At 33.4% G+C, this 72,089-nt stretch overlaps 3 protein-coding genes and 1 long non-coding RNA gene across 4 annotated transcripts; all 4 read left to right on the top strand.

Moving 5' to 3' along the window:
- The first annotated feature begins 26,674 nt into the window (after positions 1–26,674).
- Positions 26,675–34,405, top strand: LOC114262416 (large ribosomal subunit protein eL42). The gene is made up of 4 exons (XM_028202773.2): positions 26,675–26,994; positions 33,372–33,551; positions 33,773–33,847; positions 34,105–34,405. Exons 1-4 carry the CDS (start codon positions 26,992–26,994, stop codon positions 34,162–34,164), a joined length of 318 nt encoding a protein of 105 aa, XP_028058574.1. The 5' UTR covers positions 26,675–26,991; the 3' UTR covers positions 34,165–34,405.
- Positions 30,755–31,856, top strand: LOC145804058 (uncharacterized). Its single transcript, XR_014345626.1, has 3 exons — positions 30,755–30,886; positions 31,136–31,177; positions 31,764–31,856. It is a non-coding gene; the product is annotated as an uncharacterized LOC145804058 (long non-coding RNA).
- Positions 34,406–37,219: 2,814 nt separating the features above from the next.
- LOC114262415 (vacuolar protein sorting-associated protein 26A) lies at positions 37,220–48,662 on the top strand. The gene is made up of 11 exons (XM_028202770.2): positions 37,220–37,601; positions 37,756–37,830; positions 39,675–39,749; positions 39,853–39,925; positions 40,867–40,911; positions 41,155–41,266; positions 42,103–42,169; positions 42,996–43,040; positions 47,276–47,331; positions 47,447–47,622; positions 47,992–48,662. The coding sequence occupies exons 1-11, from the start codon at positions 37,599–37,601 to the stop codon at positions 48,168–48,170; spliced, it is 906 nt and encodes a 301-aa protein (XP_028058571.1). The 5' UTR covers positions 37,220–37,598; the 3' UTR covers positions 48,171–48,662.
- Positions 48,663–61,425: 12,763 nt separating this feature from the next.
- Positions 61,426–71,198, top strand: LOC114262431 (calmodulin-like). The gene is made up of 3 exons (XM_082897505.1): positions 61,426–61,532; positions 63,976–64,215; positions 70,740–71,198. The coding sequence occupies exons 1-3, from the start codon at positions 61,426–61,428 to the stop codon at positions 70,891–70,893; spliced, it is 501 nt and encodes a 166-aa protein (XP_082753631.1). The 3' UTR covers positions 70,894–71,198.
- Positions 71,199–72,089: the final 891 nt, after the last annotated feature.

The following is a 72,089-nucleotide window of genomic DNA, read 5'->3' as shown; positions in this document are numbered from 1 at the left end:
GGGAAAAACCCTAGTTGAATTATTGAATTGATTTGTATAAGTAATTCATGGAATTGGGAAAGGATGGTTAAATTCATGGAATTGGGAAACTCATTGATTAATTGGCATAATTGGATAATTTGTATCATTTGTCTATTGAATTGTTGACATGGTTATTTTCAGTTTAGAAATAACTGTTTTGGGCTATCGGTGGAGGATAGTCGTGATTGTTGTAGATATTGCATGTGAATTAGGAATAACTGAAACTAATCACATTGGTTAAGTCATTAATTTTGACTGTGGCATTGATACAGAAAATACGTGTATTGATTGAGCATTGCATTTGCATACATTGTTTGTGTGTGGGAGGAGATAGGGGATGTACTCCACGGTTTAGGGGAAGATAGGGGATGGACCTCTAAACCGGATTTTTGTTTGGGAGGAGATAGGGGATGGACTCCATTAGCATCACTTTTATGTGTGCTTATTTATAGAAGTGTTTTATTGATACAGCACTAAAATGTGTATCAATCTGGAAGTATGAAGTGTTTTGATTTGAGCTTGAGTCTCATTTGTTTGTTGATAATGGAAGAATGTGAATATGATATATGTAATTCACTGTTGTAAGTTTGGCCAGGTTCTGAGCCATGTTGATAAAATTGGAAGGTAAAATGAGTTTTAGACAATGGTGTTATAAGACTGTAAAATGAAGTAATGGACTATCTTGGTTAACCATCTGTTGAATGCCATTGCTTTATTCATTGCTTATATGTGGTTTAGTATATTTCTACTGGGCTGTGGCTCACCCTTTATGGGAACATCATTTTCAGGTTCAGGGGATAAGCTACCTCCAAGGACTTAGCTTGGAAGGACTTGGATTCCGAAGACTACTTTTAGTTGACTGTCTTAAATTATAAGTACATGTAAACATTCAAGCCTAGGGCTTTTATTGTATTGAGTTAGAACTCACATTTTTGGTATCCAAGTGTTGGCTTGGAAAGATGTAAGCCTGTAGGGCATTTTATTCGATGATACATGTTATGCTTTATTTTGTAATACTCTGATGAATGAATTAATAGATTATCTTCTTTAAATAATGAATGTATATGATATATATAATGGGTTAATTTTGAGGGCGTGACACCTCAATCCTGTCTTTTGCCTGTTATATCCACTATTTCCTAGGCCTCACTTCGGCGAGCCATTTCTCTTCTCTTGCTTCGACGCCTTTATCCCTGGTGTGTCTTCTTCAGCTCTTGCATACTTCTCGATCCTGGCCATGAGTTCTTCCATGCTTTTGGGCAGCGTCTTTGCCAATGACTTTCGAAGTAGGCAGTAATCGTTCAGGCCGTTCTTAAAGAAACGACCGTCAATTCTTGATTGCACCCTAGTATTCGGTTAAACACTTCATAATACCTTTTGGCATAAGCCTTGAGGCTTTCATCCTCGCCAATTCTCAGAGCCATCAGGGAGTCTACCCTCACTGGCTGTAGTTTGTTTGTCACAAACCTGGCCACGAACATCTCGGCCAGGCCTTCCCAACTCTTCACAGTTCCTTTCAATAACTTGTGAAACCAGTCTGATGCGATTTCTCCAAAGGACGAGGAAAATACCTTACACAGCAGCGGCTCATTTCCGATATACAATACCATTGAGTTTAAGTACAAGCCGACGTAGAAGTCAGGATCAGACTTGTCGTCGTATATCTGGAATCTCGGCACGTGGAATCTTTTCAGGGCCTCAAACTTGTCTAACTCTACTGAGAACGGTGTTCTCGGTTTAAACGGAGATGTTACCTCGACATCTTGTCCTTTTCTCTATAGGTAGTCTCTCAAATCCTCCTTAGTCCGTCCAGGAGCTCGGCTGTCGACGGACTTCAGCTTTTTGGGTGCGCTGCTCCCGGTGTCATTGTGAGTCCTCTTGGACCTCCTTTCATTCGTCGTGTCAAAGCAAAGCTCCTTCCCTTGAACATGTCGATGTTCCTTGGCATAGGCTTCTTTGGCACGATGTGTCTTCTGAGACTCTTCTCTTCCAACCTCCCGTGAAGGCCGATAAGAATCCTCCCTCGCCCTGTCATGCTGGGGGACTGCAGGGATTGCTTTCTGCCCCCTTTTTTGGGCATCGTTCTTGGCTGCTGGAATCGGCGTGTCCTCCAATGGGAACGGTGGTTGCATGACGTTGTTTTGCATCATGAAATTGACAACCAATTGCAAGTCCGCCAATTTGTTTGTCATCCCCTTCATCTCGTCGTCTCTCCTCAAGCATCTATCTTTCCATACTTGGAGGTCGCTTTCGTTGTAATACTCGCCTCGGTCTGCCTTCTTTGGCATGTCTCCTTCTTTGCCAGTATCTTTTTCTCTGGGATTCTGCTCCCAAGGTTCTTCATTGCAGTTCTCTTCCTTTACGTTAGGGTCAATGTGTTTGCCACTTCTAGTAGAGATGTCATCCTCAATCTTCTCTTTACGTTCGTCGTTAGCCATCTATTCTCCTTTGATTCCCATAGACGGTGCCAAATTATAGGTGTTGATTTCTGACCATACTGCCTAGCAGGTACTCAGCTAGAGAGCGCTAGCAGAATAGATTAAGCCCGAACAATCTGCCACAGAAAGATAAGCGTCCGGCGATGGTTCGTCCACCCGGGGGCACTCCGATGATCAAGTCAATACTCAATTATCTTTCAAAGATAGCAAACAGTGCTTAACTCACTAGCCAGAATACAAAAAGCATACCTTAGACCCATGAGAGTGCCTTTCTTTTATAGCTTGCACTAACCTGGTCCCTATAGAAGCCTAGCTTCTCTTGGACTCTGGCTCAATGCTCATCCTAGACTCTCCAATAGATAAAGATAAACTTCCTAGGAGCTTTATCCTTATCCCAGCTGAGGTCCTCCCTCATTCTAGGACTCTTGTCCCTTATCCGTTCATCCCGGACTCTAGTATCTCCGCAGAATACCTCGGCCTAGCTGAGATCACCTCGACTGGTACTTCGGTGCCACCTTGGCCACGTGTTGTCATTCACAAAAATATGCCCCCACAGTGTTGCCGAGGTGGGAAAGGTCAGCGGCCGACTCTAGGGTTTTGAGAGATGCAATCAATCGACCCAATGGCTTAAGGATCCCAAATGGTAAAACAAAAGTACTTAATTTTTCTTAAATTCATGAATAATAATTTAATCTAATGCATAACATTCCACGCACAGGTTACAATTACCTAGTGGATGTAGGGTATACGAATGGGAAAGGATTCTTAGCACCTTACTGTAACAACCCTCATACTGTTTACTGATTAATGACTGATTGATTACCGATAATCACCGATTACTGTTAAACGAAACGGATACTGACTGATAATTGAACTGGTTAAAAGTACTGAACTGACTGACTGAAACTGGAAACCGAATTGATTGAGTATATGTTAGTTAAATTGCATTATATCTGTTTGACTGTATGATTATCTGTTCATGTTCATATGTTTAAACTGCTAATTGAAGGCCTTATCGGCGGCCGAATCTGAAACCGATTAGTGTTCTGTGACCCTCGTAATTAATGTGATTTTATGGTATAATTATCTGAAAATTGATTAGGTATGATTAAATTAGATTAATATTGATCAATTGCATAGTTTGATTTATTTACCAAATTGCCACCTGAGTGGCCCACTACTTGAGCCTTTTTGATCTCCTAATACACTCAACAAAACATTTTCTTCTCCTCTTCTTGCCTCAACTGACCCAAGCTAGAGAGTGAGAGAGAGTTGAGTTGTTCTTGAGAGATTTGCTTGATCTTGCTTGGAATTGAAGTGTTGATTGCTACTTTGAGCTCCTAGACCTTGAACACAAGACTAAGGTAGGACATCATCATCTTCTTGTTGTTGTCTTAGAATCCATTCTTGCATGATTCATGTTAATTTGTAGAGCTAAGTCATGATTTGGTTCATTAATGGTGGATTGAAGCTCATCTCTTGCATGCATGTTAGTATTGTTGCATTTTGAGGTTGATTACATGGACATTAGTACATGCATGCTCATATTGTTGTTATAGACCATGTTTCCAACTGGTTTGAAAAGAAATGAGCTCATTTGATCAAGCTTTGGAGCTTTAATTTGGTTTAAAACTCATACATGACATGTTTGAATGTTATTCTTGAAAATGGGTTTGAATGTGGTTTTAATTGACTCACCTTTGGGGCTTGAAACAGTAACAGTAAACAGTAGGTACTAAGGATGCCACAGTACAGTTCTAAAATCGAATTATCACAGCACGCTGCTTGTTACACAACTTCATTCGACGAGAGATAGAAGTTGACCCTCTAGAGGATGATTCAGACTTAGAGGATGCCTTAGAAAATCAACCACCAATGGGAGATGATTTTATTGAGACTGTTGAGACATCTAATGAGTGGACTGAGTGGCGGGATACATTTGCAATGCAATTGTACAATAATTGGTTGGCTAATAGAGGGCCTAGATAAAGATAGCTTTGTGTTTCTACTTTGTCTACCTCTGCGAAAAAAGTGGTTATCATTTTGTATAAAAAGAACTTCGAGGCATTGTTAGATATGCTAATCTAGCTAGATGTTTAGTTGAACACTTGAAAAAATTATGTTTTCAGATTTCTGAAACATAAAACAGTTTTAAGTACCTTTGTCATGTTATTATCACAATTGCTAGCTTGTCCTGATCTACTAGAATTAGACATGACAGAGTCCAAGGGAACTTCTTGCATCTTATTTTTATTTAATACTTTCTTCCCATGTGACAGACAAAGCAAATTTACTATACTCTCATCTCAAAAATCTAGAAAATTATTTAGTAATAGTGCTGGATTATCATCATGGGGTTGATCTTGTCTATTATCTAGCTGACCAAAGTGAGTCAGGTCAGCTCTTTGATCCTACATTTGTGTAGGTGTTGGGTTTACTTTGAAGTCAAAAAAATTTCATAGTTGGTGCATTCATGGTATTAATTATATTTAATAAAGTAGTCATAAAATTAAAAAATCTCAATTACAAATTAAAATAAATTTATGTAATATGTATTAATATTCTATTTATTTAATTTTTTAAAAGTTCTAGTAAAAAAATTAAATAAAATTTATAATTCAGATTTAATATTCCTATTATTTAGCAAATAATTCAAAAGGGCAAAATAATCTTTTGAGCATTTATCCTTCTCTATAATATCCCAAACAAACATGGGATTCAATAGAATAGTCCAATCTAGACCTCTAATCCCATAACTAAACAAACATATGATACAAATCCAATCCAACCAAATAGTCCAGGGACAATGTATCCCAAGACTAACAGTCCAATAGATTACAATCTCCCCTTATTCAGTTCGTCCAAACAAACACACCCTTAGAGCTTTCTTAGCTCTTCTCACTAAAAATCTCTATTTTGCTTGTATAATATACTAGCATATCACCCATACTATGCATATGATTGACTTTTAAAAAGCTATTTATGATTTTGTCAAACATATTTTGAAATTGTTAGCATAAAATAGAAACACACAAATATCTTTAGAGAAATGCTATGTATCCAAACATTCTACCAAATATTCTATCAAATCTCTCACATGAGATGGGACTCACACAAATCCATATGTGTGTTGATCCCACGCCCATGTGAGTAGGGATGTCAATTTGAAACCGACCAGACGAGAACTCGATCCCCTGACCTCGATTAAAGCGATTTTTCCCCGAAAATACCCTCGATGGGCCGGGGGTTGTATTCAAAAATAAATCCCCAATGATTTTCGGGCCGAAGACGGGGATACGTTTTCCAGCCTCGGCCCGTCCCCGCCCCCAGCCCCGTTTCCCCTGAAGTAAAATTACTATTATACCCCCTCTTATCCTTGATTCACAAATATAATATATACACTCCTCTGTCTTTCTCTCTCTCTCTCTCTCTATCTCCATTTTAACCCTTCCTTTGTCTCTCTCTCTACTCTCTCTCTCACTCTCGCACATCTCCTCTTCTTAAGTGGCGCAACCGCCACTGTCCACGACGCCGGAGTCGCCGTCCAGCTCGCACCACCGCTTCACTCTCGCGCCTCTCCTCCACCTCTGTCTACGTCGCACCGCCGCTTCACGTCGTACTGCCGCTCTACCTCCTTCGTCGTCCATCGCCGACACCTCTGTCCACCTCACATCGCCTCTCCACTTCCTCCGTCGCAGTCACCAAACCATCGCCTTCGTCGTCCTCTCTCTCTCTGTGACACACTCAGATACACAGATCTGAGATCTGTTGTTGATGATTTTGCTGATCTAAAATCTATTGATATTAATGATTTTGTTGATGATGTTGTTGATGATGATCTGTGTATGTTGATGTTGCTTCTGTTTTTTTTTTTTTTTTTTTTTTGGCGGGGGAATTATCGAGGTCGAGGAAACCCGATCCCTGTAAGGGGACAGGGATGAGAACAGTAATAAGATCCCCGTCGAGGATCGGGGCCAAGGACGGGGAGTGTGATCCCCGGCCCCGCCCCACCCTGTTGCCATTCCTACATGTGAGAGGTTTAGTAAAATATTTGATAGAATATTTGAAGTTTCCAGCATAACTCATATCTTTATTGATACCCACCTATTACTTAACTAAACAAATTTTAAAAAAACGTAGAGATTGTCACAATTCATACAAATTTTTTTTCTCATAATGTGATCGAAATGCAGTGTCCAAAAACTTAATCACAAATTAAGTCAATTAATAGTTAAAAAATACAATCATTTTTTTGTTTTAAAAACACAATTAATTAAAGAGCCAATTACAATTTTTTGCAAAACAACATCTAACCTAATCATCAAAAAGTATAGAAATTGCCACAATCCAAACAAAGCAACGAAGTCAATTGGTAATTTAAAATACAATTCAGTGTGTTTGATTTGAGTTTTTTGAATTAAATTTTTTGAAAATTGAGTATTTTGGTTTTCGTATTTTTTTGTTTTCCATGAATATTTTTTAAATTTAAATTTTTTTTTACTTTTTTAGATGTACCTTACTTAGATGTATCTAAAAAGTAAAAAATTTGTGAAAAAAAATTTAAAAAAATTAATAAATACATAAAAATACAAAAAAAAAATGTATTGAATTTTCGTTTTTTTTTTTTTTGTATTTAGTAAATTTTTAAAAGATTTTTTTCACAATTTTTTTACTTTTTAGGTATATTTGTGTTAGGTATGTCTAGAAAGTAAAAAAAAAATGCTTAAAATATTAAAAAAAAAATCAGTAAAAACAAGAAAGTAAATTTTTCTGAAAAGTGTTTTTCAAAAAACATGGTGAGTTAAAAATCCAATCTCAAATTAAGTTAATTGATAGTTAAAAAGCACAACAAATTTTTTTTAAAAAAAAATACAGTGAGTTAAAAAATTCAATTACAAAATATAATCTAATCTTCATCATCAATAGTGGGTACTTTATGCGAACCTAATGAATACAATCCAATCACAATCACAAAACACAATCCAATCATCATTAATAATGGGTATTTTATTTGAACGTAATAAATATAATATAATTTTCTTTTCAAAAAACATAAATTAAAAATACAATCACCGTGTGATTGTATTGTATTCAAAAAAACATAAATACAATCTTCTTCTTTTTTGAAAAACCATAAATTAAATAGAGTGTAGAAAAAACATAATCATTAAAAAAATAAAATAAAATCACTGTGTGATCAAAATGGAGTGTAAAAAAACACAATAAAAAATTAAGCTAATTAAAAATAAAATAAAAAAAGCAATCAAGTCTATTGATAATTAAAAAACCCAATCAAAAATTAAGCTAATTAATAGTTAAAAAGTACAACCATTTTTTTTATAAAAAAAAACAGTGAGTTAAAAAATCTAATTACAAAATAGAATCTAATCATCATCATCAATGATGCATTGTTTATGTGACTGTAATGAATACAATCTAATTTTTTTTTTCAAAAAACATAGATTAAAAATACAATCACCATATTGAAAAATAAATTTAGTCCAATCACAATCACAAAATACAATCCAATTATCATCAATCAAACAAAGTGTAAAAATACATTCACCGTATTGAAAAACAATGAAATCAATTGGTAATTAAAAAAATAAAATTATTTTTAAAAAAAAAAACATACAAATTAAGTTAATTGATAGTTAAAAAGCATAACATTTTTTTAAAAAAAAATACAGTGACTACTTTATGTGAATTTAATAAATGCAATCTAATTTTGTTTTAAGAAAACACAGACTAAAAATACGATCACTGTGTGACTATCATCAAAAAACATGATTACAATCTTTTTCTTTTTCTTTTCAAAAAACACATATTAAATGAAGTGTAAAAAAATATCAAAAAATACTAATACAATTTTTTTTTTCCAAAAAACACATATTAAATGGAGTGTAAAAAAACATAATCATAAAGCATAGTGAGTTAAAAACCCAGCATAGTGAGTTAAAAACCTAATCACAATTTAAGCACAACCTTCTCTTCTTTTTTTTTTTGAAAAATGCAGTGAGTTAAAAAAATACAATTACAAAAAATAATCTAATTATTATAATCAATAGTGCGTATTTTATGTGAACCTAATGAATACAATCTACTTTTTTTTTTCCCAAAAAACATGTATTAAAAATAAAATATTGAAAAATAAACAAAGTTTTATTAAAAAACAAATTTTTTTTTTTAAACATACAAATTAAGTTAATTGATAGTTAAAAAGGCCAATCTTTTATTTTAAAAGAAAAATACAATGACTACTTTATGTTAATCTAATAAATACAATCTAATTTTTTTAAAAAAAAATAGGCTTAAAAATACAATCACCGTGTGACCATCATCAAAAATGAATACAATCTTTTCTTCTTCTTCTTTTTTTCAAAAAACACATATTAAATGGAGTGTAAAAAAAAAATCAAAAACATGAATACAATCTTTTTTTTTTTGTCAAAAAAAAACATATTAAATGGAGTGTAAAAAAACATAATCATTTAAAAAAATAAAATCATCGTGTGATCAAAATGGAGTGTAAAAAAAACACAATCACATTTTTCCTCATAAAAAAAAAAAAGCAATGAAGTCACGTGATAATTAAAAAATACAATCTTTTTTTTTGTTGTTGCAAAAAAAACAATATTAAATGGAGTGTAAAAAAACATAATCATTTAAAAAAATAAAATCATCGTGTGATTATAATGGAGTGAGTTAAAAAACCCAATTACAAATTAAGCTCAACCATAGTGAGTTAAAAACACAATTATTTTTTTTATCAAAAGCATAGTGAGTTAAAAAACCCAATCACAAATTAAGCTCAACCAAATTTTTTTTTTTTTGAAAAATATAGTGTTAAAAAACCCAATTACAAAAAAAATCTAATTATTATCATCAATAATGCGTACTTTATGTGAACATAATGAGTACTATCTATTTTTTTTTCCCCAAAAAATATAGATTAAAAATAAAATATTGAAAAATAAACAAAGTTTTAATCACAGTCACAAAATACAATCCAATCATCATCAATAATTAATATTTTATGTGAACTAATGAATACAATCATTCTTAATCAATTTAAAAATATAATCACTATATGTGAACCTAATGAATACAATATCATCATGTGATCAAAATGAAGTGTAAAAAAACATAATCACATTTTTCTTCGTAAAAAAAAATAAAAAAATAAAGAAGAAGCAATGAAGTCACTTGATAATTAAAAAAAATACAATTTTTTTTTTTATTATTATCAAAGTGAGTTAAAAACACAATCACAAAAATACAGTGAATTAAAAAACCCAATTACAAAAAAAATCTAATTATTATCATCAATAGTGCGTACTTTATGTAAACCTAATGAATACAATTTAATTTTTTTTCCAAAAAAACATAGATTAAAAATAAAATATTGAAAAATAAACAAAGTTTTAATCACAATCACAAAATACAATCCAATCATCATTAATAATTTAATATTTTATGTGAACCTAATGAACACAATCATTCTTAATCAATTTAAAAATATAATCACTATATGTAAACTTAATGAATACAATCATTCTTAATCTAATGAATACAATCAATCTTAAACAATTTAAAAATGTAATCACTATATTAAAAAATAAATGATTTACTCACTGATTTTGAAATGTTTTACTTCCTAAATTGTGTCCCAAAGCTGCTGCCACTGTACAGAGTTTGAAATGTTTGCTGTCGTTGAACTCTCTCTGTCGCCCTGATTTTTGCTGTGATCGGAAGGCTGCTGTGGTAGTGTGCTGTGGTAGTAATCTATCTATTATATAGGGTTTAGGGTAATACGAAAATCGTTTAGGGTAAAACGGGATTTTTTTTTTTTAATCAAAAAATTTTAAAAATATAATCACTATATGTGAATCTAATGAATACAATCATTCTTAATTAATTTAAAAATATAATCATTATATTAAAAAATAAATGATTTAGTTACAGACTTTGAAATGTTTTCTTTCAAAATTGTGTCCCAAAGTTGCTGCTGCTGTACAAACTTTGAAATGTTTGTTGCCGTTGAACTCTCTGTGTCTGTCGCCCTAATTTTTGCTGTGATAGGAAGGCTGCTGTAGTAGTAATCTATCTATTATATAGGATTTAGGGTAATACGGAAAAGGTTTAGGGTAATACGGTTTTTTTCTTTAAATCAAAAAATTAAAAGATTAGGATTGGAATAATGGAGGTTCCATAAGGTTTGTGGGTTAAAAAGACCCTTTTTCCTTATATAATAGATAGATAGTTTTCAAAATATTAATAATTCCATAATTTATAGTTTTCAAAAGGAAAGATTAAAAAAATATATTTTATATCTTTCCAACCTAATCATCTCGCACTTATTTTTAAATTGAAACGTGTTTCTAAGTTTCTTACTATATTACTATATTATTCATACCATAGATAATTATTCTCAAATCTTTAAAATTCATGATAAAAATTAGGAACGTTCCAAATATTTTGATTTAATTACATACATTTAATTTCTTTTGTATATTTTTTTTATTTGTTTTGTACACATATGTACTAATATTTATGCCTAAATCATAATTTTTTTAATACATGTGATGGGTGTGAAAAGAAATTAAGTGTGTATGATTATAAGCAGCCCTCCTATTAGCCTCATTCATGGATTTTGTTTCCAAAAAACAAAAAAAAAAATCATATCTCATTAATTTAATTATTTAGTTAATGGATTTTCACACTACCAAAAGACAATTTTTTTAGTATTTTTTATAATGGTAACTTCATTTCATAAATAATTAATTATTTTTAAAATATTAAAACATTTTACATGAAAAATTTTATTAAATAAAAATTAAATAAAAATTATGATTTATTTTGAGAGTTCATTTCTTTGATCAAGTTCTATCCTAAAATTAAAATTTATAAATTAGCTTAATCTAATCTTAAATAATTCTTTCAAAGATAAATACAATTTAATATTAGACATATTTTAAGAATAAATATATAATTCATAATTGAAGTTTTAGAATATTAATAAACTAGTGGTAACCCGTGCTATGCGCGGCATGTAAAAAAAAAATTAATAATTTATTTTTATACAAAATAATATAAATAGTTAAATTTTTGTGTGGAAATTATGAAAACAAAGAAGATTGAAATTTACAATTTAGGTCTCACAATTTTATCATTATTTATTTATTATATTTTAATTTGTCACAAATTTAATCATGCTATTTTCAACCCCCTTGATATAACTGCAAACTTAAGAGAGCTCAACCCAAGCAACTTGAATCAAGTTTAAAATTTTTTAAAGATTGAACAACATAATTTTTAACAATTCCGCTACAGACCCCCAGTGAGGTGTCGCGCCCCCACTGGCCGAAACCCAAAAAAAAAAAAAATTGAAAACAGTTTTTTTTTGGCCCAATCACGGACTGCCACCTCACTGGGGGTCGACCCCCAGTGGGGGTCCGAAGCATTTTTCAATTTTTAATTAGTGAGGACCTATGCAGAAATTCAAATTAAATTTGAGTGGACTTGGACAGAAACACCAAATAACTTGAGCAACCAAAACAAAATTATATATATAAATATATAAATTATTTGCTAATTTATTTTTTAAAATAATAAATAAAATTAATTAAAAATTTAATATTAATGAACAAAAGAAAAGCAATATGCTTAAGATTTCTAATAAAAAAAATTTCTTGAAAAGATTTTTAAAATGCACCTTTTAGAAAGGGATCATTGAATAAAGGGTTGTTTGGAAAATGCCATATTAGCTCACTTTTTTATCTTTTTGAGCCACATTACATCTCTATTTTTCTACACATCTTTTTATAAAAAATAAAAAAGTATACCTAATTATTTTGTTAGGATCACGTCACATCTCTACTTTTTTGTACATATTCTGATAAAAAGTAAAAAATTATATTTATTTTGCACTTCTCAGAGGCCTTGTTTGGCAAATGGCTTTTTTAGCCAAAAATTTAAAAAGTCACTAAAAAAACTAAAAAACCAACAACCTATACCAAAAAGTCAAAGATTCCATTTTTTCTCTACTTTTTGCACATTTTTTTTGTAAAAAATCAAAAATTCATCCCAAACACATTAGTTTTTTTTATATCATATTTTAGCCAAAAAGTCAAAAAAATACTAAAAAATCATGTTCCCAAACGAGACCTAAGTTGATATTAAAAAAATTTACTTTTTGTAATGGCATAAATAATTTAAATATGATTTTTTAGAAATTATTTTTAATTAAAGTATTAAATAGAATAAAAACAAATTTCTTACAAAATAACAGTATTTGAATAATAAAAAAGAAAAAAGAAAATTTAATATGGTATTTACATTTAATCTGAAAATAATTCTGGATGAACAATAAATTATCGCCTATAACCCTCTTTTTTTTAAAATAAAAAAAGTTTAACGAACTATCACTTTTAATAATAAAAATAATAATTGACGTTTCTTTCTAATTTATTTTAGTAAAAGTAACTTTTTAACAATTTTAGCTAAAGATATCTTTATTCTTTATTTTAATTTTTTTAATTGACAATTGAGATTTTAAAAAAAAAAATCTAACAAAATCCACCATATTTGGTAAGCACTAAAAAAGTTGTGTTTTGTTCTTTTGTTGAAAAAAAAATTATATTAAAAAATATTATTGTTCAAGTCCTTATATTTTAGAAGGATATAATTTTTTTTTATAAAATTTAAAACAAAAAAAAATGAAAACAAAAATTAATATCGATTAATAATTTGAATACATGTATTTAAATAAATTATATTTAGACCAACAATATTTTGACACATCATTATGACACATGTGAATACGATATCATTCTAATTGTAGTAATATAATTTGAAGATGAATTTAAATTTGAAATTTTATTTTATAATTTAATAAATGATGCAAAATTTAAGGAATGAATATTAATCTCATTCCAATTATAGTAACATAATTTAAGTAAGAATCCAAATTTAAAATTTTATTTTAAGAATATAAAATTAATTTGTAGACCAATCATATTGTAACACATATTAACAAAAAAATTTAAAAAAAAAATGAAAAAAAAAATTACAACTTTCAACCTGAATGAAATGACAATATTTTGCAACTATAATAGTATATAAATATATAGATAAATCATGAAATAGATCATTATTTAAAACTTATATATTATGAGGTCATTATAATTTCAAATTTAAATTAATGGAATATTTTCCATATTTAGTGCCCCTCAAATTTGAATTTTGAAATGGATTACTATACTTTTTATTTTTTAGTTTATATATTTGATATACTTTCTACTTGAAAGTCATAAATTAAGAGACATTAAATATATATATATATATATATTTTGCTTGAATGAGAACTATAGATGATTTTTTAAATTATTTAAAATCAAAAAATTAGAAATTTTAATTGGAGATATTGAAACTCTCACAAGACTTATGGTTAGAATATCCCCTTTTATTTATATAATATATAGATAGATATATTGATTTAATAAGAATTTATATTTGTTTTAGATAATTTTTAATATACAAATTATTTTTTTTAGATTTTTTATAAAAATAATTTAACAATCTCATCACTAACATAGTGTATGGGAGAAGTTCAAAAGGATGTAGCAGTAAATATGAGAGAAGTAAAAAAATGCTTGTGGATTGGGAGAAATCAACAAATATTAAGTTTTTTGTTTTTTTTTTTTTAAATCATAAAATTAGAAGGTTAATATTGGAATATTAGAACTCCCACTATACTTGTGAGTTAGAAATTCCCTTTTTCCTTATATAATACATAGATAGATAGATATGCCAAATATATATTCATGTTTATTTATTTTGGTTATAAAAAATTTTGCCATTTTAAAAAATAAATAAGTGGCCAATGTGATGGTTATTTAAAAATTGAATTTATAGCGATTATGGTTTTGACCTGACTCTTGATGTATCCCAGACTCGGATTTAATGGTTTCATATTGTTGTTTACATCTTACTTCCCTTGTATTTCCTCAAATTTGATTATGGGATTATTGTGGTTGTGTTTGGGACAGGTTGGTTGCTTAGTTTCCAGATTTTTGTTGCCCAGAATTTTGCTCATTCGCTCAAGCTGTACTCTTTACATTTGAGCGGGATTTGTAAACTTTCAGTACTTTTGCAGGTCTACAAAACTACTATGAGAGTGTACTCTACGCGCGAGCGGTCCTTTCTGCGCTCGAACGGCCATTATTGCGCTCGAGCGATTGGTTTGCTGTCTGCAAAACTACTAGATGTGTGCATTCTGCGCTTGAGTGTCAACTCTTGCGCTTGAGCAGACTGTGCGTATATCAGTTCACAGCAGCATCTTTTTACATCACTTTTTCACATCTTTTTCACTTTAAACCCTAGATCGGGACCCTATCTCTCTTAAACTCACTTTCTCTCTATATTTTTACCTAAATCCATTGGTCTAGTGTCTTGGGAAAAAAAGTAGAGCATCTCAAGAGCTCTATTTTGATCTGAATAGATATTGATTTCGGTATCTTTGAAGTTCCTCCACTTCTCCCTTGGTTTTCTAAGCTTGAGGTAAGGACTTTCTATACTCTCTTATGATTTTTAACTTAATTATTTGCTGTTGTGTGAAGAAATGTTGGGATTTGGAGGATTTTAGACAAATCTAGGGTTTTGGTTTAAAATCAAAAGAGAAGTTTTCAAATAAGAGTATTAAGAATGGTTATGGGTATAGATATGAGGATGTATTGTGTTGAGTTTGTTGATTTTGACACATGGGTTGGTTTTGGGAGAGAATGGAGTTTTGCCCTAAAATGTTTAAAATAATTATTTTGTATAAATAATGAAATTGGCATTGGAAATCTAAAACTAGACGAATGTTGATATCAATGGTGGAGTTGAATGTGTATTATCTCTCACCTATGGAAATTCATATAATTTATCTGTCGTGAAGATTGTATATCTATTTAGAAATATCTGTTTTGGGCTATCAGTGGAGAATATGTATGATTGTTGTAGAAATTACATGAGGATTGGGTAAATTGAAATTAATCTCTTATTGGTTGTCATTGAACATGACTGTGTTTTAATACATTATATATGTATGATGTTTGGGAGGAGAAAGAGGATGTACTACATGTTTGGGAGGAGAAAAATGATGGATTCTAGTGAATTAAGTTGGTCAGTATGTTCATGGTGAAAGTTCAAAAAATCGCTTGTATACATCGGTATCGATCCCGCGGACGAAATTTCCGTAAAATGGCAAATGAATGTGTTTGTATGATAACTATATTTGAAACCCGATGAGTTGTATTCTTAGTATTGAGTGATTGAACAAAGTGAATATGAACAATGAAATGAGATGAAAAACTTGGTATACTATGATCTTGTAAATTATGAATGATTTTATCGCAGACATTAAATTTATATATTTGTTAAGATTCATATATTGTGTTAGATTGTTTTTACTTGGATTTGGATCACCCTATTTAGGAAAAACTATTTTTAGGTATTGGAGATATGCCTTCGCCAAAGACTTAGCGTGGGAGGATTGTGGAGATGAAGGCTCACTTTTGTTTATTTTGTATTTACCTTTTGTACAAGCCTAGAGCTTTATTTGTACTGAGCTTATAACTCATTTTGTTGTAACTAAGCACGGTCTTGGGAATATGTAAGCCATTAGGGCATAAGAATATCTGTTTAGTTTTCATTCTTTATTTATGTGTTGTAACACATGCTCTAGATTCAGGATGAACGATTTATGAATGTATATTGCATGCGTCACCTTTTGTATAATAATTCTGATTAATGAAAGCTTCTTATTGTATATATACCACTTTGTATTGGTGCTTGGAGTTGGATTATTGTAATTATTTTGAGGGGGTTACAAGATTGATATATAGCATAAAAATCAATCAAATCCACTTTTTACACTACTTTTAATATTTGATCCAGTAGCTCATGCACATCATAACTTAACAAATTATTAAACATAAGTTTAAATTGATTATTATTAACTGGTTTTAGTAATTGATCGATTAATTTTTAAATCGAGCCTAAGGTAGGACTAGAACAAGCTCCATATTTTAGGTCGATCCAATATTATATAATATTTTTATACATAAATACACTTAATTATTTGTGTAAGAATTGTTAATATAAATATATAAATTTGTTACAAAAAAAAAATGCCAAAAATATAAATACATTTTTTATTGTGGTTGTAAAAAATAATCATAATATATTTACCAATAAAAAAATATATGAATGAAGATAATTCTCCAAGAATTTAATTGCTGACATAAAAATTGATCTTAATTTAACTTCTAAACTACTTTTAATGTTTAGTACTACCCCTCAAATTATTTCATACTATACAAAACCTGAGAAATCATAATATTATTTAAACATAAAATTAAATTGATTAGTACCAACTATTTTTATTAATTGACGGATCAAAATTTTAAATCAAGTCCAAAGTATGGTTAGAACAATGCCCATATTTAAAGTTGACATTGAATAATTTTTTCACACGTAAATATGTTTAACTATTCATGTAATCATTTTAAGTACAAATATAAAATTTTAACAAAGTTTGAATTTTTTTAATAACTATGCATAAACTTGTACATATTTAAACAATTATTTTTTACTATTTAATTTTAATTTTAATTTTAAAATTAATTATTAATTATTTATTTGAAACCGTGCATAGCATGGGTATTACACTAGTTCCAAAATTATAATAAATTATTTATATTGTATTATTCAAGAATTTGTAATAATTCTTTTTAAATTTAAAACATTGATAAATCATTAAAATCATTTCACAATCATTCAATGAACATTCTCTGTATAATCATGGAATGAAAAAGATCTCAGTCCGGAGTTAGGTAGTCGGATTTTGCTTGCAAAAAGACAATTTATTTACAAATAAAAAATATATGTAAAATAATATATTCATGATATTTTTAAAATTACAGGACTAATGGAACAGTTCTAAAGAATCAAAAGAAATCGCATATTTTGATAAAAAAAAAATTACATATAAAATTATATTTATATATAAAAACTCCGTCAAAAAATTGAAAAAATTACAAATTAGTGATACTTTCCCAAAACAATTACAGATTTATAAAAAAAATTATGACTTTACGTCTTTAATCATTAAAATTTGTAAAATTTATTTTGAATTTATAATTATTTTTCAAGAATACAACCGATTTGTTATTTCTCCTAAAAAATAAGGGCATCCATATTGACAAATTCTATTAAATTACACTTTATCCCTTTAATTATTGTTCCGTATCTCTTTATCCTCCCCAACTAAAAATTGTAACAAATCCCCCCCCCCCCATCTACTTCTTCTTCTTCTTTTTTTTTTTTTTAATTTGGACATTTAGAACTAAAATACCCTTTTATTAATTGGATAAATTGTACTTTACCCCCTTGAAACTATCACCTGTATCACTTTCAATTTGGAAATTCTTATTTGTTTACTTTATCACTAAATTAATATTTAGCTTGTTAGAAGAAAAGAAAATTGAAATCAAACAATGAAAATATTTATGAAAAAATCTTTAAAAATGTTCGCTAAAGATAAGGAATATTAAAATATATCAGTTTTTGGTTTTATTTTTTTTGTCTTTACTGATTTTTTTTTTAAATTCTTCACAAAGATTTAAATTTTAAGTACATCTAAAAATTTAAATTTTTTTACTAAAATATGGAGAGAAAAAATTACTAAAAATAAGAAATACTCAAAATTATTTATAAAAAACTTAAAAATTAAACATTATTTTGTAGGACAATCTTCACTGTATTTAAAAAGATTTAATTCTGTTGTGTACAAAACAACAACCAGAATATAAAGAAATAAAGAAAAGGAGAGAATATGTTTGATTACAAAAATCAAACTCGAAATAAAAATAAATAAATAAAAATAAAACAAACAGATTTTATTTTGTTACAAAAACAAAATTAAAATCTGAATAAATGAACAAATAAAAACAACACTGAAAGTAATTAAATAACTTACTTGATTTAATTTCTTCGAATTATTTTTCTGATCAAGTCCAGTGTTTAACACTGTGTCCTTAAGACAGATTCGTCCTCTCCACGGTGCTTTCAGAATTCGGACGTCTATCTCCCAGGATGAAATGATCTTCCACAAACAATAGCAGCACTACTAATTATTTGCCTTACGAACACACTAAGTGTTTACACTCTTTCTTTTGAAAATAAAATGCAGCAAGATGAAGAATAGAAAACAGAAGTGAAATACGAAATTTCTGAATGCAAAATATCAAATGAGGGTGGTCCTATTTATAGATGTGAAGGTGGCTCTTCATTTTGAATTAAACAGGTATGTAACTCTTGGTTTTGAATTGAACAGGTATCATACCTGTTGGGTTTTGAATTCAAACAGATTTGAATTAATTCAAACAGATAGTAAAACGGGAAGGGCCCTGTTTGGGTGTGCATTAATTCCAAAACAGTTTATTTCTGTTTGAAACCGGGAAGGGCCCTGTTTGGATGAACAAAAAATCCAAACTAATTTAATTTGAATTCTGGATTTTATTTTAATAAAAAATAAAATTAAATTCAAATGTTTTTTGCCCAAAAAGATTAGAAGCCCAACCCAACCACACACCACGCACCCGCGCCCAAGCCCAAGCCCAGGCCCAGCCCAGCCCAGCCCGCCCGACCGACCGGACGGACGGCGGCGGCGCGCGCGTGTGTGGTGATTTTTGGGTCCAATGGGTCTAGCCCATTTTGCCCATAACCTCTCCCTCTAAAACACTTGGGTACCCCTTGGGGCACACCCCAAGTATCTCACCCTAAGCCTTATAAACCCTTTCAAAACCTCCCACCAAAACAATGTGGGACAAGCCAATTTACAACCTTAAGGGATTTCCACCAAAACTCCATTTCCATGGAGCACACTTTGGCTTCAATTTCCCATTCACTCGGTAATGGTTTTGAGCAACCAAATATACCACGTGAATCACAACGCGGCATAGAACGCGTTACCACTTTGACCCGAGTAAATTGACACTCGGGGCCCACCTAAAAAATAGACCAAACTTGAGGAAAAAATAACCATTTCCAACAATCCCCCACATGAATGGAATTTGATGACAACGGAAATGCAACAATATGCAGACTTAACGAAAGAGTATAAGTCGAAAATATCTTGCATCAGGATAGGTAGTTTTCGGCTTTGAACCTTCCCTAGTGATAACCTATCGGACTTACTGGCTAACCAATGGACGCGATGCCTTGAATTGTTCAGCCGTTTGTGTAAGCCAAGACAATAGATTTCACACAAAATATCTTCTAACACATCGTGGTTCTCACTGTTGTGTTCATTTTGGCCTTGAACGCGCCTGGTTTTCATAAGTGTTTCTAGAGAATTTAGCCTTTGCATTCTCAGAGAACCGGCCCCAGTTCAACACTCATATAGGTGATTCTTATTGTGAGTATCTCCTTATACTCGTCTTGATTTTATGTCTTAATCAAGATATAAGTAATCATTAAAAGCAAAGCTTATCCTTATACCCCTGCAGACAACATATGTTGCAGATATCACTCTCACCATAGGAATGGGTAGGAATTTTAATCCCTTGGTGATTTCTGGCGAGCCATACATAACTTAGTTGTCCCTTTGAACTTAGTTCTTGGGATCTCCAGTCATATAAGTAGGGTTACCATTATGACGACTCTTATGTAATAGGCTTTAATCCCATCCCCTTCGATGAACTATACACTAGCTCTTTTGTCAAACCTTTTGTTAACGGATCCGCAATATTCTCTTTAGATTTTATATAATCTATTGAGATTATTCCGTTTGACAACAATTGCCTTACGGTATTATGTCGACGACGTATATGTCGTGACTTACCGTTATACATGTGATTCTGTGCCCTGCCTATTGCAAATTGACTATCACAATGAATGCAAATAGCTGGCACAGGTTTGGGCCACATTGGAATGTCTTCTAAGAAGTGACGAAGCCATTCTGCTTCTTCACCTGCTTTGTCTAAAGCAATGAACTCAGATTCCATTGTGGATCGTGCGATGCACGTTTGTTTCGTGGACTTCCAAGAAACAGCAGCGCCTCCTAGAGTAAAGACATATCCACTAGTGGATTTTGAATCTTTAGTATCCGATATCCAATTGGCATCACAATAACCTTCGAGTACTGCTGGATATCGAGTAAAGTTCAAACCATGATCACGAGTAAATCTTAGATATCTAAGAACCCGAATGATCGCTTTCCAATGGTCTTCTCCAGGATTACTAGTGTACCTACTCAATTTACTTATAGCATAAGCTATATCAGGACGAGTACAATTCATTAGGTACATTAGGCTTCCAATGATTTGGGAGTATTTTAACTGAGACACTGCATCACCTTTATTTTTCGATAAATAAAGACTGATGTCTACAGGTGTTCTAGCTAAATTCAAATCATCCTTGATAAATTTATCAAGAATTTTCTCAATATAATGAGATTGAGATAATGCATATCCGTCAGATGTTTTAGTAATTTTCATTCCTAATATAACATCTACGACCCCCATATCTTTCATATCAAATCTTTTACTAAGCATCTGCTTAGTTGATTTGATCATGTTTTGACTGCTTCCAATGATAAGCATGTCATCCACATAAAGACAAACTATGACATATCCTTGGTCAGTGTTTTTAACATAGACGCATTTGTCACATTCGTTTATCTTAAACCCATTAGTAAGCATTGCATGATCAAATTTTTAATGCCATTGCTTAGGTGCTTGTTTTAATCCATAAAGGGATTTTACAAGTCGACAAACTTTCTTTTCTTGCCCTGATACTACAAACCCTTCGGGTTGTTCCATATAGATCTCTTCATTTAGATCACCGTTTAAGAAAGCTGTCTTAACATCCATCTGATGTATTTCTAAATTAAACAACGCTGCTATAGAAATAAGCATGCGAATGGATGTTATTCTTGTCACAGGGGAATATGTGTCAAAATAGTCCAGACCTTCTTTTTGTCTGTAACCTTTAACAACAAGTCTTGCTTTATACTTATCAATTGAACCATCTGCCTTCATTTTTCTCTTGAATATCCATTTATATCCAAGAGGTTTAGATCCTGGTGGAAGATCCACCAATTCCCAAGTATGATTTTGCATAATGGATTCAATTTCATTATTAACAGCCTCTTTCCACAAAGGTGCTTCAGGACCTGTCATTGCTGCCTTAAAGCTTTGAGGTTCATTTTCTAACAAGTATGTCAGAAAATCTGGACCAAAGGATTTTGATGTTCTTGCTCTTTTACTTCGTCTTGGTTCATCATTAGTTAAATCCTGTTGGTCGAGACTATTACTAGTCTCTTGTGTTTGATTATCATTAGTCTCTCGACTTTGTGTACAATCATAAGTTCTTTTCTGTGAACTTAATTCCTGTCCTTTCTTGTAAGGAAAGACATGTTCAAAAAACACAGCATTCCTTGACTCTATAATAGTGTTCACATTTATATCAGGTATATCTGATTTATAAGTCAGAAACCGATATGCACTACTATTCTGAGCATAACCAATAAACACACAATCTACTGTTTTTGGTCCAATTTTAGTCTTTTTAGGAACAGGTACTTCAACTTTTGCCAAACACCCCCACACTTTTAAGTATTTGTAGGAAGGTGGTCGACCTTTCTACAATTCATAAGGAATGCTTTTGGTTTTCTTGTGGGGTATTCTATTAAGAACATAATTAGCAGACAATATTGCTTCCCCCCACAAGTTCTGTGGTAAGCCTGAACTTAGTAACATGGCATTCATCATTTCTTTTAGGGTTCTATTCTTCCTTTCAGCAATTCCATTTTGCTGTGGAGAATAAGGGGCTGTAGTTTGGTGAATAATGCCATGTTGTGCACAAAATTCATTTAATGGTGCATCATATTCACCACCCCTATCACTTCTAACCATTTTAATGGTTTTACCAAGTTGATTTTCAACTTCTGTTTTGTAGAGTTTAAACATTTCTAAGGCTTCATCTTTACTTCTAAGTAAATAAACATAACAATATCTTGTGCAATCATCGATAAATGTTATGAAATACTTTTTGCCACCTCTAGTTTGAATAAACTTTAAATCACATACATCAGTGTGAATTAATTCTAGAGGTTCGGTTTTTCTTTCAACCGTTTTAAATGGAGCCTCAGTTAGTTTCGCTTCTACACAAATTTCACATTTATGATTAGGATTAATTTCAAACTTTGGTATATAATCTAAACCAATTAATCTACGCAAAGCATCAAAATTCACATGTCCTAATCTACCATGCCATAAATTTGACTCAAGAATATAAACAAAAGATGTGTTATTCTTATTCATAGCAACTTTCGGTACAACTGTCATTACATTTAACTTAAAGAGACCATCACTCATGTATCCCTTACCAACATACATACCACTCTTTGTTAATACAAACTTATCAGACTCAAATACAAGCCTAAAACCATTTTTACTTAACAAAGACCCAGAAACTAAATTCTTCCGGATGTCAGGTACATGTAGTACGTTGTTGAGGGTCAGTTCTTTCCCTGATGTCATCTTCAAGATTACTTTCCCTTGTCCAGCCACAGCAGAAGTAGAAGAATTTCCCATGAAAAGTTGTTCACCATTTGCAGCCTCATTGTAGGTAGTGAACATCTTCTTGTCCGCACATATGTGACGAGTTGCTCCAGTGTCAACCCACCACTCTTTGGGATTTCCAACCAAGTTAGCCTCAGACACCACAGCAGAAAGGTTGATGTCATTCACTCCGTCAGAGATGTAATCCAATTCTGTTACATTGGCCTGATTGGTGGTCTTCTTACTTGTACTTCCATGATTCTTTTTAGGGCGGCGGCAGTCAGAAGCTCGATGTCCAGTTTTGCCACAGTTATAGCATTTTCCTTTGAACTTCTTGCTACTATCGCCTTGTTTAGGACCATCTCCAGTAAACTTTCTCTTTTTGTTATGTGGTTTATGAACTTGTTCAACCACATTTGCCTTGGACTCAATGGGATTTTTCCCATTCCTCTTTTCAGCCTTTCGGTTATCTTCTTCAATTCTTAACCTTACAATCAATTCATCCATAGTCATCTCTTTGCGTTTATGTTTTAAATAATTTTTGAAATCTTTCCAAGCCGGTGGTAACTTTTCCACTAAAGCTGCGACTTGGAATGACTCGCTAAGAGACATACCTTCTGAATGAATATCATGCAAAATTATTTGAAAACTTTGAACTTGAGATATTACCGTTTGGGAGTCTACCATAACAAAGTCCAGAAATTTACCGACAACAAATTTCTTCGTGCCGGCATCTTCTGTCTTGTATTTCTTCTCCAAAGAATCCCACAATTCTTTTGCTGTTTTCAGAGGACTGTATACATTATACAACATATTGTCAAGGCCATTTAGGATGTAGTTTCTGCACAGGAAATCTGAATGTTTCCAAGCATCTACAGCGGCAACAACTTGCCGATCACTTTCACCCTCTTTAAGTGCTGGAGCCTCTTCATGGAGAAACCGTGCCAAATTAAGAGTTGTAAGATAGAACAGCATCTTCTGCTGCCATCTCTTAAACTCGGTACCATTAAATTTTTCCGGTTTTTCTCCATGATTGATTGGTACATTAACATGGTTCTGGATAGGGACCGATGTAGGTGTAACAATAGGAGTACCACTGCCAAATGCAGTTTCAGTTGTAGTAGCCATAATCTCTGATTACAAAAATCAGAAAATATTAAAACACAAATTAATTTTCTAGTTACTAAAACCAGAAAATAATTATAACAACAAAATAATTTTATTTTCCTTGTTACTAAAACTTGAAAAATAAAATATCACAAGAATTTTCTGTAATACCAAATAATATTCTGAATTGTTAATGACACCAGTATCGTACTACTAGTAGTTGTCAAAGAAAAGAGACAGTATATTACTACTATCTGTCAAATAGCATAAATCACTATTTGTTTTTCCAACCAGAATATTAATTTGAAAACACAGAAAATTAAATACAATGAAGATACCCAAAAAGGAGTCTGTCTTAAGATTGTAGGACAATCTTCACTGTATTTAAAAAGATTTAATTCTGTTGTGTACAAAACAACAACCAGAATATAAAGAAATAAAGAAAAAGGAGAGAATATGTTTGATTACAAAAATCAAACTCGAAATAAAAATAAATAAATAAAAATAAAACAAATAGATTTTATTTTGTTACAAAAACAAAATTAAAATCTGAATAAATGAACAAATAAAAACAACACTGAAAGTAATTAAATAACTTACTTGATTTAATTTCTTCGAATTATTTTTCTGATCAAGTCCAGTGTTTAACACTGTGTCCTTAAGACAGATTCGTCCTCTCCACGGTGCTTTCAGAATTCGGACGTCTATCTCCCAGGATGAAATGATCTTCCACAAACAATAGCAGCACTACTAATTGTTTGCCTTACGAACATACTAAGTGTTTACACTCTTTCTTTTGAAAATAAAATGCAGCAAGATGAAGAATAGAAAACAGAAGTGAAATACGAAATTTCTGAATGCAAAATATCAAATGAGGGTGGTCCTATTTATAGATGTGAAGGTGGCTCTTCATTTTGAATTAAACAGGTATGTAACTCTTGGTTTTGAATTGAACAGGTATCATACCTGTTGGGTTTTGAATTCAAACAGATTTGAATTAATTCAAACAGATAGTAAAACGGGAAGGGCCCTGTTTGGGTGTGCATTAATTCAAAAACAGTTTATTTCTGTTTGAAACCGGGAAGGGCCCTGTTTGGATGAACAAAAAATCCAAACTAATTTAATTTGAATTCTGGATTTTATTTTAATAAAAAATAAAATTAAATTCAAATGTTTTTGGCCCAAAAAGATTAGAAGCCCAACCCAACCACACACCACGCACCCGCGCCCAAGCCCAGGCCCAGCCCAGCCCGGCCCGCCCGTGTGTGGTGATTTTTGGGTCCAATGGGTCTAGCCCATTTTGCCCATAACCTCTCCCTCTAAAACACTTGGGTACCCCTTGGGGCACATCCCAAGTATCTCACCCTAAGCCTTATAAACCCTTTCAAAACCTCCCACCAATACAATGTGGGACAAGCCAATTTACAACCTTAAGGGATTTCCACCAAAACTCCATTTCCATGGAGCACACTTTGGCTTCAATTTCCCATTCACTCGGTAATGGTTTTGAGCAACCAAATATACCACGTGAATCACAACGCGGCATAGAACGCGTTACCACTTTGACCCGAGTAAATTGACACTCGGGGCCCACCTAAAAAATAGACCAAACTTGAGGAAAAAATAACCATTTCCAACATATTTTAGTTGAGGGAGTCAAGTGATAGTTCAATTGGATAGTGTAATTTACTCCTATAGTTAAAAAGTCATTAAAGTCTAAATTGAAAAGAATTAATAGATGAGGATAGTTAAGTGTTACAATTTGTAGTTCAAAGGGTTAAAGTGATACAAGAGAATAGTATCAATGGAGGTAGTTAGATTATCTAGAACTCACGCACCTCACTAGGAAGTTAGTGGTTCGAATATTTCCATTTATGTGTGTCTTATTTGTTGTATATTAATTGGGGTTTTATCTCCTTATTTGAAAGTTTCTTTGTATTAATCATGTGTATTGTATTTTATCTTTATTACTATGATTATAATTCATGGGATTTCATTGTACAAGCTTGTGTAAATGAAAAAAAAAAAAATTAAGAATGTATTCAGATATTAAATTTTTAAAAATATATATAAAAGAAAAAAAATGTTAATTTTTTTTTTTTAAAATTCCCTTTACTATTTTCTTTTTTTTTTAAACTCCACAAAAGAGAGCTTCGTTGGTGTCATCATAGCAACCCGTAGGCTTTGATTTTTTAAACTTATTACTGAGGCACCAATGGAGCTCATCTACCACTCTAACAAGGCCAAGTTTCGATCAGAATATAGGCCCTTTTTGGAAAATGAGTTATAATCCACTTCCCGAATTATAACCCACTTCCTCTCTCACAAAAAAACAACTTAAAAACAACTTTTAATCAAAAAATTAATTATAACCTCTTTCTAAAATAGCTAAGATTTCTGAAGACAACCACTGAAAAACACCGCAACATTTCGCGGCCCCCAAGTCGAACTTGACTCACTGTCGTATAAGGCCACAAATTTGAATCCAGTTTTGTTAAATACTTCACAAGGTACAGGAAAAAAAGAATCACATTTTGACTGATCCAAAACAACAAAATTCCTTGGTTCGAGGGGCAAAATAAAATTTTTATAAAAAAAAATAAATACAGAAATTGTAACATGTTAATGGTTTGGGGCTTGTTCCAACCAAAAAAAAAAAAAAACGTTTGGGGCAGAGAGAAATAACTTCATACTTTGAGGGTACAAAGTTAAATTTCTCCAACAGTTTATGTTAGACGCATATTTCTAGAGTTCGGAACAGTTGGCTGAACTCTCAGAAACCCTAGCTTTGCGTCCAACTCTGCAACGCAGCCATGGTAATCTCTCTCTCTCCCTCTCTCCCTCTCTCTCTCACTTCTTTCTCGTTTGGTTGCCTAGAAAATTTTAGGAAAAGAAAGAAATTTGAACTTTGAAACTTTGCTGTGTTAATTACTTGAGGTCTGAGAAAACTAAGTGGCTGGGGTTTGTAGATTCTTCTGAATCATTTATTATTAGTTGATGCTAATTTCTAATATCAAATGCTGATTGGGAACTAATGGGTTTGCTCTGAAATTGAGGTTTATTGTCATATTTCTTATATTATGCGATATTTTGCAAATGCAAAGGATTTCTTAACAACCAAAAATTACAGTGTTTAATTATTCCATTGTTCTCCTAGTTTATAAATAAATAATCTTGGTTTATTTTAATTTTTTTGGCTTCTATTCCTCTGACAAACAATATTATTTATTTTTTTTCCTGATTGTCAATTCATTCATTTAAACTGTGAGATTGAGCTCTGGTAGAACCTTACATTGCTAGCACTAGTTGCTTTATTGAAGTCATGAGGTGCAAACAATGTATTCCATATGCAGGGAGAGGTTGATGGTTTACAAAAAAAAAAATTAAAAATAAAATAAAATTGGAGTTTATGGTGAATTTGTAACTTGATGTTTGAGTTTGGAGTGTCTCTGAACTCCAATTTGGAGTGTCATTATCAATGTGATCTGAATCAACTTGATATTTAAAAATAAAATAAAATTGGAGTTCACTTTGAGTTTGGAGTGTCTCTGAACTTTGTCCTGTTGACTAACCATCAGAATGGACGTGATCTGCACCCTTACTTTTCTAGATGGATCACATTTTATATTTTTTTTATTATTTTAATTTATTGTTTTCATTTTGGCTCAAGTCCAGCACACCTTGTAATTTTTTCAGGATTCTAGCCTGTACCCATACTTTCTTAGATTGATCACAGTTTTAAATTTTCTTTATAATTATCATTTTGGCTCAAATCCAGCACATCTTGCATTTTTTGCATGATTTCTGTGTCCACATTCAAAGAGGTTTACAGAGCCTTTTACAGAGCCTTAAATGAAATGAAATAATGATTATGTCGGTTGATTCTATGCTTGTTGCATGTTATGTTGATTTGTTGGTTGGTTTCAACTTGGCTGTTTTATTCAACACAGTTGTATGACTTTTTCTTTTTCTTTTTCATTGTAATAGTAATTTCTTTTATCATTCTCTGCAAAGCTGGGAGTAGGTATTCATTTGATTAAAAAAGTACTAATATGAATTCTAGAATCTACCTATGTTACACGGATTCTTTAAAATAAATTAAATACCAGTGTTAGACACCCGACACTCAGACAAAGGTATAGGATATGTGTTGTCAAATACTTTTCAATGGATACTTTTTATATCTATATAATAAGGGAAGATTGTTTTTGAAAATGTATAAAATGTATGTGAGATACATTTGATTTCAAAGGCTGAGATGAATTCTAATAAATATCAATGGTTCAAAAGAAGGTTTGGTTCAAAAGAAGCTTTGATTCCCGCCCAAACGCTAATCTCTCTCTCCCACTTCTGCCAAACACATCTACCCCTCTCTACACGTTCTCTCTCTCTCTCACTTCTGCCAAACACGTCTACAGACCTGAAAAGGAAGATCGACACCCACCATTGAAGAGGAAGATCGAGCTCAGCTCCTCGACACCTACCATCCTTGGCTTCCTTTGAACTCGCACTCGCACCCCTCCCTCTTCGCTTGGCTCCCTTCAAACCTATCCTTTAGGTAATTTCAGTGTTTTTTAATGTTGTGTTGCGTCTCCCCTTCTCTCTCTGTGTTTGTTTTTGGCTGTTGGATCGCCGCCATTGAAGATCACCAACCCTTCGCACACGCACCCCTCCCACTTCGCTTGGCTCCCTTCAAACCCATTGTTCTTCAATTCAACAGAGGTAAGTTCTTCAGTTCTCATAATTTTGAGTGTCATTCTCATAATTTTGGATACAATTTTGTATTTACACACACATATATGTATTTACTTCATTGTTCAAAGGATTTAAGCACCGTTATGAAGACAGAGTCTCCTCAGGTCGGTCTCTCTTCCTCTTTTTTGGTATTTTCAGTTCTTTGTGGGTCATTTAATTTGGGGTTTATTTTCATTTCTTCTTTTTTTAGAATGCTTTATTAATTTGGGCTGCCATTCTTTCTCTCAATCTAGGTTTATTTCATGTTCTTGAACTGGTTTGTCTATATGGTTGTGGTGAAGATCATCATTAAGTGTATGAACACCACTGCTTTGTCATGTGAACCAACTGTTTGACAAAATGATTATGAGAGAAAAAAAACTGATACCCACATTTCTGCAGTTTTTTAAATTAGTTGTTGCTTTTGAAAATCATCAAGGTAGGTCTGTTGCTTGAGGTCCGTGTACTTTTTGAGCGAACCCGAGAAAAGATCATTCATCTTGGCCTAATATTGACAAAAATAGTCTCCTTTTGCAAATGGGTTTCCAATTCTTATAATGAAATGCTTTAGAAGAAATGGAAAAGATGATCAAGACAACGATTCTACACATGAACTAAACTAAGTTGCTGATATTTGCTAATTTTCTGATTATCAAGATTTTAGGTTTTAGAGTTTCATCCTCCTCTTCATCTATTTGGTTGATGAGGAGGAAGACAGATGCTGACAAATGCAAAAACAGTCACCCTGTATTTGGTGGGTATGGCCTTGATGGAGGGCCGTGGAGAGAAAAAGGCCACCCAAACCAACCTAAAATTGAACCCAAGAGGTTTTCTAAAATAGGTGTTATATCAAAGGATATGCTTATAAGTTCCTACTTTGGCATCTAACCTTAAAATAGATATGACAATTGTTATGTTGAATTGGTCATCCTTTTCTTTACCTCCAATTCTATTAATACAATGTTACTTTTTTTATTATTTAGTTATTTATTTATTGAGGAATGTGACAGTTATTCTTGGTCTTTTTATGTAGTTTTTGTGAAGCTTAATTCCAAGAAATTGGTTAGTTCTATCAATGCAATGGCACATCCATTGAAGCCATTCTATTAGATATCTGAAAGGATTTAAGCACCGTTTGGTTCAATAAAATGAAAATGAAATAGAATGGAATGGTTAACCTCTATGAAATGAGTATTAATTTATAATAGCAAATGATGATTTATTTATCTTACAATTTTCTCTTTTTTTCTTTTCTTTTTTATATCATGTTTATAATGAATTAAACACCACCCAAACGGAAAAGAGCTAAAATAGTCAAAAAAATTATTACAATTTGTCAAATTATTCCCACTATTTTCATAAAAAATCAAAACATCACTTAAAAAAATCAATTATCAAACACTCAAAAGCTCTGGTGAAGTCAAAATAGGAGAGCACTAATTAATTTTTCTTTTTGTTTTTGTTTTTGTGTTTTTGTGTTTATATATATATATAAAGAACTGAATGGAATTTGGCAACTCACCATTTGAACTGACCCTCATGGGTTGGCATACTAATATTTTCAGCAAAAATGAAAGGATTTCAACTTACGCTATATAAATCATTGCAAGTAAAACAACTATAAAAATTACCTGCAAGCAACTTATGCTATATAAATTCCTGCTTTATATTTCAAATTGAAATTCTTCTGTGTGCAGAATGATTATCACTGTTTGTCCCAACTATCTGAAATTTATCATATATCAACTGCTATTTTGGTTGAATGGTCTGTTATCGCTGTTGAATATTATTTTCTCTGTTATATTTTTATGCTGCACATTAGAGGTTGACTTTACACTCCACAGGTTTTACGAGCTTTGAGAAGGCTGAAAGGAACTTCAAATAACAAAAAAGAAAAGATGCCCGCAGAAACAAAACAACTCTTTGACCAGCTGACTGAAGATGCCATGAAGCTGATGGAGAACGGTGATTACAGTTAAGTGACTTAGTTGTTTGTCATGTGCTAAAATAGCACATGCTATTTTAGCACATTATCTTATTTGGGTCAAATTGCATGACGTGATTTGATTTGAATATAGGCATTCATGAAATGAGGTGTTGGCTGCCAAGTTCCTTATTTAGTGTGACGAGGAAGTTTTGCTTTCTTTCAGCTTTGTTCAAATATTTCCATTCTAAGCCTTTGGATATATGAATTTGATCCTTGGTTCAACTTTTGTTTTGCAGATGTATATGATGAAAAGCAGGAGGTGTTTCAGCGTGAGGCAGGTTAGTATATTGGGCTCTTCCCCAACTTTTTTTTTGCTTTTCTCTTATCCCCCCACCCCAATTCACTTCTTTCCTCCCTCAGGTAAATTCCCCTCTGTGTGTGTGTATATATCTATGCATGCATTTTCTTTTGTATCCGTGTTGTTAGAATGAAGATAAACGTTGCCCGTTCTGAAAAATCTAGGTGGTTATTTATGGGACTCAACATTTTTGAATTCTCCATTGCATGTGAGGCATGTGTGCATTTAGAATTGAATCCAACTAAAGTCAGTCAATTGAATCCAACTAAAGCTTTTTTTGAGACTGTAAGTCAGTAGTAGAATATGTGATTCAAGAATGCACGTGAGTTCTAGCTAGCTCGCACAATTTTATTAGATCACACGGGCACAGTGGAACTACTTCAGTGTGTTTTTGGTTGCCTTCCCTTTTGATGGAATTTATTACTATGGGCATGCTAATATGCTAAACATGTGTGCATTGGCCTGGGAAATATCCAGTGCCCCTAGATTCCCTAGATCTTATCTCTTTTACATTTCACCCCGGAGGTGATGCTGTGAGCTGATACTACTGAATCTCTTCCCAACAGAGTGCAAAAACAAATCTCAATGTGGAGCAGGTCTTCTTTTCTATTGCTCGAGACATAAAACAAATACCTGCAGAGAGTGACTCCAAAGCAGAGGTACATGTATACGTTAGTGAATTTTCTTGAGGGTTTATAGACAGTGGTGGATCTAACATGTGTCCCTTCAATGACTCGAAAATTATGTTAATCGTACGATTTTTGAAATGTCTTTCAATATGCCCCTCCTAAATATGATGTACATGCCCCTATTTTTTTTTGGTAGCCCATCTGTTTTTTTTCTTTTTTTCAATAAAATCCCGTACCTTACTTTCAATGTTTATTTTGCTATAAAATCTATAATCACCTTACCTTACTTTCAATGTTTATTTTGCTATAAAATCTATAATCACCTTAGATTGACTGAAATGATGAGTTTTGTTTTTAGTTTTTTGAGTCAATGCTGTGAAAAGTATTTTTGTTTGAATATATCTTGACTAAATTAAACCGAATCAGTCAGAATCGACCCCTTGCCTTAGTTTTACCTCACCCCCCTCTGCAAAAAATTCTCCTCCACTGTTTATAGATGTATATGATTTTTTAATTTTCTTTCAATGATCCTTACCTCACCCCCCTCATGTTTTTTGCTTTAATTTTCTATAAATCACCCTCCTCAAATGGACCCAATGAAAAAGCTTCCTTGATCACCCATTGATAAGAAAAGAATGGATTTATACCAATGGATTTATATTGGATTTATCTATCTAATAATCATTTCTTTTCTACCAATGGATTTATATTTGAATATATGTGTGAGTCTATAAAGTTTGATCAAATTGAGTTTTCTCAATTGTGTAGTTGTATAAATTATAATTATAATTTGATCCTAACATTATTTATACCGTGCCTTCAGGCACGGGCATACGCTAGTAATTGTATATAATACTATTATTATATATACATATTGTTGTGTAATTACTATAAATGCCTTTTTGACGCTGTAAGTTACATATAACACCATTTTATCTCATATGCTTGATTAAAAATATAAAAGTATATTTTTTTGTCGAGTCCGTGTACCCTTAAGTTTATGGTTTGATGAATCCGACCTCTAGATGCATACTCGCACCCGACACCTGTACCCAAGTCCATGTAACATAGGAATCTACGCAAGTTTCACTTGACTCAATTTTGCAAGGGTAAAAATTTATGCCATATATATTGCACCAAAAATGTTTAAGAATATTTTGAGGAGATAGTGTATCCTGCTTAAACATCAGTTACCTTTCAGCTATGCAACAGGGGTTCAGTTAATCAAGGTTTCTATTTAAAAGTATCAGACAGTGTTTATCACAGCTATCCCAGAAAGTGGGATTTGTTTGTATGACTATCTTGGCACATTTGATCAGATGTTAGTAGACTTGCCTTCAATAGCCTTGCATAACTAGATTTTAGCCAGTACCCTTCTAGTCATTAATTATGGAACATATCATTACACGAGTGTCCATTGGGATCACCTCACATGCTGCATTCCATAAAGGAAAACCTCATGAAAATCATGCTCACAACTCATTTTACACCTCCGAAATTTTGTACCCTTGTTCTATTTGAATGAAATATAATATTCTGTTGCAGGTTAATGTTCCAAAGACCAAGAAGACCTACTGCAAGTCCAAGGAGTGCCGGAAGCACACCTTGCATAAGGTTACTCAATATAAGAAGGGGAAAGATAGTTTGGCAGCACAAGGGAAGCGGCGCTATGATCGGAAACAGTCCGGTTATGGTGGACAAACAAAACCAGTTTTCCACAAAAAGGTAAATCTGTAAAATTCATTTCCAACGTTTGTTTTTTCGACCCAATGGTATAATTTTTATTTTCTAGGGATCCACGTATATGCATTCAGGGATGCTTCTTTGGCTATAAAGATGGGATCATGGGAAGCATTACTGTTTCATTCATCATGGAAAGCGTAAATATATGTTGTTGTTAGATTTCCCAGGATGATAATTTTATGTACTTGAGTGCTTCCTTATAGGCAAAAACCACGAAAAAGATTGTGCTGAGGCTGCAATGCCAGGGTTGTAAACACGTCTCACAGCACCCAATCAAGGTTAGCTTCTTTTAACCTCCATCGACTCTTTCAAATAGGCTTCCTTTGGTGTGTTGGTTTCTTGTTTTATACGAGGAAAGTGATCAACAATCAGAATTTTTATACAAAAAAACTCGTCTAGAGTGATGTAGCAGTCATGATGATAGTTGTTTTAGCTTGAAATGATCGAACAAAAGCGTGATGAATTCTGTATGAAAATTTTGTTTGTATGACATTAGCTTTTATATGAATACTTGTTTTATTGCCATTGTCTGCAGAGGTGCAAACATTTTGAGATTGGTGGAGATAAGAAGGGCAAGGGAACTTCTCTATTCTAAGTGGGCACTTAATGGAAAAGTGCACATCTGCTCTGTTTACTTGAGCTTTCAATTAAACTTCTTTAGGTTGGATTGCAAGTATCTGTTTTAGTTAATAGTTTTGACATGATGTTACATGTTTCTTCCATGTACTCATGTTTCTTCCATGTACTCATTTATTTTATGAGATTTCAAACACCTTTTATTTTGAATGCTATAAGTTTGTAGGTTAAGCATATATAGCCTTTCAAATTTTTAATATGCTCTATGTCAAATTGGTTCTGGTGTATCTTATTGTAAATTAAAAGTTGATAATCATAAAGCTAAAGCCAAAAACACCCTTCCTTCAACTTTCAAATAATCTGTTTATATAAGGTATTTTTACTTGATAAGTTGTAAGCAGAAGCTATACCAAACAATCTCTCACATGCTCTCACAACAAAATAAGCCATAAGCTGCAAATAACATAATTTTTGCTATTGGATTGGCTTTCTTGCTTTACAAGATTTTTTGTGATTAGATTGGATGAGTTGATCCACTATTCCATGTCTATTCTCAATGGTTTTCAATGGGATACTAAATTAAGCATTTTTTATTTTAGAATTAATTGTTAAGGTTAAAAAAACAAAACAAAACTACCGTATTTTGAGAGATAACCAAATTTATACATCACCTACCAACCAAACCAAAAACACACCAATTTTAGCATTTTGCAAGTCTTGAGATAAAATAGATTGAAAATGAATGCCTGATTGGGGACATTGGCGGGGGCCGAACAAGATGACGTGGCCCGTGATTGAGCCTAAATCTAACTATGCAATTTTTAATGTAAAAAGGGAATTAAATGGGCAATTAAGGCCAAGTTTGGCATACACAAAATAATCCATCTTTTTATCTTTTTATCTTTTTTTCATCACATCACCTCTCTACTTTTCTGCACATCTTTTCGTAAAAAGACAAAAAGTGCACTTATTTAGGTCATCCCAAACAACCCCTAAATACCTAGTTAAATCTAATTATGTAATTTCAAAGTGAAAATAGGGAATTAAAAAATAAATAAATGAACAATCAAAATTTATTATGCAATTTTATTGTCAAAAGAAAAAAGAAAATACATATCAGTGGTGTTTTTAAAAAAATTATCACAAATTAATAATAAACTCAATTTGTACTTAAACTCAATTTGTAATATTTTTTCGAACACACTGATGTGTATTTTCCCATAAAGAAAAGAAAGGATGAAATATTGAATGACAAAAAGCTTTGCCAAAATATTAATTTTTGGATTTGCTATGGTGTCAAAAAAATATTTTTTTTTCATATTTTATTTTGCACTACAAACTCTAATATCTATTTTTGTCCATTATAATTATCAACAATGATAGAGACTCCCACAATTCCTAAAGTGATCCACACCACTTATGATATGAGCCCCACACACACATGAGTGGGCCCCCACACATCATGAGTGGTGTGAATCACTTTGGAGGTTGTAGGGTCCTCCAATAAAGGAGTCTCACTCAGCCTCCGTTTGGGAAGTGGGTTGGCTTTTTGGCTTTTTGGCTTTTTTGGCTATTTTAGCCTGGGCTTAAAAGCTTGGTTTGGAAAGGGCTTTTTGGCTTTTTGACTTTTTTGAGTTTTTTTGTGAGAGAAGAATGTAATGATTATGGGTTGGATGTGATGTTTTGTTTGTTATGGCTAAAATAGCCTATTTTGTCTTTTGTGGCTAAAATAGCCAAAAAAGCCCAAGAACCAACTTGCCAAACAGAGGCTCATTTTCTTATAATTATTTTTCAAAAAGCATCTAGTATAGTTTTTTTTTTTTTTTGGTGTGGCAAATTTGATATTCAAATCCTCTACCAAATTTGGCACATCATTGGATGAATTCTTATTATTAGTTATTGTTATTTTTATGAAGGTACTAACTAAAAATAATTTTTTTTGGGAACAGTAACTAAAAATGATTTTGACTCAAATATTTGACATCATTAAGATTGCTCTAAACACACTATTGAATTTCTAGACAATAACTTGTTGAATAAAATATATCGAAATATGGCATAGATCTCAAAATGGAAGAAAACATCTACATAGAAAATATATGAATCTCTACATACGAAGAAAAATAATCTTCACGTAAAGAAAAGAAAACTATAATGAAATGAGGAAATCTCTATACATAAAAACATTATTGCAACGCACGAAAAAATAAATAAAAATCAAAACAATCGCCACTAAACAAATATGACAAATCACCTTTACAATTCGTTAGTCTTCCTAGCCGTAATACATTAATCCAGGTCTTTACAAAGTAAAAGAAACAAGTTAAGTATTGTGTGTCATTTTGGGAACATGGTAAAAAGTCACGTTTTTAGACAAATGTTCAAAAATATGGCTGTCAAAAACGCAAGAAAAATCATTTGGCAAGTGCCAAAAACGCAGGCATAAAATTACAAATTAGGGCCTATGGAAAAAAAAAAAAAAAAAATCTCTTATGTTGGGTAAGGGTATTTTGGCCATTTTAATTTGATTTGACACTATAAATAAATATTAAACTAAAAAGTAAAAAGCCAACTTTTTACCAACTTCCCAAATCACTTTCAAAAAAGTCAAAAAGCTTGGTAAAAAGCTAAAAGTCAGCTTTTTACCAACTTCCCAAAACAACCCTGTATGGTACAGCCTATATAAATGCACTTCTTTAGATTTTGTTTGAAAAGTGGGTTGGTTTTTGGGTTATTTTAATTTGGGATTAAAATGTTTGTTTAGATTAATATTTTTTTGATTTTTTGTAAGAGAAAAAGTGAAATGATTATGATTTAGATGCGATATTTTATCTTATTAACTTTGTAGCCTATTTTTGACTTTTGCCAAACGAGGACTTCGACAAGTGCAGTTATTTAGGTCACATTATCTGTCTATTTTTCTACACATTTTCTCATAAAAAGTTAAAAAATATATTTACTTAATCGTCCCAAATACTTCCTAAACTTTAGTTTAAGAGTAACTTGTCTAAAGTATAATTTGACTTAAAAAATATATAAATTAATAAATTAGACTTGAAATTTAAGCCTATTTTCAGAAGTAATAGCTTATCGATTTTTTAATTTTTTCACATTACCTCTTTATTTTTATTTTTTTTACATATTTTAAAAGAAATTAAAAAATTAATTTAAACCTATTTCTCAAAATAGGTTATTATTTTTTGAAATATCAAAAGTGAACAAGCAATTTGACCAACGCACGAAAAGTGGAGTTTACAGAGAGAGAGAGAGAGAGAGAGAGATCGGCCATAACCAGATACAACACCTGACCCGACATACTCTCTCTCAGAAATCGCCACACGATCTACACCGTTTGACTCCCGGAACCACTCTCTCACTTCAATTTCCAGCACACATCTCTGTTTCAAATTCATGCTTATTAGGGTTTGACACAGACTCCACCTTCATCAGATCATGGTAAATTTCTTCAATTTAAACTACTTGTGTTGATGTTTTTGTTTATTGTGCATAATGTATTTGAATCTATGCTTGTTTAGTTTCTATGTGAACTCTTGTGTTTTGGGTATTGGATGATTTTTTATTTTTTTTTGGTTGCTAATTTATGATCCAGAATTTCCTAATTGGAGCTTTCAAGCCACCTTGTAACATCTCAATTTCATTTGCTGACGCAAGAACTCGCAAACAGGTACGTAATTATATAAAGAATAGCTTTTTGAAGCTTTGTCGCACAATTTGATTTCCAAAAATGCTCATAGAATTGCTAACTGAATGAATAAACACACCACATATAGTAAATTACTGTTAATCAAATTTCAAAACCTACCCATGTTTTTCATTCAACAAAATGCCCAAAAATTTAGTTATAAAAGTGTACTGTATACCCGGTGCTACTATATGTATGTAAGTTTACTGGCTAACATTCTATTAAGTGGTGGAAAATCGATGGGGGTTGTGTAGGCCACTACAAAGGTATTCTATATGTTCAAGGCCCAAATCTGGGGCACTCTGACTGTGCTGTGCGGGAGGGCGTACACGTACCCATCTGGAAGCTTAGCAAATTTTAGGACTTTGATTAGGTTTTTAATACAAATGATATAGATTTTTTCTTGTTATACATGGGTTGCATTGCACCTCCTTGGTTCCTTTTTAATAATCCTTACTTATCCCAAAAGAAATCATCTTGTCTTCATAATTTTCATTGTTGTCGTGGACGTGGGAGTTGGGACCAAATTTGATGCAATATAATTGGTCAAACTATTCTGCTTTAAGAATCTGTCAAAATATTTGAAACTTTTGTATGGTTTCCCGTACAATCTATGTGAACTGCTGATGCTATACTAGAAATGCCCCATTTCGATGTTCAAGATGTGTGAAGAATGTAGGAGTATTTGAGAACTATGGGCTAATAGTTCAAAGTTCAAAAAAAATTTTGTTTCAAGTTGTCAAACACACATCCATATATATTTTCAAAAATGATGTAGGATGAGTATGGAGAGGCATACTCCCACGATGAGCTCCAATATTAACAACAAAAAAAAGGCGTAAGGCAGCACTAAATAGGGTCTTTGAATATAATAAACTTATTTATCTCTACCTAAAGTTTGCTAAATGTACAGAGCTTAAGGATTTGTAAATGTGTAACGAAGGCTATGAAACTTAGCAAATATCAAAGGATTATCAATATTTGATAGGGAAGCGACTCCCTTTTAGGAGTATCCTTTCTTATAGCCAATATGTATCCTTAACTTTAGGGATTGCTAGGATAAACCTCATAATAGAAAAATAAAAGGAATTGTCTATTTCTCTTATCTTCATCTGTAATGTTCCCATAATCAAAACCAATATCATTAACCTCATCTTTGGATTTCTTCGGCTTTTTTTTGTGTTCCAGCATCATTTGCAAGGCTATTTTAGGCTTTGCAAGATTTTGAATCTTTTGCTTTAATAGCAAACTAATCAAGATAAGTTCAAGGACAGTCTACAAAAAGCTTTGTAGATTGTACAAAAACTGGTATAGGATGGGTGGGTTTGTAGAGGTTTTTGTAGATATGTTTAAATGGTTTGTGGCTAAGGATTAGTCAAAAGTGAGCATAGGGTTTTTGAATATGTAACAAAATGCTTAGGCAAGAAAAGGTGAAGTTGTGGGGATGCAAAGAGTACCCATGAATATGCTACATATGGCTTGCTAGGTTTTTTCCTTTTTTTTTTTTTTTTTGTGCGCGCGTGCACCATGGTTAAATAATTGAAAGAGGAAAGGGTTAGAGCATGTGAAGTTGTATTCGTAAGGGTGCAAAGTGGATGACAAGAAGGCTAACGGTTGTATTCATTCCTTCAATACTTGTATTTATATAAGTTATGCTCAAAGTGTATGATAAATATCTCATACTAAAATGAAGTATAGACACATACCACAAAACAATGGATGTTCTCATTATTCTCCTCTTTATTTTTCTTTTCTTTTTTTGTTCTTAAATTTTCACTCTATTTGTCTTCATTTTTATTTTTATTTTTATTTTTATTTTTATATAGGTTCCATTGAAAAAGGAAAATGGTCAAACAATTATGGTTCCTCTCTTCCAAAGCCAAGAAAACATTGTTGGGGAGGTAACTTGTGCATGTCCTTTTCAAGCTTGCATGTGGTAGTATTTGGATGTTTCTATATCGCAATTGCAAGCTGGAGATGATTTCTTGTTTGTTCTATGTACAGGTTCTAATAGAGCCACAACAAGGAAAGAAGGTTGAACATACCGGCGTGAAAATTGAGCTCCTTGGCCAGATAGGTCTGTTTAATTTGCTTGAGGATGTAACTGACTACGTGTATTTTGTTTGGATCATATTTTCCTTTTTGTTTGTTTTTCCAATCTTATGAACAAGGGAGTAATATCCAAGATAAATCATAAAAAAATAATATCCAAGATCAAGAAAGGGAGGTGTCAATGTATTGAAATATATGGAGTTGTTTCTTTTCTTTTGTTGTGTGTGTGTATGGAATTTTTTTATTTAATTTTTGGTAAATTCATGGTTATAAGGGCATGATTAACAATGTCCTTGTCTTATAAAAGCAACTGGGCTTTCTGAAAAAAAAAAAAAGGAAAAAAAAAAGAAGGAAGACACATGTATGCATGTGTATTTATGTCTATAATTTCCTATAACCTAGTTGTCTTTGAACTTAATATTTATGATTTGATACTGTGTTTGTAAATTTGATGGAGTTCCAAGTAGTTGCTCTGCATCCTTCGTTTCTTTCTCCCCCTTCCTCTCCACTCTAAATGATTTATAACATCCTTATTTATTTAGTATAAAGAAATGAAATTGTGTAGGAAAATTTTAAACTTTTGAGACTCCAACATACCAAGCATTACAACTTTAATCCAAATGGCTTGCATAAATTAAACAAATAAATCTTCTTTATGAACTTATTTCTATTACCCTTAATTATAATAAAAATGAATTCCATTTGATACTTAAGAACCAGGTCAGTAATAGAATTTATTGTACTGTTACTCTATTAAAATCAAAGGCTGTGGTCATAAATCTCTTGGTGCCAAATGTGTGATGCAGTTTTTTTAATGGTTTCTTAGCTTGAGTTTCATAAGGTAGTAAATGTCTTCTCGCTATTATAGGAAAACAATTAGTTTAGTTAGTTGATCTGCGTTTCAGTTCGGACTTTGGAAGAAAATTTCTATGGTTGAAACCAACTTTTGGTCTTTCCTTTTTGCAGAGTTGTATTTTGACAGAGGAAACTTCTACGATTTTACATCTCTTGGTAAGTGTATTTTAGCATAAATATTTCTTATTGATAATCTGGTATTGAGTTATGTGGTGGAGAAAATTTGCATTTATTCTTTGTCCAGTCCTGTGCTTGTCTACAAGTTTTTATGGTATCTACCTTTGGTCAGCTTAATTTTCGGTGACAATATTTTTTAGTCCAATGTGTCCTTTGACCAGTGGCTTGTAGATTATTGTTAATTGATAGCTCCTAAATCTTTCATGATTTTTTTTTTTGCAGTACGTGAACTTGATGTTCCTGGTGATTTATATGAAAGGAAAACATATCCTTTCGAATTTTCTACTGTTGAGATGCCATATGAATCATACAATGGAGTCAACGTAAGGCTTAGGTGGAGTATCCATTTCAACCTTTTGATATCAGTTAAATCATCATTTGTTTCCAATGATCTGAAGAATAATTCCGTTCAAACTTTCATTGTTTTGAGTTTGTTTTTCAATTTGAGGTTGCTTACATTGGCCAGTTGCCTTGCTTCAATTACTGTTTTCCTATGTTTCACAAAACCCTTAATTATTGTTTTCCTGAGTTTGTTTCTCAATTTGAGGTTGCTTACATTGGTCGGTTTCTTATTTCACATTCGAAATTTTCTTGATTTGAGCTAGCGTCAGTTTTACTGCTCTCCTTCTCCATTTTTATGAATCTGTTATTAGTTGTGAGCTGGATCCAGCTCATTTTATGCTCCCTGGGAATATTTACCTTGGATATGCCTCTTCCCACCAATACAAAATGACAAAAAGTTGGCCTCCTGTAGAAGAAATGTACTGTTACTAGATTTATGTGGTAATTCATGACACGCCAGTACTGTGCTTATCACCTGGTGACTCAGAAACTGAGCATATTGAATGGCTCTTGGTTGGTTGACTATTGGTTGAAAGACTTCTGTGGTAGGCCAGCTTGAGTAGATGAAATGACATTTTTAATTGTTTAGAGTCCTCCAGTTATGTTAGTTGACTAGTTAGTTTTAATCAATAATTGAGAAACAAGTTTGAAGCCATTAATCTTGTCCTACCGTGTGTACACATACTCCTTTTTGGCTCTTATATATGCTGCTACTGACTAACAGAAAATTTTCTGGTAGCTTGAATGAAATTTGAAAGTATAATGAACTTCTGAAAGAGAGTGAGATGACTTTGATAACTCGAGTATTCCTTTCTTCAACACTTGCAGGTACATTTTGAAAGTGACCATCAGTCGTAACATTGTCAGCAACGTTGTTGTGTACCAGGATTTTGTGGTAATTTTTTTCTATATCATTAAGCGAATAATAAAATTTGTTTTTTGATGGTTGAAATCATTGTTTTGTTCATATAACATGTAATTCTTCCATTTTGTCCTACTCGCTACACTATTTTACTTTCAATATAGAACACACTACTTTAATTTAAGGCTGTGAAATCTCATTTAACAGTTTACATTAAGCTTCCTCTGATTTATAAAGAAGAGCCAGCAGTAGTTGTTTTAGTTAACAATTATTTTTCAATTTATTTTTTGTGTGTTGGGTGAGGGGGATTGTTGGGGCTAAATCTTTATATTTTTTATGTGCATTTTTATATTGAACATTAAGAAAATTCAAGTTTGATGTAGTGAAATTTGTTCATGCTATTGTGGTGAACTGCCTGTCACTAGCACTTGCATTAATTCTCCTCTAACAATAAGAAAATAAAAAATATTTGTGCCTCTTTTGATATCTTAACATCAATATCATAATTATCATCCAAGAACTTGAAAGCATCTTTAAAGGAAAAGTGATATATCACAATATAAGTAGCAAGGGATCATAAACCTATATTTAATGATATGAAGTGTGCTATAGTGGTGAGTGCTTTTTTTTTTTTTTTAAGTTTGTCTTTTGTGGTAGAATTTTCAGTATGTTTTTCTTCTGAATGGCAGTACTTTTGTGTTCAATAAAATCAATGTTGTATTGTATTAGTTTTGATCTTGTAGAGAACTTGACAGATGCCACTCAAAGTAGATATTGTATTATTATTATCCATTATATTTTCAGATATATGGGTGTTCATTATTTATAGTATTTTAAGGATGCTATGTTTCTGCATCAGGTTCGGAACTACACACCACTTCCATCAATCAATAACAGCATAAAGGTCAGTACACTATGCTTAGTTAGTTATTGTTGTGTCATGGTGATGGATTTCATTTTTTTTAAGTAAGAAAGTTTTTACTTAAATGAAGGATCTTCAAATCTTTCTTGGGAAATTTAGCCAAAACTCCTCCATTGGACCCTTGTTTGGTGAAAAGAATGTCCCAATTTATTTTGCTTCATAAACCCCCTTAGGAGGAGGTGTATAATTGAGTAAAGACAAAGTAAAATATCATTTTTTTTTTCTTGAACAATATTACCAGAGTAACATGTTATTGTGAAACAGAATAATATATTACTGTGAAACAGAGTAACATGTTACTATTTACATCAATTTTAACGGTAATAATTTTATTTTTTTTAAAAGAATTTCATAGTTAACATGGTTCTTATTTGATAGATCTTGATGAGAGAATTCTAAAAACACTAATTTTATAAAAAAACCGACATCTAGATCAAAAGTTATATTATTTTAAAGTTTAACATTTTGGTAATAGTGGTATGTGTTGGACTTTTCAAGGAAAACTTTTTGTGTTTGTCCTTAATGGATTAAAGTTTTATTATGAAGGGGCTTTGACCAAATCCCCCATCTTTCTTCTTTTTTTTTTTGTCGCACGGTATACATCGGTAGCGGCTAGTTGTTAGTAAGGGAAGGGGGCAACACAAAGGGCATCAAACTCTTCTCCATAGGATTTGAATCTGCAACCTCACACCACAGAGTGGTGCTACACAACCACTAGACCAAAGGCCCTGGTTGAGAGTTCTTTAGTTTGCTACTTCTCATTTTGTTTCCTTCTATGATGAGTTCCTTCAGTTTCATTTAGATGAGTTTGTGGTCAACAATTTAACATAGTATCAAAGTTAATGATTGGCAATCCTGAGGCATGGTGGTGGACTTAGGCTTGGCCAACGATCTCGGGGATAATGGTTTAAAACCAAGGTTGGTGACAAGATAGACATAAGAAGAGTGAAAAAGATTGGTGTTGCAATTTAACCAGTGAATGTAGATTTTGGAGATTTGGCACAATTTGGTGAGATAATTGCCAAGGGTCTTGTGGAAAGTGTGGTGGCGGTCACTAGGAAAAGAAATAGGATTATGTTAGTTAAACTAGTTATTGGAGGGAATATAGTGAACATTATTAGCGCTTACGCCCCTCAAGTAGGGTTAGATGATCAGACTAAGAGGGATTTTTTGGAGCAAATGGATGAGATCTTACAGGAGATACTCGTAGGAGAGAACCTGGTTATAGGTGGAGATTTTAATGGCTATGTGGGCATAGATAAAGTAGGTTATGAAAGGGTGAATGGTGGATACGGTTTTGGTGACAGAAATGAGGCTGGAGAGAGAATCTTAGATTTGCGTTGGCTTCTGACCTAGCGGTGGCCAATACTATGTATAAGAAGAGGGAGGAGCATTTGATAACTTTTAAGAGTGGATTAGTTAAGAGCCGAATAGATTATTTCTTAGTGAGAAAAGTGGACTGCCTAAAATGCAATGATTGTAAGGTGATTCCTGGAGAGAGTCTGGTCTCTCAACATAGGATTTTGGTACTAGATTTATGTTTTAGAGGGCAATACCAAATTAGGAAGGATGGTGGGCGTCGTAGGACGAGATGGTGGGACTTAAAAGGGGATAAATTAGAAATATTTAAGAATCGAATGGATAAGGAAGGTACTTGGGACTTAGAAGGTGATGCTAACACTATGTGGAATTCGATGACCAGTTGTATGAGGAAAATCTCAAGGGAAGTGCTTGGAGAGTTGAAAGGAACGAGACCCAGCTCTAGGGAAACTTGGTGGTGGAGGGAAGAGGTCCAGGCGGTAGTTAAGGCAAAAAAAGAGTGCTTTAAAAAGTGGCAGAAGAATACAACTGAGGAAAACCTTAAGAGCTATAGATTGGCTAATAAAGAGGTCAAGAAAGTAGTGAGAGAGACTAAGTTGAAAGCTTATAACGACCTATACACTAGACTAGATAGTAAGGAGGGAGAGAAGAGGGTATACAAACTTGCTAAGATACGGGAGAGGAAAACAAGAGATTTTAATCGAGTAAAGTGCATCAAGAGTGAGGATTCTAAGGTATTGGTAAAGGATGATGAGATTAAGGAAAGATGGAAGAATTATTTTGAGAAACTGTTAAATGAGGAATATGGAAGTACGACAATAGGGGAAGAAATAATCAGTAATACGATAAACCAAGACTATAGGTTCTATCGCAGGATTAAGAACTTTGAAGTAGAGATTGCACTTAAGAAGATGAAATCAAATAAGGCTTTAGGACCTGATGATATCCCTATTAAAGCTTGGAAGTGTTTGGGTAAAAAGGGAGTTGCTTGGTTGATTAGGTTGTTTAGCAAAATTTTGTTGACTAGGAACATGCCAGATGAGTGGAGGAAGAGTATTTTAGTGCCAATCTATAAGAATAAAGGTGATGTCCAGAATTGTAACAACTATAGAGGAATTAAGCTAATGTGTCATATAATGAAAGTGTGGGAGAGGGTGATGGAACGCCGATTGCGAGACATAACAGAGGTGTCAGAGAATCAATTTGGGTTTATGCCTGGTAGGTTAACAATGGAAGCGATCTATCTTTTGAGGAGAGTAATAGAAAAGTATAAAGAAAAAAAAAGAGACATTCATATGGTGTTTATCGACCTTGAAAAAGCATATGACAGAGTGCCCTGAGATATAATATGGTGGGTGTTAGAGAAGAAAGGGGTGACAAAAGGCTACATTGACGTGATTAGGACCATGTATGAAAGGGTGGTGACCACTATTAGATCGCCAGCTGGAGAAACAAATGAATTTCCTATCACTGTAGGGTTACACCAAGGATCTACCTTAAGTCCTTATCTTTTTGCTTTAGTTATGGACGAGTTAACGATAAATATTCAGGATGACGTGCCATGGTGTATACTTTTTGCAGACGATATTGTGTTAGTAGATGAGACTAGAGAAGGAGTTAACACAAAGTTGGAGATTTGGAGAAAAGCTCTTGAATCTAAAGGATTTCGGATAAGCAGAACTAAAACAGAGTACATGAAGTGTAAATTTAGTAACAGTAACAATGAAAGCAGAGGAGAAGTGAAGATTGAGAATCAAGAACTGCCTAAGAGTGAACATTTTCGTTATTTAGGGTCGATTATCATAACAGCGGGAGAGATTGATGCAGATGTGGCCCATAGGATTAAGGCGAGATGGTGTAAGTGGAGAAGTGCGTTTGGGGTATTGTGCGATAAACGAATACCCACTAGACTAAAAGGTAAGTTTTATAGAACGGCTATTAGACCAGCTATGTTGTATGAGACAGAGTGTTGGGCAACCAAGAAACAACATGTAGATAAGATGAGTGTGGCTGAGATGAGGATGCTAAGGTGGATGTCTGGTAAGACTAGACAGGATAGGATTAGGAATGAGTGTATTCGGAAATGGGTAGGAGTAGTACCGATAGAAGATAAGTTAAGAGAGAATCGTTTGAGATGGTTTGGTCATATTCAACGGAGACCAACAGAGGCAGTTGTGAAGAGATGCGATGCTGTAACGGTAGATGGAAGTGTTAGGGGACGGGGTAGACCTAGATTAACGTTGACTAGCGTTATAAATAGAGATATGAATCTACTTAATTTGACTAATAAAATGGCCTTTGATAGGGCTGCGTGGAGAAGAAGGATTCATGTAGCCGACCCCATTTGATGGGACTTAAGGCTTGGCTTGGCTTGGTTTGGTTTTGACACAATTTGGTGAGAATTGATAGATATACATATGGTTAGAAATCTATACAAGCTCGTGGGGAATGTTGTGACAGGTGGAGAGCAACCGTCAAACACGAGATGGGTAGTATGGGTCGTGAGTGAACAAAGAGAGCAAAAGTTGTAGAGGAGCACACACAAGTGCAAGAGCACAGGCATATAGGAGAGCATGCAGGGTACACTCATGTCACGTGTTTAGATGAGTTGGTTAACAATTTAGCATGACACTTGTTTTGTGCCCATGCCCATGCTTCTTAGTGCATGGGACAATTGATGGTGGAAGTGTTTCAGAATGTAATGATGTTTCCCAATGGACTTGAAAAGAAGCATAAGTATTTTAGATACCATAGTAATTCCTACTTAATTTGGCTCTATTTTCCTTACCCCCGTTGTTTTAGGTGATGGTCAACTTCTTTATATATTCTAGAAGAAAATGCAATTATTATCCATTTCTTTTTTGTACCAAGTTTGTATGTATTAATGTTTTCTGTAGATGGAAGTTGGAATTGAGGATTGCTTACACATTGAATTTGAATACAATAAAAGCAAGTAAGTCCAAGAAGCTAATGTTCGCATTTTTAACTTCTTATTCATGCAAACAACTTTATGCACATCAAGAGTAGGAGAAGATCCTCATATTTGCTAATCAGAGTCAAATGTGTAGGTATCATTTGAAGGATGTTATTATCGGCAAAATATACTTTCTTCTTGTGAGGATCAAGATTAAAAATATGGAGCTTGAGATCAGGCGTCGGGAGTCCACGGGGGCCGGGCCTAATACATATGTTGAGACAGAGACCCTTGCAAAATACGAGTTGATGGATGGTGCTCCTGTTAGAGGTACATTTAGTTGTATGGAACATATACGTATGTATCGAATTTTTTAACACAATTATTATTAGAAAATGTAACATGGAGGTATGGGTGATTCTTCAACATATTGGTGTCTCATGGCCATGCTTTTAAACGTCCGAGTTCATCTGATACATCTATTATTATTATTATTGTTATTATTATTATTATTATTATTATTATTATTTTTGGTCAGATACAACTATTATTTGCTTTGTTATTATTGTGCCTTTGATGTCAATAACAATGAATATCTTTAATGTCTAGTCCTACTCATTTCTTTTACTATTTCCTTCAGTTAGCACAAATGACTACAATGTTAACTTAGTTATATTTTGCCCATTTGTTCCCTTGCAGGAGAGTCAATTCCTGTTAGACTGTTTTTTAGTCCATATGAACTAACACCAACTTATCGCAACATCAACAATAAATTTAGTGTAAAGTACTATCTAAATCTTGTCCTTGTGGACGAAGAGGATCGGCGGTACTTCAAACAGCAAGAGATCACTGTGTATCGCCTTCTTGAGACATCTTGATGTTCATAATGATGCCATGCTTGCCTTTGGAAGAAACAAATCTTGATTTACATTTGCTCAATGGACACAATCTGCTTTAATCAGCATGGGAATTTGAAATTTGCCAGGTAAATTTAGAACAGAATGCGTTGAAGCATCTTTTAGTAACTGTTAACCTTTGCTCAATTTTTTGAAGGATTTAGCTATGTTGTATGTGTGTTCTTCGATGATGCCTCTTTTGGGTTAGCTTCTCTAGTTTCAAAATCCCTTGTGATGAAAGGTCCTTTTTTGTGGACTATTTATGTTTGATTTTTTAGGGCAGTGTGGTGAAACCTGCTTTTTTAAGTCGAATGTGTGTTGGTTTTGTTGATGCTACAGACCCTGTAAATTGGCGTTGAAATTTTGATTGTACTGTCAATGTATTTGTCGTTTCTAGTTTATCGGTAGTCTAAGTCCAACTTCATCCTGTTACTTGTTTGATCTATAAATTTGAAGTGGGAATTGAAAATTCGTGTGATTTGAATACTTATTTAAGTTATTATGTGTTTTTAATGAGACTGAATAAATTGGGACATGAGGACAGAGGATTCATGGTCCAAGTAAAGAGACTCAAGTTTGAGTTTTGTTAAAATTTACCATCACCTACCACCAACTTACCATCACCTACCACACACTCACCTACTACACTCACCTACCACCACCATCCACTACACCTACATCTATATAACGAACCATTTGTAATAGACAGAAAATCATCAATATATCAATCAATAATACATAAATTCTTACATGGTATCAGAGCAAGGTTAAAGATCTTGGTGTTCTTCGCTTTCCGGTGGGCGGCAACCTTGCCTTGACCGCCCGCCGGATCTCAACCAATTCAACTGCCTCGCTTCCCTCATCCTCTCTCTCCCTCTGTCTCTCTTTACTTTGTAGTATAGAAGGCCATCCATGGCTGCAGCTCGCATAGTCTCCTCTTTGCTCAGTCGTTCTCTCTCTCTTTCTGCCCTTTCTGCTGGTTTCTTTCTCTCCACAGGAAGAAATTCTAGCTTGGCGAGAAGCGCCCTCGGATTTAGCACTGCTGCAGTGGCAGAACCGATCACTCCACCTGTTCAAATCGAACATACCCAACTTCTAATCAATGGCCAATTTGTGGATTCAGCGTCCAAAAAAACATTTCCAACCTATGACCCTCGGACAGGAGAGGTTATTGCTCAGGTTGCCGAAGGTCATGCAGAAGATATAAACCGTGCTGTATCTGCTGCTCGTAAGGCATTTGATGAGGGACCATGGCCAAAAATGACCGCTTATGAACGGTCACGGATACTGCTACGTTTTGCTGATTTGGTTGAGAAACACAGCGAGAATGGAGAACTTGATATCTCTGGTCAACAAACTACAGAGAGCTTGCACTGCTCTAGGCGATCATGGCAAAGAGAGCGCTTTGCCCACTCTCTGGGACTTTCTTCCTTCCATCGCCGTCGTCGGTGGCCAGAGCTCCGGGAAGTCTTCAGTGCTAGAGAGCATTGTTGGGAAGGACTTTTTTGCCTCGTGGATCACCCCCCTCTTTTTCCTTTCTTTTTCTTTTTAATATTTACATCCACTATCTTTTTGTCTTTCAAATGAAGCCACTACCTTACCCCACACCAATTTTTTTATTCATTTTATTCTTCTTATCATCCTCGTTACCCCACTTTCTCTCTTTCATTTTTTCACTTTCCAACCCACCGAGGCACATCCTTTCGCCATTCATATATTCTTATTATTATTATTATCATTAATTAAAAAAAAAAAAAACCCAAACCCTTTGCAGGTTTTCCCCCAAACCGTGGGCCACGAAACTTTTTTTCATTATTATTTCTTTACCAAAAAAAAAAAAATAACAAAAATAAAATAAAATAAAATAAAATAAAATAAAAATCACACCAATGTTTTTCATATCACCCATCCACAAATATTTTTATCTATTTTCTTTATCCATTGTTTTATTTTTATTTTATTTTTATTATTAAACAAAACAACAACACAAAATCACACCAACAACATTCCACAACCTTGTCATTTTATTCATATCAGGGGATCAACTCCGCTCCTAATTTTACACCAAAAAAAAAAAAAAAAAAAAAAAAAAAACAACCACAAAACAACCACATCCACAGGCAGGATTTTCTTCTCTACTTTGCCGCCGGTCTTTTCTTCTTGCCTCCGTCCTGGGCGGCCCTTGACGGTGCTGCCTCCGTGTTTTCCACACCACCGAGCACGTTCACTCCCCCATAGTCCTCCACTGCAGCATATGGCGGACCTCCAAATCGGAACATCATGGTGGCCTTCCGCTTCAGCTCCTTGTTTTCTGTCTTTAGCACACTTATCTCTGCTCGCGCATCCTTATACATGCGTTGGAGCAGAGCCAGTTGGGCGCTTAAATGCTGCACCTCATTTGTCCTACTCTGAAGCCGGTGCGACAAGTTTGTGACCGCAGTCATGGTTTCCACACGACTTTAAAGTATACTGATTGGCCTCAATATCAGTTTGCACCGCCATTTTTTGCTCCACCGACCGCATCGGAAAGTTCAACGGAGCAAACACAGAGGTGTTTGGTTGAGGTTCACTGGCCACCGCACCAGTTATCTCTCTTGTTGACTCATTGAGGTCGGGAAAGAGAGTGAGCAGACCACGGGACGAAGAGGCCATGTTCTGGGTAGCTGGACGGGAAGAAGAAGCCATGTTGCTGAGTGTTTCAGAGACGGGTTGGTTACAGAGTATTACAGAGTTTCTCTCTCAGCAACCGCAGAGTTTTTTTCAGAGGTTTCAGACTGGTTTGATTTCCACATGTTCTCTCAGCCTCCGCATTGATTTATATAGAACATGACGAAGAGGCCGACACGCGCACTGTCGATCACGTGCATCGCCGCGTGTCTGGCGCGCCTTTTGATGGCTCGTCTTTTGATGAATTGGGCACGCCTTTTGATGGCACGCCTTTTTATGAATTGGGCACGCCTTTTGATAGATTGGGCACACCTTTTGAGGGTGCGACTTTTTAGGGGTCCGACAAGACTCTGTAAACTGTCCCGACATTGATTCCGGTTAGCTCCTTTATGGGTCCGACAAGACTCTGTAAACTGTCCCGACATTGATTCCGGTTAGTTTCTACAAGGGTCCGACAAGACTCTGTAAACTGTCCCGACATTGATTCCGGTTAGTTTCTACAAGGGTCCAGCAAGACTCCGTAAACTGTCACAACAACTGTCACAACATTGTCTGCTACAACGGTCCGACATGACCCCATAAACTGTCTTCTCCAACGGTCCGACATGACCCCATAAACTGTCTTCTCCAACGGTCCGACATGACCCCATAAACTGTCTTCTACACCGTTATGACACCACCATACAGTGTCCTCTACAACGTTATGACACCCCCATACAGTGTCCTCTACAACGTTATGACACCACCATCCAGTGTCTTCACCAATGGTCTGATACGACCATACAGTGTCTCCTATCCTCTTTTATTTTTATATATTTTCTTGTTTTCTTACTCTCTCCAAACTCAAGTTGGTTAGTTTCTATCCTCCTTGAGTTTGCGGGGGGCTGTTAAAATTTACCATCACCTACCACTAACTTACCATCACCTACCACACACTCACCTACTACACTCACCTACCACCACCATCCACTACACCTACATCTATATAAGGAACCATTTGTAATAGACAGAAAATCATCAATATATCAATCAATAATACATAAATTCTTATAAGTTTCTTTACTTTATCATCCAAAAAAGGTTTCTTTAGAACTATATATACTGCAGTGAGTAGCTTCAAATTCAATTCGAACATACATCAACATATACACTGCAATTTATGATTCTATATTTGTTTGATAGTTTTCAATAAATGTTTCTCCTTTTACATCTAGGGTTCAAATCTCGGTTGATATGATGTGTGCATGCCTTGCTTGTACAAAATATTCATTTTATAATAATCATAAAGAAGGATTAATAATAATAATTATTATTATTTTTATTATTATTAATCATTGAAGGCAGATTAATAATAATAACTATCTCCATTAATAATAATTATTATAATAATAACTTAAAAATAACTATCTTCATTGAGTTTTAGTGTGATGGATTAATAATAATAACAATAATAATAATATTATTATTATTATTTATAAATATAAAATGTAATATATACGCATCGTTTTTGAAATTGTAAGTTGATAATCATAATCAAAAGTTAAAAGAACTCATTTTTCAGCTTGTACGGTACATAATCAGTTTTTTTAAGGTTATTTATACCTCATTAGCTATAAGTAGTAGTTAGTGCAGTTTATATGAGCTACTTATAGCGGGTTTTTTTGTTATTATTTGAAAGTCAAATGAGGGGTATTTTTGGTTTTTGCTTTCTGATGATTAGTTTTTAACTTACAATAAGTTGCACCAAACAGGTCTATGTTGTGATGAAAATATATGTTGCATTTGATAGAGTTTTAGAATTATGATTTGAAAATAGAGTCGTATTTTAAGTTTGTGAATTTTAGAATTAAGATTTGAGTGTACAAAATTTGTTTGGTTATGAGTTTTAAAAAGTGTTTGAATTGAGTGATGCGACATAATATTGAAAAGTGAGTGTTTTGAATAATAGGTGTGGAATTAATTTTCTAAAATTGTAACCAAACAACACACACAAACTAAAGATTAAAATTAAACTTCAAAAACTCTACCAAACAGAAGTGATTGGTGTTTCCGAAGGACCTTAGTTTCCCAGAAGCTCCAACTGCAGAATTTACCAAAAGTCACTTGATGGGGTCTCTAACCCTAAAACGTGTATATAGCAAACTAATAGCAAATGCCCAAGACAAAGACTTTAAAGAGGACCTGAGCTGAGTTTGTCCATTTCAAGTCCCATTTCTTGGAACCCGTAGTGTAATTGTGAAGTGTTGTTATTGATAGCCAAAATCTACCTTTCATCTCTTTTTAGCTTTTCTTACTCTTTCCAAGTAATTTCCTTAAATTTATTGCTGAGAAAAAACGCATTATTATGGGTGAAGGAGGTTCCATAACAGCTAAAGATTCTCCGTTTCTAAATATTTTGTCTCTCAATATTAAAATATTCACAATTATTAGATTATGTAAAAATTTTAAGATGCAGAAATCTCGAGACATTAAATAGTTTTAGATGTTTTGAATCATATAAGAATCTCAAATTGCAAAAATCGTGAGACTGAGACATGTCTTAATGTTATGCAATGCGTGTACAAGTAATCATGTGTGTGGGTAATCCGTAAAGAAAGATCTCTATAGTATAAAATGTCTTTTTTTGGGGGGTGGGTAAGTGAATATAAATGCCTTTATATACAATATAAAGAAACATTAGGGTCTAGATGGGGAATAGGCCTTGTTTTGTTTTAGTTTCAAATTTTATTTGTTTTTTTGTTTCTTTGGTTTTTAATTTTGTGCTTATGACAGTAATAAAATATATATATATATATATTTGAAAAGTTTGGAAACCCTCATTGATTCTATATAATTTTAGGAAAATGCCTCCGACCCCCAGTGGGGGTGCTGGGGGGTCGTGCGTGTAGGGCCCTGATTGGGAGGAAAAAAAAAACTATTTTTTTTTTTCCAGCCAACGAGGCCGCGTCACGTCACTGGGGGTCGGACCTCCACTGGGGGTCTGTAGCATTGTTCATAATTTTAATTCTTGTGAGAAAATAGTTCTTAAAAATTCACGAAAGAATTTAGAAGTATGAGAAAGCCTTCCTGAAAAAAGTTTTCGGAAATATTTTATCAAACATTGTATATCAATTTACTTTTTTATTATTTTTTGAGAACCCAAAAATAAATAAATAAATATTGGAGGCTGATCACTGTCCATTTCACCAGGTAGGGTTGGAATTGGTTGGCATCCACAACTTCAAGGATTGGCTTAATTAATTTTTGGTTTTGACTTAATGTGCATTCATTAGTTCAAGGTTTGGTTTTTTAGCTCAAGAAGGCTTTAGCACCATAAATCTTGCTAAAAAATAAATAAATAAAAAATCTCCATGGCAAAGGATCCTCTATGTTCAAATGTCTTTGTCCTAGTGTTTCCAAATATGTATAATTATTATATCATATAAAAATTTTGAAAGTGTAAAATTATCCAATAGTTATAAATATTTTGGAACATGAGATAAAAGACATTTGAGATGAAGGGTCTTGCCCAAAATTGTAGTCCACTTTCTGGAGCTGGGGTGCTGGCACAGCAGCCTGCTGTGCCCCTTTATGGGAAGGTCGTTCCGAGTGTCTTTCGATAATTTTAATCGTTCATATTATAAAGTTTGTCAAGAATATTATTCATGTAAAAATATAAGTTAATCGGATATTTGTAATTCCATGATTAGGTCGTAATTATTTTTAAAAATTTATAAAGTTATGTTAATCCTTAATTTTTATAAAAATAAATGTACTTTTATTTTAGAACTGCAGATATTTAATCAATTTGATTTTTTACATAATTAATTTACTTAATAAATCTTATAATATGAACAATTCAGATCATCGAGAAAAGCCCAGAACGACTTCCCACAAAAAGACACAGTAGGCTGCGGTGACTTGAAACACAGAGCACCCCCAGGTCCCCAATTTCTTTGCATCCTTGATAAAAATAAATGTGACAGAGCACCCCCTGGTTGGACTATATATATATTGATAAATTACATTGATTTTTTTTTCAAGTTTGGAATAGTATAATAATTTTTATAAGTTTAACATAATTATATTATATTTTTTAAAAAATTTAATTCACATTATACTTGACTCTCTTTTAATTAAAAAATCAATCATTAAATCATATTAATAGAAAATGATATTATTTTCTTTTTTATACTAAAATATATATTTTATCTATTTATCTTTGATATAGTTATATCATTTGTATTATTTTTTATCATCTTAATTTTATTAAAAGAAAGATTGATATAATTATTTAAAAATTATAATGCATATTATAAGTTCTTCAAAATGATGAAGTTTAAAATGTTGAGGCAATCCCACATCGCCTGGGAGAGATATTTGCAACCAACTTATAAGCGTATTAATCATCTTCACATTGTAAGAGGCCTTTTAAAGCTGTAAGGCCGACAGACGTCGTTTCGCCACCTCGTAAAAGCGGACAATGTTTTACCGGGCGCAAGAAGCCAGTCACGTCATAAAACAAAATAAAATAAAAAGGATAAATTACAATAGGATCAAAAAGTTAATCTAATCTAAATATAAATGAGACGGTCTAGGAGACGCCTATATCAGAGTGTTATTGCTTCAATTCTCTTATCAATTGTTTTTAAATAATTAATAAAAAAATTGTGCAACACGTAAAAGGGGAAGAAAGGAAGAGAGGAGAAGAAAGAGGGTGGGCGTATATGTGTTGACACTTGGCAAATAAGACAAAAAAAAATAAAAAATAGAAAAGGACTAAATTGACCTTTCATATTTAATATATGTGTCAAAAGTGTGTGGCCAGCACAATTTCTAATACCTAAAAAAACACTTAATATAAATGTAGTTAATTTTACTGTCAAAATCAATTACAATTGTAGAAAGGACCACAGAGATATACCCTATTCACATACAAAAATTTCTTCCTAAAAAGAGTTATTGGTAACTATTTAAAGGTGAATCTTTAAATTTTGTGGAGTTTATCTCTTATGTTCATTGATATATGAGTAATACTATGATTACTTAGGTACCGTTTGGGAAGAAGTTGGTTGGGTTTTTTTGGCTATTTTAGCCACAAAAAATAAAATAGGCTATTTTAGCTATAACAAACAAAACATCACATCCAACCCATAATCATTACACTCTTCTCTTACAAAAAAAAACTAAAAAGCCAAAAAATCCTTCCCAAACCAAGCTTTTTAGCCCAGGCTAAAATAGCCAAAAAAGCCAAAAAGCCAACCCACTTCTCAAACGAAGGCTTAAAATCTTATTAATAATTTTACTAAAAATATTTATATCTAAATATTATTGGAGGTTTAAATTTTTTTTTTTTTTTTTTGACAATTAATTGCATTTGACTATTTATATTTTTAGTAAAATTTTTAATAGGATGGTTAGTAAGTGTATAATTATTTTTATATTTGGTCCTTTTAGATTGACTTTTTATTAGCACATTTATTTGGGTTTACAGTTTTTTAAGCTAACTTTTAGTTTTGTCTTAAATCCTAAAATAAATATTAATTGACAAATACATTAAAAAAAACAACAAGAAGTTTAGGGGTTATTTTGGGTGTCATAAATAAGTGTACTTTTTGGACTTAAAAGTTGAGGGAAAAAATATGATTGTTTGGGTTAACTTTTTGACTTTTTATAAAAAAATGTGTATTAAAAAATTGTATAAATTAGTGTGTATGAGAAGATTAGAGTGTGAGTTGTACGGCTGTCATGTCTGCAAAGGTGGAATAGATGCTAAGAAGTAATTGTCCATTTTTGGGCATTGCACTGGACGGTGTTCTTCGGCTCGTGGGGGCCATCACGGATCTCATTTTGATAATCTGAACCGTTCAATGTGTAGAATCAATGTTTTCAAAACCGGACCGGTGAGCGAACCAAAAAAGGAACTGGGTGGACGGGTCACCGGTTCAACCGTCGGGTGAAAGCAGTCGAAACGTGACGTCATAATTAATATTATATAATTAAAAAATATAATTATAAATTATAAATAAATAAAAATATATATAAATAATCAAATGAAAATAAAAATTGTTGCATAGTATTTATTAATAATGTTTAATAAAGTCATAACTGATAAAAAAAATCACTTATTTTAAAGAAATTAAATTTTTTAAACATTCCCTCCAAATAAATTGATTGATTGCTAGATTTAATTTTGGAGGGAAATGAAATTTTCGACTCTCCTTCCAATCAATATGTTTCAAATAATTTGATTGAATTCCACATAGAATTTTGTAGGTTCTCTTTGAAAAACCTTTTCCTATAAATAGGAATAGACTTTCATAATCTTCTCAAGCTTTCAATGAGACTCTTCCTTATAAGAGGAGACTCTTGAAATAAGAATTTTTAGTCAAAATTTTGAAATATATATATATATATATATAAGAAATAAATAAAAAAAGTAAAACCCAAAAAAAAAAAAAAGACTGGTTTGACCCTCCCGACCCTGTTCGGGTCACCGGTTTTGCCGATTTGACCACTGGGTCACTGGTTTTCCCTGATTTTGGCCCCACTTTGGGTTTAGGGGGTTGACCGGACCGGATCAAGGCCCGGTTCCCGGCCTGACCAGCCGGTCCAATCCGGTCCGGTTCGAGTTTGAAAACATTATGTAGAACTCGTCAAGTACTATATGCTTGTAAAAAATTACGTTGATCGGATATCGATAGCTATCTGATCAGATTTGTTTTTTTCCAACCATTAATTATAAATCTCTTTATTTTTTTTATACAAAATTGAATTGATCATATAGTTATCGATATTCGATCAATGTGATTTTTTATGGATATATAGTACTCGACAAGTTCTACACATTCAACAGTTCAGATTATCAAAACAGGACCCGTGATGGGCCCCACGGGCCGAATAATAGTGTGTTAAATTTACATCCCAACTGTGCACTTTTTGTTACACAACGCAGTACAAATCTGAGACTGTCAGATTGATATGTTGTAATTTTGTGTATAAAATTAATTTTTTAATTTTTTTTTTTTGTGAATAATGATAACTTTTTAATTTTTTTAATGGGTTTTTAATTTTTTTACTATTTTGTGATATGTCAAACTTGGGCTTATTCTAAAACTTGATAAAAAGCTTATCCAAAAGTATGGTTCATCTAGTAATACTTCAATTTTATTTGAATAGTGTTAAAAAAAATAATAAAAAAAAGGAAGAAGGAGGGAAAAGGAGGGAAAGAGGGAGAGAGTACATGATTGATATATAGACTTGTATGGAAAACCTTATAAGAAACTTATCCAAAAGCATAATTTAACTAACAATTTGAGTAGTGTTATACAAATAAAAAATTATATATAAGTATTATGCACAATGATTTTAGGAAAAAATTCAAAAACAATTCAGAAAGACAAAAATATATATATGGTCTCGTTTGGGAAGTTGCTATTTTAGAAGTTTTTTGATTTTTTGACTATTTTAGTAGGCTATTTTAGTTTGTGTATTTGGAAAGTTGGGTTTAATTTTTGGGTTGATTGTTATATTGAAAAATGTGTTTGAAATGATGTTTAAATTGAAATGACAAATTTGCCCCTGACTTTATTTTTTCCAAAATTGTTGTGTAGGGGTAATATAGTAATTTAACCTATCTGCAGCCTACACTGTTGGTGGCAGTGTAGGCTGCGTTGCTGCAGCAGCCGTTGCTTTTTGACTTTATTTTTATTTTTTATTTTTTTTTTGAAAATCAATGGCAGTCGTTGCTTTTTGGCTATTTTCTCATTTAAGGCTAAAATAGCCTCACTCACGGCTTCCCAAAGACCCCCTATATATATAGTGGGATTTTTTTGTTTATTTTGATATTTTTTTTTAAATTAAAAAAAGTATGTTTTAGATTCGTCTACACGAGACGGATTAAAAAAAAAATTTGACATTATTTAAAAAAAAATCACTAAAAATAAAAAATAAAAATAAAAAATACTTTCCTTTATTCCCATACACCCACGCATTATTTCGTAAATAAACATGATTTAGGTAGGCGCATGGACCACGAACCTAGTCCCCGGCAACCATGGAACACCAACCTAATCCCTTGACCATCGTCAAACTTGGGAGATAGGTGGTTATTGCGCGAGAGGCACAATAATCACAGTTATGCAGTTGTAGGGGCCAATTTCAATACCCGGTTCACTGATGCAAATTGTTTACATTTTAGAATATATCGAATATAACATATTTATAAAAAAATTAAGTTGATCGGATATTGTTAACACTTTCATCCACACATATTTATATTTAATTTTATATTTCGTTACAATTGCCATTTATTTTTATAAATATAAACATAATTAAATAAAATAGTTAATATCTATTTAATTTTTTATAAATATAATTTACCCGATATACTATAAAATATAAATAGCTAGAATCGTCTAAATATGCCATAAAATAACCTCGACCAAATGCTAATGATGGTTGTGCCCCACACAACGTGACTCCATGTCGTCAAACCTGCCTTGGATATTAGAGAGTGTAAAAAAATAAGAAAATGTCAACAAAACAGAAAAAGAAAATAAAGTTTAGGGAATTTGGATTTGGATTTGGATTTGGATTTGGATTTGGATTTGAATTTGAATTTGAAAGGAAAAAGAAAATTAAAAAAAAAAAAAGAAGATGAAATGTAAATAAAATATACTTATATTTAATATATATTTTCTCTTTTCTCTTCTAATTTTTTTTTAAAATCCCTAAACCAAATACAACAATAGAAGAGACAAAAGGGCAAAATGGTAAAAGAAAATATGGTTTCCCTTGTGAGATGAGAGAAAATTCTATTTCCACACATTAAATTACCTCAATCCGCACACTTAGGCCTTGTTTGAGAAGTGACTTTTTTAGCAAAAAAATTAAAAAGTTACTAAAAAAATCAAAAAGTCAATAACCTATACCAAAAAGTCAAAGATTTCATTTTCTCTCAACTTTTTACACATCTTTTCGTAAAAAATTAAAAAGTCATTCCAAACATACTAATTTTTTTTTTATATATCATATTTTAGCTAAAAAATTACTAAAAAAGTCAGTTCCCAAACGAGGCCTTAATGAATCTTTTTTATATTATATTTTTGTTCGATAATAAAAATACCAAAATACCTTTATCTTTCCAATAGGAATCCTAAGTTATCGTTGTCACCACCTATCTCCAACCCCTTGCTTCCGGTAGCTGTCCCTCCACAGCTTCCGTTCATTCCTGCTGCCTCCATCAACCACCACATCTATCGTTAACAGTAACCCAAACATTGTTGTCTTAACCCCAACATTACCACACATACCATTGTTGCCATTGTTGTCGTCGTCGCCGCCACCACCATCAAATCGCCTCTTCTCCTCTCAACCTTCCTCTTCCTCCGATGACCTTTGCCAGTCCCCTTTCCCATCTCCCGTTGCTCATCATCGTTGGGATCTCACCATTCTCGGTTGCGATAGCAATTGCGACACCTTCACACCGGCATCCCTTGCATCATCTTCCCCAATCCATCTCAACTTTCGCAACCAACAAAACTGCCATAGCCAGCGTCCTCTCTCATCTTTTTTTCTTCAATTCAAACGTTAGATCTGGGATTTTCAAATTTTCCTCTTTGTTAGTAATGGTGGTTGGGATTGTTATTGATCATCGGTGGTAGAGATCGAGCTGCAATGGTAGAGGAAGACGGCAGCTAGAGGTAGTGGTTGAGGATGGTCGGAGGTGGCAGAGACTGGTGATAATGGTGGTGTGAAGAAGGAAGGAGATGGGAACATTTTTGATAGAATAAGTTGTGTATTAAGTAAAAAATAAGATTTTAAATTCATTAAGGATTTGTTTGGGAAGTGGGGTGACTTTGTGGCTTTTTGATTTTTTAGTTATTTTAGCATGAGACTAAAAAGTGTCGTTTGGAAAAGGCTTTTTGAATTTTTGTGAGAGAGAGGATGTAATGATTATGAGTTAGATGTGATGTTTTATTTTATTGAATTAAGAATTTTATTTTATTTTATTTTTTATGACTATTTTAATTAAAAAATTTCAAACTTTAATTTTTCAAACAAGTTTTAAATGTGTATTTTGAAAAATAATGCACATAAAAAATATTTGATGTGTGAAAATAGAAAATTTTGGGCAAATTACAAACACCCTCCTCGAGATTTGGTGAAAATACAGATTTTCCCCTGAGGTTTGAAAAATTACAAATTGCCCCCTGAAGGTCAAATTTTCATAACAAATTAGGAGAAATTATTGGAGAATCTGTATGAAAATAAAAATCTCAAGGGGTAATCTGTTATGAAAATATAAATCTCAGGGTGAGATATAATTTCTCAGACTTCAGAGAAAATCTGTATTTTCACCAAACCTCGATGGGGTGTTTGTAATTTGCCCTAGAATTTTCCAATCCATCAATAACCCTTTGACCATTCCCTCCCTCGCTGTCTCTACTCTCTCTCTATATATATATTAAGCATATTCGTCTGTCATTGCCATAATAAATACCCGTTAACGCAGATGCTCCCCTCTTTTTCATTTATCTTCGCTTATTTTCCTTCGATTTTCTCTCACTCTCTCGGAAAACTCACCAGAATGGCCGATCAGCTCACTGACGATCAGATCTCCGAATTCAAGGAGGCTTTCAGCCTTTTCGACAAGGACGGAGACAGTCAACTTTCCCTTTCCCAATCCGCCCCCCCTCTCTCTCTATATCTATATCTATATCTATATTTATACATATATATGAATCTGGTTCTTGGTTTGATATGTTTTGTTCAGATCTATGGGTTGATCGTTGTTATTTCGCTTCCTTCGACACTATTTGGTTAATTTTAGGTCTTTTTGTCCATCATAGAATCCCTTCAGATTTGAAGGTTTTTCTCTCTATCTCTTTGTATGTAATTGATTGATTGATTGGTTCGTTTATATTCACGTGATACCCCTAGATCGTTTCGAAATTTTCCGTCTCGAATATCATTTTTTGAGATGTTGGTTGTAGGGTTGTTGTTAGGTTTGATGCGTATCAAACGCACTGCACATGATGTTGATATTTGGATTCGAGGCTATTATTTGCTGATCGTTATCATCTATTTTTCTGAGCCCCAAATCCTTCTTGTGTTTTTTTTTTTTTTTTGTTTCTGTGATGATGCTTTATTTATGTGTTCTGATGATGCTATTTATGTATCTGATCCATGCTTTATAAGTTCTCTCTGGGTCCTTTTTCTTGATTGATTGTGGTTATTTTATTTATTTATTTATTTTTTGAGAACTGTCTAATTTTTGCATGCATTAGGCTCGGTTGCATTGGCCCTTTCATATGATGGATGGAAACGCATTAGAGCATCTCTAATCCTTGCTCTCTCTTTTTCATCAAATTTGATTGAAAATTTGGTTAAAAGCTCGATCTAGTATTGGAACGCTCTAATCCTTTGTTTTTTGTTTTTAATCAAATCATTTTGAAAAATCCCAAACTTATCCTAAAATCTTGTTTTAACCATTTCTGATGAAATAAAATAACTCCCTATTCTTACTCTTTTTAAATTCTCGTCAATTGTGTGTAAAATATGACTGTTGGGAATTTGGTGAAGGATTTTGGTTCATCTTTGGTGAAAATTTTGCCTCCCCCTTGATTTGATAGATGTTTGATAAAATGATTGGAGCTCAATTTTAGCTCTTTGCTCATCAAATATGAATTTGATGAAAGAATTGGTAAAGGATTGGAGATCTCTTCGGAGCTGTAGTTTCATTCCCTTCTTGTGGCTCTTTTTAGTAGGGAATTAAAAATGATTGTTATGGTACTATTTTTTTTATACAAAAAACATTAGCAGATTTATGTTTGGGACAAAAATACCTTAAATATTTGTTGGACTTGAGTGATTGTAATCAAATTTTGTGGTAAAAAATATCTTTATGTTTCTACAAATCACAAAATTGTCTTCTTCCTCCTCTGTTTACTATTTCTCTCCCCTCATATATGTGGTATGTATTTCTTGTCTATAATTAGCAACCATGCACTTATCTCCCCACCAGAGCACAACCGGTAGTCAAGCATCCATTGGTCTCCCCCTCACTGAAACACAAACACAGCACATTTGATCATCCTCAACTACCTTCTTTTTAATCAGTAGCTTGTCTAGTGCAGCACAGAGACCATTTGACTATTATCAAAGGGATGTAGGACCATTAGCCATTGCATATAACGGAGTGGTACTAAAGATGTTTAAAGTCTGGAATTATTTAAGATGTTGGTTTAGAAACCCTTTGTTTACAAAATACTTAGTGAGATACAATACAATTAGAGAAGAAAGTTAGTATCAGATTAAAAAACCCTCTGTCTCTAATTTTTTGGTTATCTTAAATCTTTTTGTTTTGAGCTAATTCTGCGTCATTTGGCTCTCTCTTTGTCTCTCTCTCACTTTTTTTCCATTTCGCTTAGCCTGGGGAATTGAGATTCAATTTTTATGGTGTTAGCAATAGACTGCATCTGGTACTTGCAGCTTTTGGATAAGGCTAGTCTTTACTGATTAATGCATATTTTGAGTCTTGCATATATTAAATTTCGCTGAATCTTATAACTGAATTTACTCAAACAGAGCACGTATACTCCAGATTTGAGTTTAAGCTGTGCTATATCATTTTTGTACTGCCAGATCATTTTATTAGTCAATAGTTAGGGTGGATGTCTAGTAATTGGTTTATATATGTAATATATGTGTGGGTGTGCACTGGTTTAGTTCAGATCTCAAAAAAAAAGATGAGGTTATCAAGGTCAATTATCAAGTGTTGTTCATGGAATTTGGTGAGGCACAATGACTTGAGTGCTTATTTCTTAATGTCAAGGGGTTTGCACAGGGCCCCCTGTTACATGGTGTAAATGAAATTCGCCCTAAAATTGTGTGAATTATATCTTCTCCGTCATAACCAATGTGGCAATTTTGTTTGGTACTTGAGACCTTGGACCTAAATTCGTTGTCTTTCCTGTGTTGCCTTTTGCACCACTTGCATGTTTTGTATTTTTCTTACATGATAATGCTAAACTATTGTTTTGTGTTCATCTCCTAACCCTCAGTCTCTCTCAATTTTTTTTGCTTACGTCAGTTCTTTTGGCATGGCCTTGACGTTTTGACATTTTGCTGTAATGTTGTTTTCAGATATTGCTTCAGGTTGCATCACTACCAAGAAGCTTGGAACGGTGATGCAGTCGTTGGGGCAGAACCCGACAGAAGCTGAGCTCCAGGACATGATAAATGTGGTTGATGCTGATGGAAATGGGACAATTGATTTCCCAGAGTTCCTCAACCTGATGGCCAGGAAGATGAAAGATACTGACTCTGAGGAGGAGCACAAGGAAGCTTTCCGGGTTTTCGACAAGGACCAGAACGGCTTCATTGTTAGATAATGTCTCAATGGGACCACATAATTAAATGTGGTGTTATCATTTATAAGAAGCCTACAATTTAAGTGATTCAATTTAGTTAATAGGCTTAAGGGTATATATGTGTTATGGACCTAATGTGTAGATACTAGTTGTATAATTTCTATTTCTATGAGGGGCAGAAATAGAAATTAAAACATATTGGTTAAAGTTGGTTTTCATTACCTTTCAGTTTTAAAACCAATAATGGTTAATTTATTGGTTTTCATTACCTTTCAGTTTTAAAACCAATAATGATTAATTTATTGGTTTTCATTACCTTTCAGTTATGAAAACCAATTACAACCTTTAAAGGGTTATGGTCCCTATTCCTTCCCAAGTGTGAGAAAAAAAATAAGAACACTGTTTGTTTTTCTAAATCCTCTCAAGGAGAAACATAAGGCACCAAATGGGAAAGGATTAGAAGGCAATAACATAGTCAATATCAAAGGTTTTATTGACAATCAGACGCTTCTGTTTAACTGTTCATCGATGAATTCAGGTATGTTTTTTGTCTTGATTTCTTGATAATACACATGGTAAATGATCCGAAACATGAAGTTCTGAAATTTCTCTTAACAAGTGGTATCAGAGCGGTTATATCATGTGTATTATCAGAATAGATATGCTTTTATTCATCCTATTTAGTTTCTTGGAATCAGATTCTGCTTTTTGTATTTCTGTTTTTCCCTCTGCTGCAAATTCTGTTTTGTTTTCTGAAAATGGAACATAATTCGAATGGGCGGTTCATTTTTCAAATGGTGAACATCATGTATTTATATATATATGTATATAATTGGGATTGCTGCAGATTATATAACATATACGGGGTAACAAATAAAGAAATCTTTAAATTTAATGTAATTTCATACAACGTCTACGGAAATTTAATTTTCTAATGTTCTAAATATAAGTCAATTCAAACAAGATGTCACAAAAGTGATCTCTCTTGTCTAGATTGTTTTATATGGAATGTTTTGAAGTTCATGTCTGTGTATCTCATGCGGGTATTTATCAGTCCAAAGACATGATTAATACTTGGCAGAATTACACACACATTTTGTGGTGATAAACATGTGCCAATTGTCAAGGAAACCTAATGTGAATAATAAATCCATCAAAAGATAGATTTGTTATTTGACATAACTTATTGTCAATGTTTGATCATTACAACAAGAATACCACTTACAGTTAATATCACTGCCCAAAGGCTTGGTATTAATGTTGTGCTAGGTATCTTGAGATGTTGTCATTAAATTAATTTATTTAGAGATTATCTGTTTGGTAACTTAATGTGAGCATAATTGTTTATTCCTTTTATTTTCTTTTCGATTCAGCTTTAATGTCGACTACTTCAATCTCTGCCAACATGAACAATGTTCCAATGTTAAATGGAACAAACTTTAAGGACTGGAAAGAGAACATATTGATTGTTCTCGGCTGCATGGACATAGACTTGGCATTAAGGATGCCAAAACCGAATGCTCTCACTGCACAAAGTACTCCTGAGGAAACTGTGTACTTTGATAAGCGGGATCGTTCTAACAGGCTAAGTCTTATGATCATGAAGCGTGGGATTCCAGAAGTTTTTCAAGGTGCAATAACACAGGATGTTACCGTTGCCGGTGAATTTCTTTCAGAAATTCAAAAGCGTTTTGCTAAAAACGATAAGGCTGAAACAAGCACGCTTTTAGCAAGCTTGATTTCAATAAAGTACAAAGGCAAGGGTAATGTTCGCGAGTACATCATGGAAATGTCTCATCTTGCTTCAAAACTTAAGGCACTAAAGCTCGACCTATCTGATGATTTGCTCGTGCATTTAGTTCTCATCTCTCTTCCTACACAATTTAACCAATTTAAGGTCAGTTATAACTGCCAGAAGGAGAAATGGACTCTCAATGAGCTCATTTCATTTTGTGTGCAAGAGGAAGAGAGATTGAAGCAAGAAATGACTGAAAGTGCTCATCTGGCAAGCACCTCCAAGCATACGGGCAAAAGAACGCATAAGGGAAAGGAAGTTGCTATTCCTCAGGGTCCGGAACCAAAGAAACAGAAAGCGCAGGATGGTTGTTTCTTTTGTGGCAAGCCCGGACACAGAAAGAAGGATTGTGCCAAATACGTCGCCTGGCATATAAAGAAAGGTACATTTCATGTTTTGGTCTGTTCTGAAATAAATTTAGCTTCAGTACCAAGAAACACTTGGTGGGTAGATTCTGGTGCTACTACTCACATATGTGTTTCTATGCAGGGTTGCCTGAACTACCGAAAGCCAACTGATGCTGAAAGATACATCTTTGTGGGCGATGGCACGTCAATAGAAGTGCAGGCAATAGTGCACTTTAGATTATTACTGAAAACTGGTTATTATTTGGATTTATTAGACACTTTTGTTGTACCGTCCTTTAGACGGAATTTAATTTATGTTTCTGTATTGGACAAATTGGGATATTATTGTTCTTTTGGAAATATGAAGTTTAGTATGTCTATTAATTCCAATGTTATTGGTACTGGTTTACTTAATGTGTTTGATAATCTATATTTGCTCGAAACTATTGCATCTTATAATGCAACCTTGCACATGGAATCACGAGGTACAAAACGTAAATTAACTAAGGAAAATTCAGCCTCATTATGGCACAAACGCCTAGGTCACATCTTTAAATCTAGAGTTGAGCGCCTTGTGTCTGATGGAATCTTTGACTCTCTTGATTTTTCAGATTTTGATGTCTGTGTTGAGTGTATCAAGGGAAAACAGACCAAAATAAAGAAATATGGTGCCCATAGGACTACAGATGTCTTAGAATTAATTCATACGGACATTTGTGGCCCATTCCCTATGGCGTCTTGGAATGGTCAACAATATTTTATCACATTCATAGACGACTATTCCAGATATGGGTATCTATTTCTTATCCATGAGAAATCACAGTCTTTGGACGTATTCAAACAATTTAAGGCCGAAGTTGAGTTACAACTCAACAAACGGATTAAAAGTGTCAGGTCTGACCGTGGTGGTGAATACTATGGCAGATATGATGGATCAGGTGAACAACGTCCAGGACCGTTTGCAAAATACCTGGAGGAATGTGGAATCGTCCCACAATACACCATGCCAGGATCACCTAGCATGAATGGTGTATCTGAGAGACGAAACCGGACTCTTAAGGATATGGTAAGAAGTATGATCAGTCATTCTACTTTACCAGAGTCCCTCTGGGGTGAGGCTTTAAAGACAGCAACTTATATCTTAAATCGGGTGCCAACTAAAGCAGTTGTAAAAACACCTTATGAGCTTTGGGTTGGGCGAAAGCCTAGTCTAAAACATTTGCATGTGTGGGGGTGTCCTGCTGAGGCGAGGCCTTATAAACCTCATGAACGAAAATTGGACTCTAAAACCATTAGCAGCTACTTTATTGGCTATGCCGAACGATCACGGGGTTACAAGTTTTATGATCCCACAAATAGGTCAATATTTGATACGGGAATTGCAACATTTTTTGAGGATGTTGAGTTTGGGGGGAGAAATCCAGTTTGTCTTTGAGGAGGAAGCAGGAGTAATCCCACTTCCTACTACTACTTTTGACCAATCACAGGTTCCTATACCTGTCATTGCTCGAGAAGTAATTTCGGATCCTCAACCAGACAATGTTGTTCAAGATAATATAGTTCAAACCCCCATTCAAGATGAGGTAATTGTTCCTGAGGAACAAACTCTACAACCTCAACCTCAAGAATCTGTGCCATAAAGTCGATCCACCAGAGAAAGGAGATTTGCATTTTCAGATGATTATATTGTATATCTCCAGGAACATGAGGTAGAAAATGGAATGTCGAAAGATGATCCAATCAACTTTCGTCAAGCCATGGAAAGTTCCAACTCTCATAAGTGGATAGAAGCCATGAATGAAGAATATAAGTCTATGCAAGACAATAAAGTTTGGGAACTTGTCTCATTACCAGTTGGTGCGAAGCCCGTAGGTTGTAAATGGATATTTAAAACCAAAAGGGATTCAAATGGTAATGTGGAGAGGTATAAGGCACGTCTTGTAGCCAAAGGCTTTACTCAAAAAGAAGGAATTGACTTTAAAGAAACTTTCTCTCCAGTTTCTTCGAAAGATTCTTTTAGGACAATTATGGCGCTTGTTGCATATTTTGATCTTGAGTTGCATCAGATGGATGTCAAAACAGCTTTTCTTAATGGTGACATTAAAGAAACAATTTATATGGTGCAGCCAGAAAACTTTGTGTCAGGAGACCCAAAGAATATGGTTTGCAAATTGACTAAATCCATCTATGGACTCAAACAAGCTTCTCATCAGTGGTACTTCAAATTTCATCAAATTCTCACTTCGTATAGTTTTGAAACTAATGTTGTTGATGAATGTGTGTATCACAAGTTCAGTGGGAGTAAACACATATTTTTGGTTTTATATGTTGACGACATATTGCTTGCCACAAACGATATAAACTTATTGCATGACACCAAGAGATTTTTATCTAAGAATTTTGAAATGAAAGATCTTGGTGATGTTTCCTTTGTATTAGGAATCGAAATACTCCGAGATCGTTCTCGGGGTATTCTGGGATTATCACAAAGGAGCTATATCGAAAAAATACTCATTAGATTTGGCATGCAAAATTGTAAATCAGGTGAAACCCCGGTTGCTAAGGGAGACAAGTTTAGTCTCAGCCAATGCCCGAAGAACAGTCTTAAAATTCAAGAAATGCAGAAGATTCCTTATGCCTCGGCTCTAGGGAGTCTAATGTATGCTCAAGTATGTACGCGTCCGGATATTGCGTTTATAGTTGGCATGTTAGACAGATATTTAAGTAATCCTGGCATGGATCATTGGAAAGCAGTCAAGCGTGTTATGCGATATTTACAGAGAACAAAGGAATATATGCTCACATATAGGAGATCGGATAAGTTAGAGGTCATTGGATATTCCGACTCCGATTTTGCTGGATGCCAAGACAGTAGGAAATCCACATCAGGCTATATTTATCTGTTAGCTGGCGGAGCAATTTCTTGGAGGTCTGCAAAGCAGACGCTCATAGCTTCATCCACCATGGCTGCAGAGTTTGTAGCATGTTATGAGGCATCAAACCAAGGGATATGGCTGCGGAATTTTGTCACTGGGTTGCGTATTTTGAAAGGCACTGAAAGACCACTTAAAATATATTGTGACAATAAGTCTGCAGTTTTATATTCCAATAACAACAGGAGCTCGACAAAATCAAAGCATATTGATATCAAGTTCCTAGTTGTAAAAGAAAGAGTGCAGAGTGGACAGATTTCCATAGAACACATTGGGACAAACTCCATGATAGCGGATCCACTTACGAAGGGACTACCACCCAAGGTCTTTCATGAGCACACTGCTCAGATGGGTGTTGTTCTATTTGAGAACATTCTGGTTTAGTGGGAGTTTGTATTTATTTTACTGCTTTATGTCAGCCTTGAGTTTTATCTATATAATTAGATTAATTTCTGCAGAAATGAAGTATTCAGTTTATTACACTCTGTTACGTACTGTGAAGTATTGATCTCAATAAAGTTAAGTAGGACCAGTTGGAAATAGGCATGTATGGATCACATCACATGTAATTTCCATGCTACGCATCCATGATTGATCTATGTCATTTAGCTGTATTCGTATACGTGACCATTGGTGGGTCGAGTTACGATTAATGTAACGAAGACCGCTTTGATCCTATATTAATATAGTTAATGGACAAGATTGTTTGGATACCCTCAAGTTATGATAACAAATTTCTGAGCTCACTAAAGTTAAGCACATTTTTCAGGATACATATGTGGTCCAGTGGGAGATTGTTAGATAATGTCTCAATGGGACCACATAATTAAATGTGGTGTTATCATTTATAAGAAGCCTACAATTTAAGTGATTCAATTTAGTTAATAGGCTTAAGGGTATATATGTGTTATGGACCTAATGTGTAGATACTAGTTGTATAATTTCTATTTCTATGAGGGGCAGAAATAGAAATTAAAACATATTGGTTAAAGTTGGTTTTCATTACCTTTCAGTTTTAAAACCAATAATGGGTAATTTATTGGTTTTCATTACCTTTCAGTTTTAAAACCAATAATGGTTAATTTATTGGTTCTCATTACCTTTCAGTTTTAAAACCAATAATGGTTAATTTATTGGTTTTCATTACCTTTCAGTTTTAAAACCAATAATGGTTAATTTATTGGTTTTCATTACCTTTAAGTTATGAAAACCAAGTGTGAGAAAAAAAATAAGAACACTGTTTGTTTTTCTAAATCCTCTCAAGGAGAAACATAAGGCACCAAAGGTGAAAGGATTAGAAGGCAATAACATAGTCAATATCAAAGGTTTTATTGACAATCAGACGCTTCCATTTAACTGTTCATCGATGAATTCAGGTATGTTTTTTGTCTTGATTTCTTGATAATACACATGGTAAATGATCCGAAACATGAAGTTCTGAAATTTCTCTTAACATTCATTTCTGCGGCTGAGCTCCGCTATGTCATGACAAATCTGGGTGAAAAGCTCACTGATAAGGAAGTCGATGAGATGATTCTTGAGGCTGATATAGATGGTGACGGTCAGATCAACTACGATGAGTTCGTCAAGGTCATGATGGCCAAGTGAGGACCAATCAACCCAAAACCAGAAAAAGAGGAAGAAAAAAAATTAACAAAACCAAAAAAAAAAAAAACAGGGCAGATAAGTTTGGATGATATTTCTATTTCTGGGTTAGGACTCTGTTTGGGTGTTTGTCTGTTTTCGTGTCTGCATTTGTTTTGTAGTTATGGGGCTTTTAGTGTCTGCTTGTTTGCTCTGAGTATGGGTTATGGTGTTTTCTTCTTATATGTGATATTTTATGAACCTAGAACAATTGGGAGAATTTCACATGTTTTTATTTATTTATTACGGGTGACTCTAATTTTGTTAAATATTCTGAATGTTGTACTTTGTTTTCTTCATTGTCTGTCCTCAATAATTTGGCAATGGTATTGTTTGATTCGTCATCCATAGGGGTGGCAAAGTCAACCCGAGATCATGAGCTAGTACAATACACTCGTTTAAATTGTCTAAATCAGTTCAAAGTAAATGGATTATGTGGGTGTTTGGCGCAATTTAAAAACTACTTATTTCAATTTTTAGTTTAATTTAAGCTAAAACATTGTGTTTGATGCAGCTTAACTCATTAGATTATAACTTAAATTAAGTGGAAAAATAGCTTTTTCTTGAAGTGGTTAGGGGGGTGCTTTGGAGATTGTAGATTAAGCGGGAAGTTGGTTTGGAGGGGCAAAAATACTTAAATGCCCCTCATTAAATTTCGGAATACCCAAATACTTCGTATATAAACCACACTTGCATTGTTCACTCAAAGAGAGAGAGAGAGAGTGGCGATTTCGGGTTGCGATTTCTGGCAACGTTTCTCTCTTTCTCTTTTGATCGACCTTTTACTATCGCGATCACAATTGAGGGGCAAAAACCTTGACCGTAGCGATCGATCTAAAACCCTAGTGCCGCCAGTGACAATCTGAAACCCTAACGCGATCAATCTTAAACTCTAGAGCCGCCGATGACAATTTGAAACCCTAGCGCCACTAGTGATGATATCAAACCTTGGCGCGATTGATCTCTTTTCTCTCTTCTGCGATTGCTTTCTTCGCTATCTCTTTGCCGGTGGAGAAGAAAGAGGCAGCCTCCGGTGATGATCTGGCGTTGCTCTCTCAACGACTCTCTCTCTGTCCTCTCCATTTAATTATTTTTTTAATTAAATTTTTTTTATTAATTTAGTACTAATGAAAATAAATTTGTAACAATTTTTAATAAAT

The sequence above is a fragment of the Camellia sinensis genome, chromosome 12 (genome assembly GCF_055761805.1).
Source record: "Camellia sinensis isolate YWXY chromosome 12, ASM5576180v1, whole genome shotgun sequence".
Taxonomy (NCBI): Eukaryota; Viridiplantae; Streptophyta; class Magnoliopsida; order Ericales; family Theaceae; genus Camellia; species Camellia sinensis.
The sequence above is the reverse complement of the archived record's forward strand: the minus strand, read 5'-3'. Positions and strand labels throughout refer to the sequence as shown.

Excerpts from the sequence above, each read along its gene's own strand:
- LOC114262415 (XM_028202770.2), top strand. Across the intron at positions 41,267-42,102 it reads GGAGTCAACGTAAGGCTTAG|GTACATTTTGAAAGTGACCA; the intron begins GTGGAGTATCCA and ends CAACACTTGCAG. Across the intron at positions 43,041-47,275 it reads CAATCAATAACAGCATAAAG|ATGGAAGTTGGAATTGAGGA; the intron begins GTCAGTACACTA and ends TGTTTTCTGTAG.
- LOC114262416 (XM_028202773.2), top strand. Across the intron at positions 33,552-33,772 it reads AACCAGTTTTCCACAAAAAG|GCAAAAACCACGAAAAAGAT; the intron begins GTAAATCTGTAA and ends GCTTCCTTATAG. Across the intron at positions 33,848-34,104 it reads TCTCACAGCACCCAATCAAG|AGGTGCAAACATTTTGAGAT; the intron begins GTTAGCTTCTTT and ends CATTGTCTGCAG.
- LOC114262431 (XM_082897505.1), top strand. The coding sequence starts at position 61,426 with ATGGCCGATCAGCTCACTGACGATCAGATCTCCGAATTCAAGGAGGCT. Across the intron at positions 61,533-63,975 it reads CTTTCCCAATCCGCCCCCCC|GTTTTCAGATATTGCTTCAG; the intron begins TCTCTCTCTATA and ends TGCTGTAATGTT. Across the intron at positions 64,216-70,739 it reads TTCGACAAGGACCAGAACGG|ATTCATTTCTGCGGCTGAGC; the intron begins CTTCATTGTTAG and ends ATTTCTCTTAAC.